General features: G+C 41.4%; 1 protein-coding gene across 2 annotated transcripts; it reads right to left on the minus strand.

The window, feature by feature from the left end:
• Positions 1 to 25803: 25803 nt before the first annotated feature.
• On the minus strand, positions 25804 to 52204 carry pard6a (par-6 family cell polarity regulator alpha). 2 transcript variants are annotated; one of them, XM_029434344.1, is made up of 7 exons: positions 52061 to 52204; positions 51772 to 51918; positions 45261 to 45483; positions 33238 to 33527; positions 32843 to 32968; positions 32339 to 32538; positions 25804 to 30961 (listed from the first exon to the last, which is right to left on the minus strand). In XM_029434344.1, exons 2-7 carry the CDS (start codon positions 51886 to 51888, stop codon positions 30682 to 30684), a joined length of 1236 nt encoding a protein of 411 aa, XP_029290204.1. In that variant the 5' UTR covers positions 51889 to 51918; positions 52061 to 52204; the 3' UTR covers positions 25804 to 30681. The 2 variants fall into 2 exon arrangements, with proteins under 2 accessions (XP_029290204.1, XP_029290203.1); XM_029434343.1 differs by lacking the exon at positions 52061 to 52204 and having other exon boundaries at positions 51772 to 52046.
• Between the last annotated feature and the right edge of the window lie 19885 nt (positions 52205 to 72089).

The raw sequence follows: 72089 nt of genomic DNA on the forward strand, positions 1-72089 counted from the left end.
AATAGCCCACTGCAAAGATCTGCTACTGTAGGATATTATTGGCTAAATCGTCATAACACACAATATTGCATTCAAGCATAATTTTGGTACAAATCATGAAGAAGTTTGGCTTAATGCGGCTCATAAATATGAAAGTTACAATGAATTTAGTAAACCTTGAGCTCACAGTCCTCAGTCAGCTGTGTTTCGTAGACCAACTGCTGCAAAAAGTCGGACTGAAGCTAAATGACTATAGTCAACAAAGAAGACATACTTTTTACGGCCAATTTACCGACAGTAAAGCAGTGATCCTGTTTCACTTTTACTCAGACTGGAATTGGAGTCTGGTCGTGTCCGTTTACAACCAGACTGTGTTTAAAGATAAATTGAATTATGTAAAAAAATTAATAAAATGGTTTTGATCAATTCCGCTTTGTAAATTATGTTTAATGTCCGCCACAGTTTATCTTGGAGGATGATAGTGGGATTAACACCGATAATCGGTTGTAAAAGCTGTAATAAAGCTAAACTGATGAACCACAGTGTTAGAGGCAAAGGCAGTATGATGTGATATGTAAATGTGACGCCAACATGTTTGTCCGAATTTAGTGGCAGTTTTCTTAATGAGTGAACAGACGATTATTAAGTAGTCATTTGATGGTCAGTCAACCTAACGCAGAATCACACCTCTTGCGCCAGACTCCATTTAGAGGTTTACACTGTAATCTGTATTAATTGCTATGGGCATATGACATTTTTCTAACAAATCTAAATACATTTTACGAAATTGGAAAGTGTTCTGCTCAATTCGGCATAAATACTACATACATTATGATCCCGTCATCCGCGGTGTAACGTCAAATTCGGTTGCGGATTTTGGGAATAACACTGAGAACTGGTTGTAAAAGCCAATTGAAGCTGAAATACTGAATCGTAGTGTATTGCGATCTTCTCAATAAGATTTAATGGCCAAACTGGATTAAAGTTCCCAGTCATAATTGTCAAATTGTAAATTTAAACGTCTTTCGCTAATGTATTCAAATGTAGGACTATTACTGAATTTGGTGAATATGAAGCACATATTTGTACAATTAAACAAGTTATCGTATTATTTTAGTTAGTTTGTGTTTACTGTCATTTTTTCCTTCTTCTCGATCCTGGAATCCGACACTACAACGGCACCCTTGAACGCCCCCCACATGGTGAGGGAACAGCGACATCTAGCGGCAGGTTTATGGAACTGCTGCTGCTATTTTTTAAAAGGAAAATAAAAAACAGCCAGGGAGAGGGTTTCTCTTCCTGCTTCAAACCAACACATAAGATAATGAAAATAAAAACAATAACATCTTTTTTAAATTCAGGCCAGATCAGGAGTAGTTTGAGAAAAGTTCAGCAGCAGAACAAAGAACAGGACAGGCAGGGTTTTTAAATACATATGGGGTTTAGAAGGAATACAGATGCTGGCGGCGGTTCAGATGACTCTCTTGGGTTTGTGTAGTGTTGTATTTGAAGCAGGATCCAGACGCTGAGGTAGATTTTCTACTGCAAGAGTTCTCCTCATCTCCTCCAGCTTGGCAGGAAAGACGCAAGCCAGAGCGGACCAGTTCCTTCTCTTTTGTGTCCCTCTCTACCCACTCCCGACTTTCACAGGCTCTCTCTGCCAGCACACCTGTACACATTGACCTGCCACACAGTGCACAAAGTGACCTGCCACACAGTGCATATAGTGACCTGCCACAAATACCCACTGACCTCCTCAAGAGCTGGTGGGGGAGGAGAGTCCCTGCAGGAGAAGCGGCACTGAGTCAGCCTCTTGTTCTCGTACCTTTCAGACAGCCAATCTTTATCGTCTGACGTAACCGCAGTGTGCCTAAATCTCCCATCATGCCTCTGAACCCGGACCAAACCAAAGCGGGTCACACTGGGCCATTATGGCATATTACAGAACCTAACCTACAGCCCAGCACCCACACCTCTTTCTACTCTTTAATTATGTTTATCAGAAGCCACTTGAATCCTCACTTTCCTCCCTGTGACCCCCAACCCTCAGAATGGTGGGTTAAAGTTTAAATGCCTGTACATTCAAGTCAGGATTTGTAGATAGTTGTGTTATTACAACAACACACATCTAAAATTGGAAGGGTACATAGAAATGTAGCATGGACCCTGCACATTGAAAGAGATGGTATCTGTGGGAGGAGAGAAGGAAGGGGGTGTTGTTCTTGTGTATCTGCAGTCAGGGGTTCAATCCCCAGCTGTGGCAGGGAGAAGAGAGAGCTTCCGGTGTTGTAAAGCGGGTTCACAGAGACATTAAAACTGCAGAACAGTGTGAGCATTTTAATATATTAAATAGTAATAGTTTGTATTTGAGCTTGTATTACAATACTATAAACAGTTAGAACAAGCTGGTATTATGATGCACATATATCCTGTCAAAAGCACAAGGCTGCTGGATGAAATTTCAATAATACCCCCAGGATAACCTGTTGAACTCTTATCAGAGTTTGGGTAGAGAAAGATATTCCGTCATAATGGTCTTATTCCAAAAAGTTGTATTTTGACAAAGAGATGTAAATGTGTTGGCGACTGAGTGTTTGACAAATGTTTGGTATATCCTCCTGTATTCGAAATGTTTTTGAATTGTACTTTCTTTATTTGGTATGACAGTCAGTTGATCTGCATGATTACATGCAGACGTTGATACAGCTACTAGGCTACTTCAATATACAGCTCTGGAAAAAATGAAGAGACCACTCCAAATGTTTCTTAAATCAGCTTTTTTTACATGTCTGGCTGCCATTCCATTCCAGCTTATGTTGAATTCAACACAAACACACCTCATTCTCCTTAATGAAGTATTGATTAGGTGATCATTTGAACCAAATCTTATTTAACGAGGAAAAGTATAAAAACCACTGCTGTGGTCATCACTCCTCTTGCATTAGGACCAGCTGGATGGTTAAACAGTGCTTGTAGTACCTCAAAAGTAATTGGAATAAAACAATAACTATTGACCATACCAAAAGAGTTGAAAAGAAAAGTTCAATGCTGGCTTTACTGCCAGAGGGATAAAGTGAGCGTCAGGTTGCTTTCATCCTTAACATGTCAAAGACGGAGGTTCATAAGAACAAGGTCCAGCAGCAGACATTGGGGACAACAAAGCTACAGACCGGCAGAGGACAAAAACGACTCTCCACTGATCGGGATGAGCGCCAACTCATTCGAATGTCACTCAACAACCGTAGGATGACATCAAGTGACCGACATAAAGAATGACAAACGGCAGCTGGGGTGAAGTGCACGGAGAGGACAGTTCCAAACAGGCTCCTTGGGGCCGGGCTGAAGTCAGGCAAAGCTAGAAAAAAGCTCTTCATCAATGAGGTTTGCAAAAGACCGTAAAGATTGGACTGTAGAGGACTGGAGTACGGCCATCTTCTCTGATCAGTCCAATCTTCAGCTTTGCCCAACACCTGGTCGTCTGATGGTTAGACGGAGACCTAGAGAGGCCTACGAGCCACAGTGTCTCGCACCCACTGTGAAATCTGGTGGAGGATCGGTGATGGTCTGGGGGCTTCAGCGAGGCTGGAATTGGGCAGATGTGTCTTTGTGAAGGACGCATGAATCAAACCACATACAAGGTTATCCTGGAAGAACTCTTGCTTCCTTCTGCTCTGACAATGTTCCCCAACTCTGAGGATTGGTTTGTCCTGCAGGATAATGCTCTGTGCCACACAGCCAGGTCAATCAAGGTGTGGATGGAGGATCACCAGATCAAGACCCTGTCATGGCCCATAACCCAATCTCCAGACCTGAACCTCATTATGAACCTCTGGAATGTGATCAAGATGAAGATGGATGGTCACAAAGCCGAGCTGCTTGAATGTTTGAGCCAGGAGTGGACATAAAGTCCCCCAACAGCAATGTGCAGACTGGTGGAGAGCATGCCAAGACACATGAAAGCTGTGGCTGAGAATCAGGGTTATTCCACCAAATACAGACTTTTGAAATTAAAACATTAGTATTGTGTTGTTTAAAAATGAATATGAACTTGTTTTCTTTGCATTATTCAAGGTCTGAAAACAACATCAGTATCTTTTTTTAATTTTGACCAGTTGTAATTTTCTGCATATAAATTCTCTAAATGATAATACCTTTATTTGGGAAAAATGTTATCAGTAGTTTATAGAATAAAACTAAAATGTTAATTTTACTCAAACACATACCTATAAATAGTAAAGCCAGAGAAACTGATAATTTTGCAATGGTCAATTATTTTTTTCCAGAGCGGTATATCACACTAATTCATAACGCACGTTAGACATTATGATGTTCTGGACCTTTGCTTGAGGAAATTATCTCTATCTGGACCTCTTTTTAGTTTTTAGAATTTTAGTTGAATACCCCTGCTCTACAAAATACGACCCCCTCTGTCCTTCGACCCTCGCACCGCACAAGGAAAAACTCCCAAAAAGAAACCCCACAATTAAAGGGGGAGAAATGGAAGACACCTCAGGGAGAGACTGAGGAGGGATCCCTCTCCCAGGACGGACAGACGTGCATTAGATGTTGTGTGTACAGGATAAACACATTAGTAAAAATACAACATCTATGTGACAGAAATGATGGTGTGATCGTATTTAAATAAAGGATGAATCCAGGATGATGTTAAAAAAGCTTCCTGGTGCCTCATCATCCTCCTCATCCTCAGGCTTCTTGGCCCTGTGTGGGGTTTGGCCCCCAGGCTGGCCTCAGGCAGGGAAGCATAATCTGTAATCGAACAGAGAGGACAGCACAACACTGTGTTTTTCTCTACTCAGATCTTCATGTCATGAATACCAGACAAAAGCGTGAACACTTTTTTTTATCATAGTAGCTTCTTGACATTATCACAAATGTACTGGCATCTTTATAATATACATTCAGTGGTTGAACTTAACATTACGTTGGTTTGTTCAGCTCTATTGGACTGTTGAATAAAATTCATATGAATGACGTTATATGAATAAGAGTAGTTTCTTTATATTAAAACGATGTTCTGACATGTTTACCAGTTCATGTTTTTTTTGTGTATTTATGTTAACAGTGGTCAATAAGGTTTAGCTCTCCCTTTTCTCGCTTCACTAAGTAGGTTTCGTAATTTCGACACTTGTGATAGTACATGAAGGCACCAGTTTGTTTTGCGCTTCATAGCAACAGTGCGCTAAATTTATTCACCTTTAATCAATTTATTTGCCCACCTTCAAAAGACAAGCGACGTGCATACAAGTAGCCAGTCAAACCAAAGGTTTAGCATTTTTAGAGGAATTCCCACGGCTATGTCCTATTATTTTACATAAGTACCTAAAAAGTGCTGCCTAATTGAAAAAGGCGAAACGGCAGTTGGTATCAGAGCATCCCTTATGTTAAATGAATTTAACGGTTAACGGAACTCCAGACAGCACAGTCATCACTGCTGGTAACGTAAATCTGACTTTTGTTTGTGGCTGATCCTAAGTCGAAATAAATACATTTGAATTGATACAGTAACTCGCCAATAAGCAGTTGTGACATTTGGCTAATACTTTTGTTTGCTAACGTACTTAACATAATTAAACTAGCTAGCTACCAACGGCTAATAACGAAATGCTAAAGTTAACCAACGGTAATTATCTCGCTGATGTAGCGGTCATTTCAAGAAGAAAAAAATCACAATGTTTGGAAAGTAAAATAAACGCTGTATGACTGTCGTTTAATTACTGTACTATGTGTATTACAGTATGATTTATTATAGTTTCCACCAATCAGAAAAAAATAAAAGTAAAAGAGTAAAGTAGGTTCACGGTACATACTGTATAATTACGTTAGACTCAGACCGAGAAAGGTATCTTCCAGTAAAGTCAATACGAACCCTGTTGAAAGTTGAAAAGTTCAGTTTTATTACGTTCATAGACACTTAAAGTGGCTTTGTGTCAAAATCCCTATCTTTATTTTGACCTCATGTGTAATAAAAACAGGTGCCTTTCATGCTGGCAGGATGAATAGCTCTATGATGGAGATGGACACAATACAAAACCAACAGGAACATATTTACACCGATGACCATACTTCAAAAGACTCTGAGAAGGACAGTAATGTCCACCCTGTATGGACAGCGTCCCCTCCATATGTCAGTCTGCCTGGGGTAGTTCCTCATCCTCACCAGCATACCATCCAGCCGGGAGTGGTGGATCCTCTCACCTTAAGGTATGATGTTCATTCATTTTTTTAAATTCATTACCAAAATGACTCAAAGGCCTTACTGTATCTCCTGACCTCACCATATGTATGAGAAGAACCTCAAGGAATATTGTACTGCATCTATTGATCCACATGTTTCTACACAAATCTGAACAGCGGATGTACATTTCACCTGGACTAAGATTAATGACTTGATTGCAGGTTCCACTATCCATGTCAGTCCACTCAGTGTCCGCTGACTTACCCAGACTACCTCCTGGAGCCCCAATCGAGTCATCATCAGCTCCTCACTGGGTACGACCTCGTTCACTCTACAGCGTATAGCTTTGCTCTACTGCGGCATGTTGCTCAAACAAATTACAAATTGTGCCAATTAGAAACATTGAACCACATCTATCTTAACCTTTGCACCATCTGATGGTGGTACTAAGAATGACATGGGGCACTGAGATGATTGGGCTGAAAGCATCATAAAACCACCTTTCACTGGGATTGTTTAATTTGCCGTCAAAATAATTTAAAAGATGCTGTTATCACATATAAATCTTACACATACCTTAGTTTGGATAACTTCTATAAACTCTGTCAAAATCAGGTACATGAACAGACTACAGGATATGTTTCTGTATTAGAGTAATAGCAGTGTTGCAGGGGCAGCAACAATGTAAGATCTAATGACGTGGAGGTCTGACTATGCCTGAGGATGTACAGATCTATGTGGGAAATTATGTTTTTCAAATGGTAAAATGACTCGAGGCAGTCTTGGTTTCCTCAGCTCTGTGCCTGCTCCAGCAAACAGCAGCCATCACAGCTCACTTTCTGCTCCGTGGTTTACTAATGAAACTGCTCTCTGCAGCATAATGCCGGTGAGTACACACAATCATATCACCATTTTCATGGATTCGTACAGAATTTATCTATTGCTTATTTGTTTTTAGGGAGTCTTGCTCGCCCCTTTAGCCAGCATCTGTGTACCACAGGCCATGGACCATCAGCAGTTTCAGGAGGGACTGCCTGAATTTACATCCCAAATCCCACAGCCTGTAAGCACAAGGGAAAACAGAGTTTCAACATGAACAATAACAGACCTCATGAAGTTTAGCTGGTTCTGGTTGATCTGATACCACCATGTATGACGGTGTTCTCCGGTGGGTCAGTGGGATTTGGCAGTTTGCTGTCACCGTTTTGTTTATGGGCGGTGTGGTTCGGTCTCAGCTGAGGCGGCGGCCCATTCCTTCCTGCTGTTGTTGTTGTTGTTGTCAAGCAGGTCATGTCAGGGAAGCACATTAAAAAAAGATGGTGCTCCTCATTTGGAATAATTGAAAAAAGATGTTAGTGCTCAGAAAAAACACTATATGGACGACTGCCTTCCACAGAGAAACTATTCATTCTAAAATTTGAAAAGCTAGAAGCTAGGGAGGTTTGGTATTTCTTTATGTTCTATTGTCAAACTAGGTGCTGGTTGATTTTCAGATGAACTAATTGATAATCAACCAATTGTGTGTGTAGGTGGTGTGTAATGTGAGTGAGGATGGGCAGATTGTACTAGTTAACCCCGGTGAGCCGGTGTTCCTCACCCTGAAATCTGCACCAACACACAGAGATGAAGGTGAGGAGTTTATACAGGCTACATGTTTAGTTCTGTGCCAGGTATGAGATGAAGTCAATAAGCTTTATTTGTATAGCACCTTTCATACAAGAATTGCAGCCCAAAGTGCTTCACAGCAAAAACATAAAAATTAGTACAAAATTAGACAGAAGAGCATTTACAGTACAATAATCACAGTGTTGATGTACATGAGACTGAAGTAGCATTAAAAACAGTATAAAATAGCAGAATTAAAATAGTATAATATAGCAGAATTAAAACAGTATAAAATAGCATTGGAAATCATACCTAGTTTCCGTAATGCTGTTTTCCTTTGTGTTTATTAGATGTGAGTGTGTTGGGGACCAACAGCCAGGTAGGGAAACACCCAGAAGTCAAATTTCTCTGTGGGACATGTGCAGACTTCAGTACACTGACCCCAGCCTCAGCTCTATCTTGACCATGACTGAGCAACAGATGCATTGATGGATTGATGTTTTGCAATTCATATATTACAATCATTCTTTCATACACAGCTTCCGCAGTACCACCAGGCAGCGTGTCCCCTCTATGAGTGCAGAGATCAGAACACCAACATACAGCCTCACGCCCCTCCAGCACGGTAAGAACTGTGGAACCTGAGCCTCCATCACAAGCATAGTAAGACTGAACATCTACATGCAGAGTGTCTTAAGAACTAAGTATCATAACGTCCTTATAAACTTCTCAAACCACTGCAGGAGAATTTACCTCAACATTCATATGGTCAATATATTCCAAATTGTAGTTTTAATAAATACTCAATTTATATCTCAGAGTGAACAAAAGCCAAAGAACGTTACTTCAAAAAGAGATGAATATACATGGCTACATTTTCAAAATCAATTTAAATTTCCAAGTACATGAAATAGAAGCAAGTTATTTGAGGGAAAACAAATATTTATTAAAACGATTTAGTTCAAAGACCATCGTTAGAAATGTTTTCCTCATTTAATGACAATTCCAGTTTTTTCCAAATTACACTTGATTTATGAAATGTTGTACCGTCTTCATCCATCCTGTGGGCCCACCACTCATGGGAAAAACCGCTGGGGTCGGGTGCGCTGTCACACAGGTGGCAGTGATGGTCAGGGACCTCGACGGACCAGACCCGGGCAGCAGAGGCTGGAACGTCACCTCTCTGTGGGGGAAGGAGCCGGAACTAGTGCGGGAGGTGGAGCGCTACCAGTTGGATCTGGTGGGGCTTACCTCCACGCACAGTCTTGGCTCTGGAACCGTACTCCTGGATAGGGGTTGGACTCTATTCTTCTCCGGAGTTGCCCAATGTGTGAGGCGTCGGGCGGGTGTGGGGATACTCACAAGTCCCCGACTGAGCGCCGCTATGTTGGAGTTCACCCCGGTGGACGAGAGGGTCGTCTCCCTACGCCTTCGGGTTATGGGGGGGAAAACTCTGACTGTTGTTTGTGCCTATGCCCCAAACAGCAGTTCAGAGTATTCAGCCTTCTTGGAGACCCTGAATGGAGCCCTGCAGGGGGCTCCAGTAGGGGACTCCGTAGTCTTGCTGGGAGACTTCAACGAACACGTGGGAAACAATGGAGACACCTGGAGAGGCGTGATTGGGAGGAAGGGCCTCCCTGATCTAAACCCGAACGGTCGTTTGTTGTTGGACTTCTGTGCTAGTCATGGAATGGCCATAACAAACACCATGTTCGAACATAAGGATGCTCATAAGTGCACGTGGTACCAGAGCACCCTAGACCAAAGGTCAATGATCGATTTTGTGATCGTATCATCTGATCTAAGGCCGCATGTCTTGGACACTCGGGTGAAGAGAGGGGCGGAGCTGTCACCATCTGGTGGTGAGTTGGATCAAGGGGTGGGGGAAGACTCTGGACCAGGTAAGCCCAAATGGGTAGTGCGGGTGAACTTGGAACGTCTGGAGGAAGCCCCTGTTCGGGAGATCTTAAACTCTTCTCAGACATCCCTGTGGAGGTTGGGGTCATTGAACCTGAGTTCCGTTACTCCGGAAACAGTTGCAGGGTATCGACGAACTAGAAGGGCAGCAGCTGCACCCCGCCAACAGAGCCCCACCTGAAATTCAAGGTGTTTTTTTTTTCTTTCTCCATCCATCGTCTACCACTTATCCGGGATCGGGTCGCGGGGGCAGCAGCTCCAGTAAGGAACCCCAATCTTCCCTTCTCCAGGCCACATCCGGGCCACATCCTCCAGCGGCAAGTTTTTTTTTTCTTTCTCAAAATAGAGCAAAGCAGTAAATCTAGGGGAAACACTGGGGGATAATCATCAATTTCCCTGATGGAAGTCACTGAGGTAGTCAAACAACTCCACAGTGGCAAAGCCGCAGGGGTTGATGAGATCCGTCCAGAAATGCTGAAGGCTCTGGGTGTTGAGGGGCTGTCTTGGTTGACACGCCTCGTCAACATTGCGTGGAAGTCTGGGACAGTGCCTAGGGTGTTCAGACCTGGGTGGTGGTTCCCCTATACAAAAAGGGGGACCAGCGAGTGTGTGCCAACTACAGGGGTATCACACTTCTCAGCCTCCCTGGTAAAGTCAACTCCAAGCTCCTGGAAAGGGTTTGGCCGATAGTCAAACCTCTGATTGAAGAGGAACAATGCGGATTCCGTCCTGGTCGTGGAACTACGGACCAACTCTTCACTCTCGCAAGGATCCTGGAGGGGGCCTGGGAGTACGCCCATCCGGTCATGTGTTTTGTGGATCTGGAGAAGGCATATGACTGGGTGATACTGTGGGAGGTGCTGCGGGAGTATGGGGTGAGGGGGTCACTTCTGAGGCCATCCAATCCCTGTACGCCCAAAGCGAGAGTTGTGTCCGGATACCCGGCAGTAAGTCGGACTCATTCCCAGTGAATGTTGGCCTCCGCCAGGGCTGCGCTTTATCACCAATCCTGTTTGTGATTTTCATGGATAGGATATCGAGGCGTAGTCGTGGAGGAGAGGGGTTGCAGTTCGGTGGCCTGAGGATCTCATCGCTGCTCTTTGCAGATGATGTGGTCCTTATGGCATCATCGGTCTGTGACCTTCAACAGCCGCTCCTTTGCGTTGAAAGGAGCCAGTTGAGGTGGTTCGGGCATCTAGTAAGGATGCCACCTGGGCGCCTCCCTTAGGGGGCTAATGAATGGAAAGAGACACATGAATAAAACAGCAAGTGGAAACCATTAATATATAAGATGGCCTATCATAACATTGGAAATAAGACAGATTTAGACCGCCTTCATGACTCAGATCTTTCAAAATTCTTCCTTATAAAATGGTTCACATGTTCACTTTTCTCTAGTTATAGTGAGTATAATAGTTGCCGATATTAGATACATGTGTGGTTCTAAAAACTACAAAAAAATGAGAACCTTTCCCTTCTCTTAACATCAGGTGACATGAGGTGACATTATGTGTTGTTATACTAGAGAGCTGTCCAGAGACAAACAAGCCTGCACCAGCAGAGAAGAGTGCTGACATGATTGAACAATACCTCAACAATTGCACAATTGATGAGGATACCCAGATAAATGTTAATAGTCATTTATCAAGCTCTACAACGATGATGCTATGGCGCTGAAGAACTACATTGAATTGCGGAAGAATGACTTTGTTATCAATAAATGATTACAGTTTTTGTTTCTGTGTGTTTGTTTTAGGTAACCATGTCAGGTATATGTAGTAACTGTTTTGCTCAGCGTCGTGCCTCACAAGGCCCCTTAGCTTTTGTAAAATCACTGAAATATAAGCTAATTGCTTAATTAATCCTATGTATAGTTTTGTTTTATACATAAATAAATATGTGGCAGTCAAAACATTTAAGAACAAGAACAGATAACCCACAATGAATTCCTAACTAAACAATGGTAGTCATCAGTAGTGTACACACACTGCCAGATCCATTACACTGTAATGGATCTGGCAGTGTGTGTACGTTGTCCTACATATTGGAAAACAATGCACCTGCAGGCAGCACAATGGTTATCCAGAGGGTTTATGTTCAGTGTGTTCAGTATCAACATGTCACAAGCGGATTACTAGTGTATACACTGTATACTGGAAACACAGTCAAGTATACTCTCTCCCTTTCCCCCGCAGAAATGCTGGAACTTTGTGCCGATCAAAGTCCAGGAAACCTTGCCACTGCACCCGATCCCAGTGCCTCAAACTGTGAGTCGGCCATCTTATCACTACTTTCTTTATAGCAGCATGAATTGTCCACATGTCATGTTAATTCTCTGGGATGTGTGCACCGAGATTTTGCGGCTGTAAAATATGTGACAATGCAAAACATGGGCCAAAAAGCTGCTGATATAAAGCAGAAGGAAAATGTGTCTAATATTTAAATCCTGAAGAAAGCAGGTGTAAGTATTTGTGGATCTGCTTATTGGGCACACAGAGGATGAGAGCTGATATCTGCAGGTCTGAGCGGCATGAATGCACAACAGTGTTTTCTCTTCAACGGTGCTCGAAGTTGACATGCACAAACACACACACGCACATTTGACATGTATTTGTGTGTTTGTCTCTTTCAGCTACTGTGAGTGTTTTGCCAATGGAGTGATGTGCGACAACTGTGACTGCTCTAACTGCCACAACAATGCAGAGCATGAAATAAGGCGTCACAAGGCAATGAAGGTTTGCAATCCTTTTGGTTAAACGTGTTCACGTCATAAACTTAACTAGTGTATGTGTATGTCGCTTTACTGAAGTGCTATAATAGAAAGAAAGTGGAAAACATTAATATAAAAGATGGCCGATCATAACATTGGAAATTAGACTGCCTTTATGACTCAGATCTTCCAGAATTCTCCCTTAATCATATTGTTTTATATAAATGTAAATATATGGCGGTCAAACCATTTTGAGGAAAAAAAAGAGAAAGTCAGTCATTCGACTCTATTCACGGCTGAGTGGAGTGCAGCTTTATCAAAAGGACTCCACTTAAAATGTATGTTCTTAGGAAGGAATTGTCTCTGTGTCTACTCCCACAAGGTAACTACTGTCATCAGGTTGCTGCTGTAAAAATACTACATAATAACTAGCAAAATAATAACAATCAATACACAATGAATGTTGGTCTGAATGAAGGACTTTGATAATAGTCTGGGAAAATAAAATAATATTGTAATATTATGTTTCTCAATTACACAATAAGTGTCAGGTATAAAGTCCTTTAAATGGCTCATCAGTCGGGAGCAGCTGAAACACGATGGAGTGTTGCAGCTGCAGTAAACCGTGAGACGTGGCGAGGATGGCTGACAGCATTGATTGTGTCTAAGTGGTGTTACAGGAGTCATGTGAGGACAGGGCATCGACTTACATTAACTTCATGGAGGCTTCACAACCATCACCCTAACCATAATCTAATCTAACCTTAACACAAGTCTTAACCCAAAAATAAATGATCATAGAGGAAGATGCTTGTTTATTCCAAGGCACAATGTCTCAGAGTAAAAGTCCATCCATCTGTTTTCCAGTAGGCTGAGCATTGCAGCTCCTCTGAATACTGCAGGTATTCTCAGGGAGGACACAGTAGATAATCCCCCATCTAGTGCAGATCCAACATGTGGTTTAGAGATGCTAATACATAACAAAACTCACAATGAAAAACTATTTTCAAATACAAATATATGTCAAACCATGGAGGGAAAGAATCCTCTTTGTGAGCCTCAACGTAAACAGAACACTGTGGCTGTCATGTGATCCTCTGATCAGCTCTCCCCTTACACGTGCTTTTCATTATTGTTAATACAATTTCACAATCCAAACGGATCCACCCTTTTTGTGGAATAGCAGGTAGATGGAGCCGCTGCAGGGGAGTTTGACAGAGCAACGTAAGTGTGTTGTGTTGTATATTTGGTAGGTTGGTGGAGGAATATTAACAGTTTTCACTGTTCCTCTTAAAGTAATCCTTCCTGGTATTGTCACCATGCAGTTATGTTTAGGTCGTAACCCAGATGCCTTCAGGCCTAAGATAGCTGCTGGGCCGTCAAGAGAGGTCAAAGGTTACCGCCACAAAGGCTGCAACTGTAAACGCTCCGGCTGCCTGAAGAACTACTGCGAGTGCTATGAGGTTTACACACACACACACACACACACACACACACACATTCAGAGAGAGTGTAATTACACGGCGCTGCAGCAAAAGTTGAGCCACAATTAACGTTTTGACTAATGAGGAGGATGCTAATTTTAAAATGTGTCCAGTAATGCATCCTTAGAAATACAAAAGTATAACTCCTCGGTGTTCAGTTACAAATAAAAAGCGGTTGAATTATTTTCAATCATTTGTATTTATTTCCTGCGTATCACATGCCTTTGTTTAAGCCAGAGTGATTTATATGTGTCTGTGTGCAGGCCAACATCATGTGTGCCACCAGCTGCAAATGTGTTGGCTGTAGAAACTATGACAACGGCGTGGAGATGGAGCTCAAAGAGGACACTGTCAATGTCGAGAGCAAGTGAGTCCATGTTAGAACCACATTCAGCTCTACAGCTGTAACACTAATGAAACAGCGTCTCATGCAAGACTCTTATCTACGTCTCATGTTTCTCAGTATCAAAGTCCTCTTTCAAACCTGCTCCCACTACTTTACCTTTATCTTTTAAAGAAAAGGAAATCTCTGCTCTGCAACAATTTCTTTCAATAACTTTAGAGATTGCGTAGATTGAGTAGAAATCAGCCTGTAATTACAAGCTTGGCCAGGTTCTCCAGACTTACATTGTTTTGTTATAATTGCTTGTCTAACTATTTGAAGACATTTTCTTTTTCGTGCAAAGTTTTTAATTTGATGCTCATGATATACAGACGGTGTTCCTCCAGTCAAAAAAAGGAGAAATTAACAACAAGAGTTTGGTGATCTGGGATCTGATCTGATCTATTCCCCCCCTCCCTCTGCTTCACCGATGTGCAGTATGTAAAGTGTGACGTTAGCACCAGAGGACTGTCGTGTGTGTGTGTGTGTGTGTGTGTGTGTGTGTGTGTGTGTTCAGATGGGCGGTATCAGTGATAACTCCTGATGTGGTGGAGGCTGTGTGCGGCTGTCTGCTGGTCCAGGCGGAGAAGGCTGAGAGCGAGGCCCAGGGGCCCGCCCAGGCTGAGCGCATGGTGCTGGAAGAGTTTGGACACTGTCTCTCACAGATTGTCGAGGTCATGTTCAAGTTGGAAACACAGTGACTGGGTCCGACTTCAAAACTTCTACCAGTTAGGATCCGAGAAAAACAGCTTTCAGCTGGACCAACGTGAATGTAATAATTTATACATCTAGATTACTACTTTTGAATCTGCAGTTTGAAGGCTGTCATATGACAACAGCAATACAACTACATCCGCGTGAGTTTATTTACAGGATGTGTATCTATGTGCTGTTCTTAGAAAGCCTTACGGTTAATATCACACCCAGGTTCTGTGGGTGCGCTCCTGAGTGGAGAGCATTTTCAATATTATTGTTTAAATGTTCATTCAAACAGACAAACACGTGTTGGTGTCAGTGAGTCGGATGAGTTTCACATCTGAGCTGATGAGCATTCAACATTGAGAATGGTTTATATATAATCCTTGTTATTCAAAGTCACTGCCGCTTGTAACGCATTTCTGTTCTTTAGAAGTAACAAGAAATGAACTGACTCATTTTCCTTAACTTATTTAATTAATTAATTAATTTGTTGTTGAAATAGTTATGTGTTGTCCCATTCTATATTTGTAAAGTGTATTTATGTATTTTTGGTTAAGCCTTAAGAATAATTAAATTTATAGGCTGACCAAGTTGCAAAATAAACTGAATATTTAAGACATCTGGTGTTTCACTGGCCACCATCTTTAAGGTACTGAAGGTAGAGAAGTAGATATTCATAGAGCTGAGGTGGGATGGACATGTAGGGGAAACGTTGTACGTCCGTACGTACCTCCACACGCAACCTCCGCTCCACTAAAAAAACTTTGCTCCACCCCCCAGGACCAAGCTCCGCACCATGGGCGATCGGGCCTTCTGCTCAGCTGCTCCTCACCTGTGGAATTCCCTCCCAGAACACCTGAGGGCACCACAGGCCACCGACTCCTTGAAGAAGGAACTAAAAACCTTTTTTTCAAAAAAGCCATTCCGTAAAATCTTATGTCTGTTGTTGTTGTTGTTGTCCTGCATTGTAGCTCCTTGAGATTGCTTTTAGCTTGGAAAGGCGCTTTAGAAATAACTTTATTATTATTATTTATTATTATTATTATTATTATTATTATTATTAATAATAATATCCATCCATCGTCTACCGCTTATCCGGGATCGGGTCGCGGGGGTAGCAGCTCCAGTAAGGAACCCCAATCTTCCCTTCTCCGGGCCACATCCTCCAGCTCCGACTGGGGGATCCTGAGGCGTTCCCAGGCCAGTGAGGAGATATAATCTCTCCACTGAGTCCTGGGTCTTCCCCGGGGTCTCCTCCCAGCTGGACGTGCCTGGAACACCTCCCTAGGGAGGCGCCCAGGTGGCATCCTTACTAGATGCCCGAACCACCTCAACTGGCTCCTTTCAACGTAAAGGAGCAGCAGCTCTACTCCGAGTCTCTCACGGATGGCTGAGCTTCTCACCCTATCTCTAAGGGAGATGCCAGCCACCCGTCTGAGAAAACCCATTTTGGCCGCTTGTACCCGTGATCTCGTTCTTTCGGTCATGACCCAGCCTTCATGACCATAGGTGAGGGTAGGAACGAAGATCGACCGGTATATTGAGAGCTTTGCCTTCTGGCTCAGCTCTCTTTTCGTCACAACGGTACGGTAAAGTGACTGTAATACCGCCCCCGCTGCTCCGATTCTACGGCCAATCTCTCGCTCCATCGTCCCCTCACTTGCGAACAAGACCCCGAGGTACTTGAACTCCTTCACTTGGGGTAATGGCTCATTCCCTACCCGGAGTAGGCAATCCACCGGTTTCCTGCTGAGAACCATGGCCTCAGATTTAGAGGTGCTGATCCTCATCCCAACCGCTGCACACTCGGCTGCGAACGGATCCAGTGACTGTTGAAGGTCACAGACCGATGATGCCATAAGGACCACATCATCTGCAAAGAGCAGCGATGAGATCCTCAGGTCACTGCAACCCCTCTCCTCCACGACTACGCCTCAATATCCTATCCATGAAAATCACGAACAGGATTGGTGATAAAGCGCAGCCCTGGCGGAGGCCAACATTCACTGGAAACAAGTCCGACTTACTGCCGAGTATCCGGACACAACTCTCGCTTTGGGCGTACAGGGATTGGATGGCCTCAGAAGTGACCCCCTCACCCCATACTCCCGCAGCACCTCCCACAGTATCACCCGGGGGACCCGGTCATACGCTTTTTCCAGATCCACAAAACACATGTAGACCGGATGGGCGTACTCCCAGGCCCCCTCCAGGATCCTTGCAAGAGTTGGTCTGTTGTTCCACGACCAGGACGGAATCCGCATTGTTCCTCTTCAATCAGAGGTTCGACTACCGGCCGAACCCTCCTTTCCAGTACCTTGGAGTAGACTTTACCAGGGAGGCTGAGAAGTGTGATACCCCTGTAGTTGGCACAGACTCTCTGGTCCCCCTTTTTAAATAGGGGAACCACCACCCCGGTCTGCCAACCCCTAGGCACTGTCCCAGACTACCATAGAGGGCGTGTTAGTCGGATTCAGGAGTTCCTCAAAGTGCTCCTTCCACCGGCCGATAACTTTCTCAGTTGAAGTCAGCAGGGTCCCACCCTTGCTGTACACAGCTTGGATGGTTCCTCGTTTCCCCCTCCTGAGGTGCCGGATGGTTTTCCAGAAGCACCTTGGTGCCGACCAAAAGTCCTCCATAGCTTCTCCGAACTTCTCCCACACCCGCTGCCGCCCTTCTAGTCCTTCGATACCCTGCAACTGTTTCCGGAGTCCTCCCGGATAACATAACCCGGAAGGACTCCTTCTTCAGTCGGACGGCTTCCCTGACCACCGGGGTCCACCACAGTGTTCGAGGGTTACCGCCCCTTGAGGCACCTAAGACCTTGAGACCACAGCTCATCACCGCAGCTTCAGCAATAGAGGTTTTGAACATCGCCCACTCAGGTTCAATGCCCCCAACCTCCACAGGGATGTCTGAAAAGCTCCGCCGGATGTGTGAGTTAAAGATCCCCACGACAGGGGCTTCCTCCATACGTTCCCAGTTCACCCGCACTACCCGTTTGGGTTTACCAGGTCTGTCCAGAGTCTTCCCCCACCCCTTGATCCAACTCACCACCAGATGGTGATCAGTCGACAGCTCCGCCCCTCTCTTCACCCGAGTGTCCAAAACATGCGGCCTCAAATCAGATGATACGATTACAAAATTGATCATTGACCTTTGGCCTAGGGTGCTTTGGTACCACGTGCACTTATGAGCATCCTTATGTTCGAACATGGTGTTTGTTATGGCCATTCCATGACTAGCACAGATGTCCAACAAAAAACGACCGTTCGGGTTTAGATCAGGGAGGCCCTTCCTCCCAATCACGCCTCTCCAGGTGTCTCCATCGTTTCCCACGTGTTCGTTGAAGTCTCCCAGCATGACTACGGAGTCCCCTACATTCAGCCGGGGGCTAGTGAGTATCCCCACCCCGGCCCGACGCCTCACACCTTGGGCAACTCCGGAGAAGAATAGAGTCCAACCCCTATTCAGGAGTACGGTTCCAGAGCCCAGACTGTGCGTGGAGGTAAGCCCCACCAGATCCAAGTGGTAGCGATCCATCTCCCGCACTAGTTCTGGCTCCTTCCCCCACAGAGAGGTGACGTTCCACGTCCCCAGAACCAGCCTCTGCTGCCCGGGTCTGGTCCGTCGAGGTCCCTGACCATCACTGCCACCTGTGTGACAGCGCACACGACCCCAGTGGTTTTTTTCCATGAGTGGTGGGCCCACAGGATGGATGGATGGGAGGCACCACGTAGCTTCTTCGGGCTGTGCCCGACCGGGCTCCGTAGCAAACCCAGCCACCAGGCGCTCGCTGTCGGGCCCTCCCTCTGGGCCTGGCTCCAGACGGGGGCCCCGGGTTTCCTCCGGGCAGGATCTCTCCTTTCCTTTCCCTTTTTTTCATGAAATCGTTTTTGAACCATTCTTAGTCTGGCCCCTCACCTGAGACCAATTTGCCTTGGGAGACCCTACCAGGAGCACTAGGCTCCAGACAGCACAGCTCTCAGGTTCATAGGGACACACAAACCTCTCCACCACAATAAGGTGATGGTTCCCAGAGAGGTAATAATAATAATAATAATAATAATAATAATTATTATTATTATTATTATTGTCATTTCCGGTTTATCCTGTGTTTCTGTGTTGTTATGGAACTTTAGCTGCTCTAGTTTAACTCATTTCTCATAGCTCCCAGACTGCTGGGTTACTTGTGGTTCCAAGAGTCTCTAAGAGTACAATGATTCAAGATATTTATTGTCATATGCACAGATAACAGACAGTTATACTGTACAATGAAAAACTTACTTTACTAATCCTCCAACAGCAACATTTTATAAATTAGAACTAAAAGCAAGAGATATACACAATATACAATATAAAAATAAATAAAGAGGTAAAAGGTTTTGCACATAGTTTCAAAGTACAGTTTTAGTACTGTGAAATATGAAATATTGCACAAATAAGTCACCTGCTTCCCTGCTCCTGCTTCCTTGGTCCTGCGTCCCTGGTCCTGGTCCTGCGTCCCTGGTCCTGCGTCCCTGGTCCTGCGTCCCTGGTCCTGCGTCCCTGGTCCTTCTTCCCTGGTCCTTCTTCCCTGGTCCTGCCTGATGCCCACGTTAATATATTTTTTTGGATGCCCCGGGAAGTTTTTTGACATCATCCTGGCTGCCTGCCCCTGACCTGCCTGCTTTGCCTGTTTCCTGACCAAGCCTGTTTTGGACCCGTCTGCCTCATCCCGCTGTGGATCTGTTTACTCGGCTATAACCTGCTCCTGACTACAAATAAAAGTCATTACCAATTATCCTTGGTTTCCTGTGTGCTGCACTTGGGTCCATCATCGACTTGTTGTGACATCCATCCTGGTAGAGGGATCCTCCTCAGTCTCTCCCTGAGGTTTCTTCCATCTTCCCCCTTTAATTATGGGGTTTCTTTTAGGGAGTTTTTCCTTGTGCGGTGCGAGGGTCTAAGGACAGAGGGTGTCGTATCCTGTACAGTCTGTAAAGCACACTGAGACAAATGTGTAATTTGTCTCTGTGTGCTCTACAGATAAATGTGATTTGATTTAGTAAGCAATCCAGGTGCGTGTTCAGCACACATGTTGAGAGATCAATGATAGCTGCTGATAGATGTGCGTAAGCACAGATCATGAGTCCAAGTCTGCTTCCAGAAATAATTGACCTGGCAGCAAGAATATTATTTAATTATTTGGATTTTTCATATGTTATTCATTCAGTTACATTTTGTGTGTATCTTATTTCCAATAAATTCAATTAAATTAATCATTTCTGGCATTATAGATGAGACAAACACTAATAGAGGATGAGCTGTTAGTGTAATTACACCATCACAGTGTAAAAAACAGTAAAGCAGTGTTACCATGGAGACTGAGATGAATGACAGCAACATATACTGCAACAATTCTCTCTAGGATTTCTCAGAACAAAAATATATAATCATACTAAATAACTTGATCTCAAATAACCACACAACAGCTTATTTTAGCACACACACACACACACACACGCACACACATTCTATATTATATATTTGGAATGACAAAACTTTTTGAACGACATTTTATATCTAAATAATTGCAGTGATATAGAAATAATTTGATATCAATTCACTTTTCTCAGAATTTGATCTAGTTTGATCTTAGCTTTTATGTTTTTAAACAGAGATAGCACCGTACACCAAACTCATCCACATGAGCAGGTTGATATGTACGTATATGATATTTGTTTACTTCTTCCATGACTTCCAGATTTTACTGTAAGACCTTAATTATGTCAGCTTAATTACTTTGGATGGTTAAGAGGTGCGCAGCAGCAAATGTTTTCCCCAAGGCCACTAACAGGTGAAGCCTGACATGTGAATTTGTTCAAATGTGTTTATTTGTTTTGCTTCATATCTATTTATAGTTCATGCATGTACCAAGTCCAGTGTATTCAAATCTGTGGAGTGGATGATGTAGGCCGTTGTGACGATAATCAGTGACGCTCAGCTGTAAGAGCTTTAAGAAATAAGTTCAATTTTCTGATACCAGGAAACCTGTAATGGAAACAGCAGCAACATGAAATACCTCAGTGTGTTATTCACTGGGACAACATCACACACAGCCGGTCCATACTATTAATGTTCCTCACTGCAGATCACGTTCGTGACGACAGCCTGTGTTTTTGTGCTGTTTTTGAACCTCTAGTAAACAGGAGTCCTGCCAGGCCTCACAGGGAGCAGGATCGAACCTGTTATTACATGATGAGGGATAAAAGCAGCCGGGAACATTGGTCTGAACCAGACACACATGCTGCGACTGGACCGGACGCTCACACTGCAGCAGATATGGTAAGTCCTGTTTTTTTACTTTTATAAAAACCTATTTTCACTCAACGATCTATTTGCATTTTATTGGGTTGAATTTGTTTAATTTCATTTGTATAAAAGGGAACACTTTGTTGTAGAATATTTTTTATTTGTTATTTTTCAGATTTTAATAACTGCTCATGATGCATTAGAGTTAAGATAATGTAATGTCTTTTAATGTTAATTGATTCATAATGTGTTACATATAATATAAATGGCCACAGCTTTACAAAAACAAAAGTATTGCATGTAAACTGGTAAGAAGCAAAGCAAACAGAGCAGCTGTGACTACTAATATTAATTTTTACTTAATAAATGAATCAACTGACTAACAAAACATTTTTTTTTACTAAACATAAAAGATCATTTAAAATAGTAAGACAGTGAAATGATAAACAGTTAAAAGAAGAAAAACATGTAATAAATGAATGAACATGGTCCACTTACAGCACATGTGATCCTCTTTGAACACCTTTAAAGGTGTTATTGACAGGTAGAATGTGTTGCTGCTGTAGCCGTCGCTCCTCTTTCCCTTCCCTTGTGGTGCTTTTATTTATTGTATCCTAACATGTGAAATCATTTTTCTGCTGTCGTGTTCACTAAGTGATCTTGTATCTCAATTGGATTTTCCTAAAAAATATAAATACAAATAAATATAAAAAGAGATTCTTTTTTCTCTTTAAGAAATGAGGCATGTTAGTAAGAAGTTAGTAAGAGGTTAGTAAATGTGAGGGAGTGGGTCGCCTGTGGGTGGGATGTGCAGTGACTCTGCTGTGTTGTTGTTCCAGGAGAGAAAAGCCACAGTTGTCTGGACGTGCACTTTAGTCCTCTCCCTGTTCCTCGAGTCCTGTCACGCACAGAAGGTAAAACTCAGCAGCGTCTCACATGTTACACGGATTTCTGCATCACAGCCTGTTACCAAAGCAAACTGCTGTCATCTCTTTCCCCTCAGCTGAACATCCACTGGGGTCCTCAGTCCATGATGTACTTGAAGGGCAAACGTGAGTTTAAGCACAACGTTTTCGACACACACAAGATATTTTCAATGCGTTTGTTTTGGGTCTGCATTGAAGATTCTGTCCACTGTGTTTTCTAATCTGCAGCTTGTCTTGGTAAATCATTGTTTACACATTTTCCCAACATTCAGCCTGACATATAAACTAGAGGTTCTGTGAACAAGAGATCAATGTGTGTCTATATTTAGCAGAGTGAGTCCGTCACACATTAAACACTTTCATTCCCTTTCTGTACCTTGTGTTATGACAATACACAAATGAAATATTTGGACAGTAGTTACGCCCCCCCCCCCCATCTGGCCAGTTTGGGCTATAATTTCGTTCTCATTTATTTATTTGTAATTATGCAACAATCACAGTACAATCAGGCTTTGTCCTCTAGAACCCTGAAACATTTAATACACGTGTGAAATCTGATCCCCGTGTGAAACCAGAAGTATTGATCAGTCTTCTGTAATAAATCTGCAGTTAGATGGTAACACATGTTTACTGTTAGAATTGACCGCACAATATCAATATATTAATGCTCTGTGTTTTGTGCTGTTGTTCGCTGCAGATGGCAGGAGGTTGGTCTCGGAGGAGGACGACAGTGTTTTGAAGCATAGTCTGCAGGGTTGGTACGCAGTGCTCAGAGGTACACGACCGCTTCACTTCATCACACTTCTTCATATGAATAATAATTAAATCACTAGTGACACTCAGAGTGACGAGAGTTAGCATCAAACTGTGCAGCTCTAACAACAGCTTAATATGATGACACCTTGTGAGGCATCATACACATGATGACAGACAATGTAATGATGACACTGTGCACCAGCAGAACAACCAGCTGCTCTCAGAGATACAGCAGGTGTCACTGATTGTTACCATGGAGACTTGGCTCTTTTTAGGCTTAAATTAAGTAAGACAGACTTTAGTTTTTGTGAAAACCTGCGTCAGACAGCAAAACACTGCAGAGCATTCTGAAACCTCATGTATCTTTTTTTGTATACGGTATATCACATGTAAAGACAAACCAAAAGGTGAGCATGTGTGAACGAGACGTTTCGGTCTCAGGACCATCGTTAGCTTACAGACCATCATCCAACAGTCAGCATCAGGAGGAAGGACGCAGAAGATGTTCGGCATGAACTCTGCAGATAGTTGGGTGACAGCGAAACTGTTTCAGTTTGAAATGACTTTCACTGCAAGTGTGTAGAAAGTTACCAAACAATGCGTTAACACATTTAGTGTGGCCCCTTCACACAGGGAGAACGCACACTGAAGCAGATGCATTGATGTGAGAGGAGAGGAGAGGAGAGCTTGTTCACACAGGGAATTTTGCAAGAATCCAAAAGTTGATATTGATCAAATGTTTCAACCAACTAGGTCTTTGTCAGACAAACATCTTCCACATAGAGTATACTGACGTGTGTGTGTGTGTGTGTGTGTGTGTGTGTGTGTGTGTGTGTGTGTGTGTGTGTGTGTGTGTGTGTGTGTGTGTGTGTGTGCAGGCGTCCAGAGGCTGCAGTCAGAGGACTTCAGTAAACCCAGTCACATCGTGAGCTCAGAGAAAGTCCTCATCCACTACCTCCAGCGGAGATGAGACACACTGAGTCCGACCTTCTACACATGGGAACAACAATATCACAGTTTATATCACAGCAGTGTGACCGGCAGAGACACAACCAGAGCATCAGCCAGTTATCATGAGAGCTCTGGTTATGTTGTTACAGTATATGAACATTTCAGTGACTCGTTTATGTTTTTTTTCATGCATGAATAACATATGTGTGTACAGATTTCTGCTTGCTGTTTATAAAGCAACAGAAGAAGACACAATGCTGTGAATAAACAACAGAAGATGGTGTCTCCATCTTTTATGGCTGCAGTGTGTCCTCCTGACCACCAGAGGGCAGCAGGCGACAGTAGAAAACCTGATTGTTGGATTTCGTGGAGGGCAGAAGGTCACGGTGTTTTTACTCCAGAGATGTTAAGTGAAATAATTATTTAATTTATTATCAACTGTATGTGACTGACGACTCAGCAGATTTATGATTATATGTAGTATATATTATTAAGATATGATTTGATCAGTGTACTAAATCATTAGATATTGTAATAAACCAGATATGATTCATGTGGTCAGTGTGATGAATAACACACCAGACTAATAGTAATTTATAGAATTCATTTAATAAATATTATGAATATATTTAATAAAATGTGTATACATGTATGCAAAAGAAACGATTATTAACTATTATACTGTGTTTGAGTTGATGAGCCTTGTCAGCGCTACACACATACTGAATGACGATTACTTCAAATCTGGAAATTCAGCTAAAAATATTTTAAATTGAAACTATTTTTACTGAAAGACAATTGTATTTATACATTGTCTTGTAGTACAAATGATTTATTTTCACTTTGATAAATGACACATTTCTCTTTTGATAAAAACAGATGCATTAGAATTCACAACACAGCAGAGAAACACAAGGACAGATAACATTGTGATAATCAGCCGCTAGCTCAGAGGCTCCAAGGCTCTGCAGGTCGTAGAGACAGTGCTGTACGTGCAGCAGGTTGGGCCCACATCGTGTAGGAATGAAGGCATTCTGCACAGCTGGCTGCTTAATGTGGAGCCAGAGAAGCTCCATCTCTGTTTCTCTCTCTGTCCTCTTCACCACCTCCACCTCTCAAAGCCCTGTTTCCTCCAGCCATATAAACAGCCTCTATTAGCCTCGGTTAAACAAACAGCAGCAGTGCTTGGTTTAGCTAATCCTGAAATGGATATCACTTCATCACGCTGCTGCTGCTGGAATCACTTTAGACATTTCTTCCTTTTTTCGTTAGCAGGGAGGCTGGGAGAGAGCGAGGTGTGAACTTAACCCTATGTTCACCTGAAGGAGGTCTGAGAGTGACAGCACACATCTGCTGCTCTCGGCTGGTTACAGGGACTCACACCAACATCTCACCACACACAAATATGATGCTACTTTGTACCACAATGCCGTGCTCTTTCACTTTCATGAGCAGTGGTGTGTTGTCAAGTGTAAAGAAAAGAGACATTCATATGGATTAAAATACAGGTCAGCAGGAATAAAATAATGGGAACACAAAATAAAGGAAGGAAAGATACTGCTATTAAAATAATTGAAAGGAATTAAATTAAAACGGTCAAAAGGAAAGAATGAAGGAAAGAAACAAAAGACGGGAAAGATCCATAGCGAGAAGGGTAGAAAGTGGAAAGAAATTAAACAATTCGAGAGAAAAAGGGAAAAAACAAGAAGAATGAAGGAAAAAAGAAAACATAAGCAGAAGTTATAATCAGAAAGCTGGACGGAAGGAAGAGAGAAGCGAGAGAATAGAGAAGAGTTGGGACAGAACGATAAAAGGTGGGCATGAACTTAGAGAGAATAAGAAGACATGAGCCTGGAGGCAAGAACAAGAGTTAAATGATAGAATACAAACATACAGAATGCCTTTTAATACTTTATTTTTATCATCATATTTGATCTCCAAATGACATTCACAGTTTAGTTACAGACTTCTATAGAAACCAGCTGTGTTGCGCTCCGTCCTCTGACAGAACATCACACAGAACTTATGAAACAAGAATCCCTACTCAGAAAGGCACTTCCTTTGTTTTCTAAAAGCCCCTAAAGTCAGGGGAGGACATCCTCATTTTTTGCTTCACCACACGAGCATCCATCGTCATCATCATCAGCGGGCTCCATACAGAGTGGAACAGTCCGACACCAGCAGTAGTTTGGAGGTGAGATGTCATATTGACTAGAGCTCCATACTTGGATCTTTCTTTCATAAGTGCCATTTTGCATCCCATGAAGGGCTTCAGTGGTACATGTACTTCTTCACAGTAACTAGTATCACACTGATCCTCGCAGCGCCATGAGCTCAGAGTCCTTTATGTTTTGAGATGCCTGCTTGTGCTCTTATCCAGAGTCAGATGTCTCAGCGCATGCATAGCTCCAGGATGTGTTTAGCCTAGCTCAGCACAAAGACTGGAAGCAGAGGGGAACTGTCGAAAAGGAAAATAAATACACCTTCCCAAAACTCCCATGTGAATAGCAGCTTGGAAGCTTCTTATCAAACACTGCAGGGCAGCCCAACACTACTCTGTGTGTGTGCAGCGTGCACCCAGGACTGTACGTGGGAAGTATTGTGTTTGTGAACAGAGAGTTTGGAGAGGGTGTGAGTGGTGATCGGACATTGTTGACAGTTAACTTGCTATTAATTGCTTCCAAATCAGAACCATGAAGGTGAAACTTTGTCATCATGATTATACTTTGCAAATATCATCACTATTGTGCACCTGGCAACACAGCACTTTGTTCAGGCTCCTGAACAAATCATCTCTTGTTTTTACAATCCTATTTTCACTCAGCAAATTAAATATGTATAAATATGAGCGTTTAGAAGCTAGGCTTTTCTTCTTTGTGCTAAGCTAGGATAAGCATGTCCTGGATCTGATGCGTGGATGTCTTCAGCTGACTGGGTCAGAATACTGGACTGCTCCTTTATACTCACGGCTGAATTAGCCTGCGAGGGCAAATGATCTGAAGCCTCCCACCCCCTCCCTCGCTTCTGATCCTTTTACACAGATTTAATAAATAATATAGCCCATGTAAGCAGTGTCAACTGAAATATGAAAGGTAAAGATAGCCCCTGGTCATTTCAGTTGATATTGTACATTGGTGGTGCACATTGACACTTCATCACACACTGAGGCCTCTGGTGGTCTTTGCTTGGTGATCCACTTGAGTTTTGTTTAGGTTGCTCAGTGTTTGACCATCAGTAGCTCAGTTTGTCTCCATTATTCCCTGTGCTTAGGGACACAACATGTCAATCATACAACAGCAAGGATAAATGATTCATACAATTATGCATAAAGTTATAAGCCATGATAAGCATCTAACATGTGAACCTTGGAATGACCAATGGTACTTCATTGTGAGGAACATTCCAGGACTTCCATCAGTAACATGAACATTGAGGCATGCATCCATTACAAATTCAGTTGAACCTAAACTTGGAAACACCGGTCTGTGAAAAGGACATCCTTCATCTTTAATTAAGCTGTTAAACACAAACAGAACACTGTGTGCATGTTAACGCCTCCACACACACTGTTCATCTCAGTCCCCAGTCTCCTCTCATATACAATTTAAAAGTACAAGAATAAGAAAAATACTCTCCATATTTTACACATATTATAAAATGTTCTTACATAAAAAAAACTTCTCCCAGGTAATGAAAATCTCCCTTGTTTCATAATCTTACATTTACATATTACAGTAACATACATAAAAAAGTGACTGTGTGTGTGTATGCGTGTGTGTGTGTATGCGTGTGTGTGTGTGTATGCGTGTGTGTGTGTATGTGTGTATGCGTGTGTGTGCAGTTGTTGACATCAAACTTTGACTAAATATATCCAGGTCAGCATCAGTGGACAGCATTGACTCATCACTCAGTGATCCATGTTCAGCATCACAGTGTGTTTTACCTGCTGACTTTAGCGTTGAGGGTTTTTATCTCCAAACTGAAAGCTTCATTTAAATTATAATAATATATAATATATTATTATATATTGTATTATAATAAGCAGCCAGGGTTTGTTGGAGATGCTACATCTACTTCTGCCAGCTCTGGCCTCCAGGGGAGCTCCATCTACATTTGAATTGTAATGTGAACTGAATTATGTCACAGCAGGCTGGGACACACACACACACACACACACACACACACACACTGGGTCCAGGGACTGCATTTGTGGAGGACTGTAAATTATTTAGCTATAAAGCAAAGAAATACACCTTTAATTTGGTAATTAATGTAAGTCTGTGTCATTTTATGTTTTAGCTGTGAAATATGTGACCAGTAGGATTTAAACAATGACAGCTGTCTCATGTGAATGTGTCCAACACTAGACCCCCGTCATCCACACATCCCCATGTTTCATGTTCAGGGCAGAGCAGCTAAGCTTTGAGCATCATGGTACTCAACTCTTTCTCCCTGTGAGAGTTGATGATCACTGTTACAGCTTCACTGACCATTAAACTAATATGTTGATTGTATTCTCTGCAGTTCTTGTGACCATTTCTGCTGCCATTTTCCCATCACTATGTTTCACAGACAAAGCTATGGAGGACGATGATGTACATATTTGTAATCCAGAGCTCTGATTGGAAAATTGTTTCTGGAACTAGAGGAAACAGCCATCAGTGAGAGCAACAGCAGACCTGTTTGAATAAAATGACATCTAGTGACTATAATAGTTGTTTCAGTGGAGTAAATGTCTTCGATGTCTAAGGTTTGCTTGACTCGCACTCAAGATAGAACAAAAACGGGGTTTCCTCCAGCTTCCTCAGGGCTGTTCTGAGCAGGATTAGTGAAAGAGCATTTATACCGTCAGAGGACACTAGTCACAAGCAGACTACGGAGCTCTGTTTAATATTTCTATTAGGCTATTGTGATTTTTATTTCTAATGAATAATATACTAAAGCATACAGCTGTAGCTGTAAGCAAGCCGCGTCGACAGAGAGAAGGATCTTCTGTTGCACATCATGTGGCTGATATTATTTTGTAAACATAATTGTGACAGCGATGCAGTTTGACATTCATACCAAAAATATGTTGCTGTCATTGGAGGCAGAACGTGAGACAGAGGAGGACAGAAAACAAAGAGCAGTCAGCCCACATTTCTGACTGTAAGGCAATACCCCCAGAGCTCCAGCAACAAAGACATGGACTCACACTCACACACTCACACACACACACAGGTTTATATGACCCAGATAAGAGTGTATTAACACTCACGCTGCACTCAGACGGTTCAAACATGTTTATGTTGACCCCTGATGGTTCATAGTGTGTTCGTGTGTATCTGTGTTTGTGTCTTTGTTTGGCTGAGGAGGGAGCCGATGTCTCGGCTTCTTTAATTCTTACATTTAGTGTGAAAACTATAAAGAATAGTTACTGTGTACTGAAACTATCCATCTGAATAACTGTTGACAAAATCATTTTATAACTCAGAATAATGATATATGTGATTCACAGCAATTGGGTTTCCATATTTGCAATGCCAGAGTGTAAAAGCTATATCTTAGCCTAACGTTATTAAAATAATGTGTGCAAGAACATAATGTCCAATTTATTTTATTTATACACATTTTTTATAAAGATGTAGGCCTTAAATTAAACCAATAAGATGAACATTGATTATATCTTATAACTAATTTAGTAGGAAAAAAGTATTGCAAATATGATCAAATCTCTTATTTTCAACCAGTTTAATCCGTCTTGAATATATTTTGGTGTTTATTGATTTATAATACAATTTGGACGCTATTCTGATGCAACAACCAGTGCAGAGCTGCAGGTCACACTGTGGGGCGTCTCCTCCTGCTGCTCTGCTTCATGTATGTGCAGCCAAAGTGCAAACAGGCTGTTTAAGTGGAATATAGATTTGAGGGTGTGCTGATTAATAAATATGCTCTTAGCCAATCACGTCACTGCCTCATAGCTCTGAAACAGCTGCGCACTGAGCGGCACTGTTCCAATCAGAGGCTGCAGTTTTAACAAACATACGTATGTCCTGCTGCCTTCAGGCGTCTGCAGGGATTTAAAGACCTGAAGAAGAACCTTTTCATACAGCAGCTGTGGACAGCACATACTGCAGAAGAAAGTCACTCACTTATATTCATTTCCAGATAAATGCAGACGTTCCTGCTTTAACCACATTAAACTTTCATTTTACAATTGAATTTAAATGCAACTACTGGTTGTTTACATTTACAACAAGATAATTCCATTAATGCTGTGCATTTGCTGCAAGTATTTGCTCTTGTTGATGTTGATTGGCAGCAGAGTGAGAATATCAAAGCCAGGAAAACGCCAAACTGTCAGAGCGCTGCTTTCACTGGTCGTTGTGCTGCCAAGAAAATAGAGCCCTTAAGTTGAACTTGATATGGTTCTTGTTGTGGTGAGCTCATCTGCAGTTATAGTGATGTTTCAGTTTTGTAGAGAGATGATTTCTTTAACATGTTGACATCAAACTGACTTATGGCTTTTACAGGAGCATTTCAATTTATTTTTCAATCTTGTTGCTCTCTATAAGTCTACATTGATCAGTTAAAACATTATAGCATTGAATCAATAAATGATTGTGTGGAACCCGACAGTTACCTCGGCCACATGTGGCAGACATGTTGTCAGGCTGAGCCGTCTGTCCTGCGGACCATCAGCTGCTGCTGAGTCTGTCGGGAGCACAGCCATCTGTGGTTGTCATGGTTACAGCCCCCCATAGTCTTGACTGTTAGTGTAGCTGTCAGTGTTGCCATGGTTACAGTGTTATTATGTTGCCGTCCTCTCTCATGCTCTCTTGACTGCTACTAGATGTGTGGGCGGGGTTTCCGTTGTGATTGGACATCAAGACGGAGCTGTCACTCAGGGATGCTCCAACGCTATTGGGCAATGAGACGCTTTGTGGGAGGGGCCTGTTGAGGTTAGTGTTGTTACTGTTGGTTACCCGGTGGGACTCGTAAGGTGTCAGGCAGTCGTTCTCCAGGATTAGGTCGCCATCGTCATCGTCATCGTCACTGTCACCCTCGGCAATGCTGTTGCTGTGGTAACAACAAACGACAGGGCAAATAATAATTATAGTTTGTTTTTTACTCGTCTGTTCAGCATTTACTTGTTTGTTACTTGATGAATGTGAGTCCAGTATTAGCTCTGTTTTAGTCTCCTCCACTGACTCCTGACTGCTACATGTTCAGCTGACTGAGTGTACAGCGGCTTTATCAGAGCTTCCTCACTGATAACAGCTGCTGCTACTGGAGAACGGCTTGATGAGAGCACAGAGAACCAACACAGAAGTTGTGGACCGCTTAATTCAAACAATGATCTAAAAGAGGCTTAAACGATGTGAGGATCTCAGGGGAACTGCAGAGCTGCTGATCGCTCTCTGTGGGTTCTTAACTACGACTGGCACCTTCCACAGGCGTTGGAAGTGAGCTGCTGAGGCTGCTGGATTGCAGAAAATATGGGTATTTGAGTGTTTTTTTAAATATTTGGTGGCGTCCTGCCTGCCGAGGCAGGTTCACTGTTTACACTGCAGCCCTGCAGAATCAGAAGGTTCAATAATCACTTCAGCCATATTGTAGTAGGCTATAGTTCTGTATTCTGCTCAGAGATGTGTATTATGTTAATATTGTGATAAATTGGCTGCTATGGTGATTGTGTAAAATAGTTTACATCATTTAGGCTTGTTCAAAATAATACGTTTAGTTTATGTATTGCAGTGGTATGTTCTGCGGAGGGCTATGCTGACGCATCAGTTTGTTGCTGTCAGTATATCTGCAGATGTCAGCACCCAGAGTGTCTGAAGAATATAGATATATATATATATATATATATAGATATATATACACATATATATATATATATATATATATACATATATATATATATAGATATATATACACATATATATATATATATATATATACATATATATATATATATATATATATATATATATATATATATATATATATATATATAATATATATATATATATATATATATATATATATATATATATATATATATATATATATATATATATATATATATATATATATATATCTATATATATATATATATATATACACACATACATACATATATATACATACATATACAGCATGTGTGTGTATGTGTGTGTGTATGTGTGTGTGTGTGTGTGTGTGTGTGTGTGTGTGTTTGTCTGTAATTGTAAACTTCCCGCTCTCATACTCATGTCCCCTTGCCCTCTTGCGGTGTTCGATTGCAACATTGTGTGTTGGAGTTGTTGCTGTCTGGTTGATACATTGTCACCGGACACTCTGAATTCAAAGACAAACACGTCTGCACAACCCACGCTCCCACAGGAGAGGAAGTTCTTGTATGATAAAATGATGTTTAGTCATACAGTATGTTTGATGTGTCCTGTCCATTACCTCGCTGTAATGGGGTTGCTCTGAGAGGCGGGGCTTGGTGAGTCATGTGACAGAGCGGAGCCGGCAGATCCAGCTGAGCCCACAGAACCAGAGTTGCCCATTGAGGTTTTACTCCCACGATGCACCACGTTGTTCCTCTGGTTGGACGGTTTGACAGTCACAATGAGGTTGTGACTGTTGGCCACCATCATGTCTGTAACCTGAAATGACAGATAGACAGTGTTAGCTCCGAATGATTCGTTTATTGCCTCAACAAAGACAAAGTCAAACACGTGATTCACAGTTCCCTCTCCTTCAAATCTGAAGCCAGCTTTTACTTCCTGCTGCTTTTTTGATAGTGTAGTGAGATCACAACACTCTAATATTCAGCCTGTAACAGCATCACATGACGTCATGTTGGATCTTTTACTTTAGGTATTTACAGCAGTTTGTCTGGCTCAGCGTTACTGCACCTTTAATCTACCACATCTTATGTATAAAAGAAAATGTGGACACTAAATTTACCTGATCCAAAGATTTCCCTGCTACATCGATGCCGTTGACCTCGAGGATCTCGTCATTCACTCCCAGCAGCCCTGTGCTTTCTGCAAGCCCACCACGTACCAGACGAGATATGAACACCCCTGGGACCTACAGGAGGACGGAGAGGGAAACTCAATGTTACATCTATACATCTACACCAAAGCTATGACACAGCACACCACATGTGCTATATCCTTCTTGTATTGTATACGGTCAGTAATTCAGCTCTGACATTACAGTCATAAAATAACCATCTATACAAATATAAAAAGAAGAAATGATGTTTTAGTGGGGTTTATTAAATTCAATTTATCATCAATTTTGTCAGCTTGAAAGGTGGAATGGTACCTAAAATGGAATGAAATCATTTCTCTCACCTTCTCGACGCCCTGTGATGTCACCCGCACGCTCACCCCGTCACGGATGTAGAAGCCTAGCGGTTTGTGGGTGCCGTGCTTGTGGAGTCGTACACGTCGGTGTGTCTCAGGTAAGATGTCCACATCAATGATGGATGAGATCTGTCTGAAGTTCTGTGGCAGGCCTATCATAAGGCCCGGTTTGTTCTTTGAGCGGGTGGAGTCGGAGCCGCTGGTGCGCAGGCCGGTTAAGCCCAGCCCCTTTTTACGCCTCTGGAGGGAGTCGGTGGGTAAAACTACATGTTCACCCTCTAAAAGGGACACACAGAAGGATGGAGAGAACACTTTGTTATTTATAATGTGGCTTAAAAACATTTACAATTTTAAATTTCAATCTAAAGGAATATTTCACTGAGAAACGGATACAGGCCTGAAGACTGACTAAGCTGTCAAGTGATAGAAACTTGGACATACAAATCATCCTGCACCAGGTAGCTGTGGACTCAGCACTCCATGCTAACACTTAGGACACAGTACAGTACTCTTGTTGAGTGATTGCCCCCCCCATGGTAAAACTTTAATGTACATTACATGTATGTTAGGTGACAGAAGGAGCAATACTAATACTTCAGCATACTAATGCTGGTCCAGGCTAACACATACATAACACCATGATACCATGCACACAGTTTAGTGATTCTACTCTCGATGCTAACACTTTAGCTAACACCTTAGTTTACACTATGTTAGTGAAGGCCACATGCAAACACATACAAATAATGTACATGTTTGTCATCAGCTCTGTGAGTAAGCCTGGCGATATGAAGTATATTGGGATAGTAGAGTAGAACTACAGTACACGAGTGTATGGGCTCATCATTTAACAATCGCCCACTCGCTCTCTATTTCTAAACCAGGATGTGTTTTAGTCTTTTTTGAGGGTTCCTTAACCATACTCCTGTGTTGCCAGGGTCTCTCATCTCTCCTCCAAACTGTCTTACAATATGTTCCCTCTGTTTTTATATAATCTCTCAACATAAAATTAAGAACATATGTCCATATTTGTGACATTCAAAAATATTCTCCTGTCCAAAGACGTTGTGTATATCATTAATATTTGGAGGCATGTACGGAGTTAGTTATGTTCATATTGGCACCAATACCAAATACAATGTTTTTTAAACTATTATTCAGAAAAATGTTAAACAAATAATAAATAAGAGCATCTTTGAAAGCATTTTTATGCATTTTTGTTCCAGTAGAAGTCTGGACATCATTCTATGTACACCGAGGGAACATTGAGTTTTGAGCCTTAGGAACCATCCCAGTTTCCAAAATATTATACATGCATATTTTCACTTCTGCAGTACAGTGCCAATGCAAGAGGTAGTATAGAGTTAATATAGTTTTATACTGGAGTGTTGGATGTGGATATAACCCCACATTCAGTCTTGTGTTCATATTTAGTCGTGACAATGAGGAGCAACAATGTGAGCTGCCTAAACAAACAGTAGTTGAAACATGCAGATATTTCAAAAATAACTTAATTAAAACACTGGACATTGAAACGCTTCACTGAAATGGAGATTTGACAGAAGTGTTCTGAATCAGGAGGTTGTGGGAAGCGATGGAGGTGTGGCGACAGAAGAGGAGGAGTAAAGAAAGACTGCTGAAGGTTATTCACACACACTTCAGAGCACACCACAGGTTTATCTTTCTAATCTAGTCAAGTGGAACAGTACATTTGAATGTTTTTGCTTCATTTTAGTTTGGAGGGGCATTAACACAATTCAGTTGGAAAATATTATTTTGGGTCAAATTTCATATCTGGATCCATTACTCTGACTATATGTGCAACGGGGTATTTATATATTCACATCATTTTCTAATTTCACCATGTGCTCACATCTCTTTGCTCTTTCGTTCCTTTGTTTATCTTTCCATATCTCGCTCTACGCAGCTTTGTCAATGACCAGCTGGCAGCAGAACTTCACCACAAACATATTAGATGACCACAAAGACGGGATAATAAATGAATATTCCTGACTTCTTCCTCTACAACCAATTCCACTACTTCAAGTCCTAAAAACGCTTCACTGGCTACAGTTATTAGTGCAATACTAGTATAATTACTGCTAAAACTTCTATTGGTAACACTTGAACTACTATAATAACTAAAAGTGAAACTACATATAGTAAAACTAGTCATTCAAAAACTACTATTAAAGTTTCAAGATTAATCTGTTGGTTATGTTTGATAAAAGTAAGACTCATTGTGTGTATTAATAGTCAAATTCAAAGACTAATTCCCATCAAATTCCAATAACTCAGAGATATACCATATATTCTAAAATATAAGATGGTATTTAACAAAGGGCTGATAAAATGAATATATAACACATAAATACAACACAGTCATGTCATTCTCTACTAGTCTAGTCTCATACTAGTTTATGACTTCAGAAGCCACCGACACCGTTTAATGTGAAACATCTGTACAGGATGTGTTCACTTTATTTGACAGTATTTTAAGAGTAATCCAAGGGGGAAAAACTAACTTTGGGTTTTTGATGGCAGTGAAACAATGTATAATATGACAAGGTAAAACAAATCAAACTCTTGTATGTTAGTAATTGCTGCATGGTAAAACATTTAATCCTATGTTCAATATGCACACACTGAATGTCCCCGTGCTGAGACTTTAACTAAGACTGCAGCCCTATTCATTTGCCAGATTGATTAATATCAAAGGATTGTAGAAGACTTCTAGAAAAAACCTTTGTGTTTGAGCAAACTGTGGAGGTTTCAGACGCTGTAGCAGATTAAACCTTTAATCTCAATCTATAATCCCATCGTTGTTGTTCAGCACCAGAGGATTCTTTTTTGGTCTCCTTCTATGAGGTATCAGCTGCCTATCAGTGTGTGTGCACACATACACACGCAGACACAGCGGATTATTACCAGCAGGGAACCATATGAGTGACAGCCTTAACTGTATTGTAGCATCTTTGAGGATCTCTGTGTGCTGAATTGACAGGGATGATAGGGGTCAGATTGAACGAGTTAAAGGGTTACACCATTACAGATGGGACTCAGATGTGATCCTATCATCCATTGCTATGTGGCTGTACACGTACTGTATAAAGATATGACATCTGACTGACACAGGGTTAACAATCAGAAACATACTCACTAACTGCTGACAACATGCAGACTGGACCCATTCAATTATTATGAATCACACATTTTTCCTTTCTCTGGAGGCAATGAGCCATGGCCACCACATGGCTGGGTGACAGGTCTTCAATTATACTCTTGGTTTGACAGCAGCTTCTGGAAGCAGAGAGCTGTTATTTTATAGCTGAGGCTTGTGGTGGAACTAACCCTCCCTTAATGTTGCTGTTGTGAAAACTAATCTTTGCACATCCTTCTAATCTTTCCCTAATAGCAGTGCAAGCCAGATCACAACCCCCCCACATGTTCCTAAATCAATCAAGAAAGATCTAGGAGGTCAAACACCATTTGACCAGAGACAGGGGTTACCATCTCCACCTGTACACAACCACCTGTTAGCACTTCCTCAAAATTCATACTTAAGCTTGGAACAAACCTGAAGTGTGGCTGAAACGTACAAACACTGGACAAACCACACATCAGGAGTGTCTCTGTGACAGTCAAGAAGGAGCATAAACCTTGACATAGCATCGGATTGGTGGTAACATTTAAACGGCTTCACAAAACTATTTTTCCATTAGAGACTATCTTGCGATGGGATCACACCAGTCGCGACGCAAAATCAGGCCACGGGCATAAAGTGGGCCAATTGCCCCTTCCCCACTCACTTCATTGTAATCTCAACTGCACACCTATAAAGTTTTGTGACTGCATCTTACACGGTTGTGACTCTATCTGGTGACAAAGTGGTCCACAAACAGACTTGGACCCCATTTACAGCTTGCATTAATGCGTCTCATATCCAGATTGTATTTAGATATGATTTAGTCTGGTTACATTTACATCTGGTTTAATATGCGTCTTCAGTGTCCACATTGAGATCCGATGGAGATTCGATCGCTTTGTCTGAATGAGGGGTAGCCCCCTGAAGTTTCATCACGCACCGGTCTGCAGCCGGGCACTGCTGGAAAAGGAAATGTGGAATGCGCGGAGACCTCAGCCTCAAACCGCTCCGGTTCAGGGGGACAGGGCCCTCGAGACAGCCATAGCAATATGTGTTTCCGCCTACGTAGTTGTTGTATGTGGATTGAAAACGCAAATTGCATTTGCATTTACACTTGTGTTCAATGTGGTCACATTGGTTCCCTGATCAGCTCTGGAGGTTGTTTGGCCAGTCGGAACACAATCCGTCGTCAACGCGTTTTGGGTGACCTATGACTATCACCTGGTAGCTCCTGCTTTAGTAGGTGTCTGCAGGAGCACATTATACCATGATGACACACACACAGACTCATAAGCTGAAAACAACACCAGCGTCGCTGTCACTGCTGGTAATTATTTGCTTCGATCATCATTGTACTGATCAACTGTTAAAAACCTGCAGAGTCTACCACACTGTGATTGTTGTTGCACTTACCCAATTAAAAAAGGGCCCACAAAGTCTAACTGGGCATCACCACCAGCAGAGACATCCGTCTGTTGTTGCGTTGCCATGAATCCTGAGCCAAACAAACCGACCTGTCAGTGATCGGCCTCCTTGTCATACTTTGCAAATTATTTGAATAAAATCTGCCTGTGCCAGCTGTGGGAAAACACCTGCTGTGATGTCATTGATTGGGGTGTGACCAAAAGTGCAGGGTGCTTAGTTTCAGCTCATGAAGTGACTGAAGAAGCGGTGAGCTGCCTCCTGTGAGTCAGTATTCATTTAGTGATTAAATGAAGCAGACTGCTGTGAGAGAGGGAACATATTGTATATCCTGGAAATGTGTTAGCCAGGAGCTGCTCTCTCAGTTCACAAATAACATCCGTTAAAACATTCTGAAGAACACTTTACAGAGGGAAACATATCTAAGAAGAGCGGAGTAAAACCTCTTTACAACTCACACAAAGAGATAAAACTACCAAGCATCCCTAAAACAGGAGACCACCAACAGTTAAAGTGTACAATGGGAATACTTATAACTGCAAGAGTGCATGGTGTTTTCTATCCATGACACTAAACTACATGACGTCAGCAAAACTAAAACCAATTTGATCAGCAGCACTTGTACGACCACATTCTTTAATGACATCACACCTCCTAACTTCCTGCCATTACATCAGATATTCACTAATGATCATGTTTAATGCAAAGTGTAAAGGAGGTCAGGCATATTAACACCTGGCGAAGTACTCAAACCTCCTCTGTGGTACTTCCTGCTACAGGAGCACATTTTACATTGATGACACGCACACAGACTCAACTGACATGTTTATGCTACTCAAAGGTCATTTTATATTCTATTTCAGTGGCTTTTGTGTGCTTTATTCTTTTTATTGATTTTGTCTCTGGTCTTTATGTACATTGCATTTGATCTGGGAGCCACTTTGTTAACACTCCGAGTACTACAAACTCATTACAGATGACCTTTCCGGTATTTAACAAATATATCACTGACATTTATAGTTTCAAGGTTCATGTTTTATTAATTGCTTCGATTTTGCGTTAACTATAGACAACATAAATAACTGCAGGTGTGTATGATGTGTACGGATGGCTGCTCTGGCACTATTGAAAGGCTGGATTTGATGAAATTGCACTTTGTTGCTGTTATTTTCATTGACATACTTAAGGAGCAGACAGCAACCTTTATATTATGTTTGATTAGGGCCTATATCCATGTACAGCGAACACTAGGAGTGGACATCAGGCTTGTGTATACACAGAGTGGTAGAAGGGTTTACTGTAAGTGGAGTCACAGCTGATTTAACTTTAGGCATGAGAGAGCTTAGCACACAAAGGTTCTGGGAAATACACCTGCTATAATGACTTTAAACCCCAGTCACTCAGAAAACTGCTGTTTATCTCCTCTACTCAACTGTTGGACTGTGGTCATAATAAATGAGAAAGGGCAAGACAAAGCATGTCACACACACACACAGCTTTTATTTAGCTGGACTCACAGCTAAATAAAAGCTGTGTGTGAAGAAGCGCAAACAAAGTGAAGGCAGCCTCTCTGCTGGAGACAAATACCTGACCTGCTGCATTCCTCATTCAGCATTCTTCCTTTGTGTGTCACACACACTGTTTCTCTCACTGCATGTGTGTGCGTGGGTGTGTGTGTTCATTAGGTCACTCTCTGAGTAGCAGTATCGACCAACGGAGAGCAATATTAATGTAGGAGCAACACACTAATGTTTCCTGACAGACAGAACCTCAGCAGAAAGAGCCAGACTAAAGCCTGAAGGCACAGACACTGCTAAGCCCCCCCCCCAACACACACACACACGCTAGATTGATACAATATGAGACCTACCCTGTCTTTTAATGCAGTGATACACCCAAAATCTGATTAACATAATCCCATGTAATACTACAATACTGTTGGACTGTCATGTTCCTACATTTCTCGTTTAATCTTGGAAAGTTTGAGACAGCATCATTCAAAACAAATGTGTAGTCCAAACCAGAAATATTCTGCGTGGACAGTAATTTGTCTCTTTGTGTCCGCCTTGTGATTGACTGGCGACGTGTGCTTCTCGCCCAATAGGATCGGTTTATAGGATAAGCCGGTGTGATGGATGGATGGAGCGTTATTCTAAATGTTGCAAATCATGGTTAATTGACAACAATGATTTGATTTGTTATTGAAAATGCAACATGTTACCGAGTACAGACACTAAAATGAACATCCTTCAGTCCAATGTAGAGCTCTAAGGTAGAGGATATCTAATTTATTCTACTCCCCATGTGGCCTACCGTCTGCCAACACAAGCTGCTCCATGTGGGTTTTATGTGCAACGTGATACTGTATGTTTATAGATTTTATGTATGTGTAATTCTGTCTCTGAGTGAACCAATCAAAGTTTTAACTTCAGAGTGACTTTTTGAAGTGAAGTTAATCTCTCTTGTCTTCACATTTTGAAGGAGGTGCTGTTATAAAACAAGGTTATAGTAAGGATTAAAGTCATGAAGGGTTCTCATAAGGATACAAATATTAGAAGGCGTGTGTTTTTGCATGTGTTAAGCCACATTCAGTTGTATATTTATACAGTTTAGACCCAAAAAGCTTAAGAATATATATATTCATGAAGTCAATAAAGATCTATATTCAATAAGCTTTAAGACCCACCGTCAAAGAATATTAAAGTAAACCTAATGAAATGTTTCTATGTTATAACTGTTGGAGATCAGTTTATTGATATGAAGGCCATTTTCCCCTTGCAGAAACTGAGAACAATAAATAACTGTCCAACAGGAAACTACTGCCTGGGTGATACACTGACGGAGGGCCTGACCTGCATCTGACATTCACTGCACACTCACCTGCAAAGAGCCAGGAACATACGCTCAGTGACTTAACCGACACTACGTCTTACTCGATTGTACGTTGTGACCATTCGTCACATTGCAAGTTATTACAGAACAGAGAATGGAAATGACAGAAATCAAACACCAGGGCTGGGCTATGTAGTGATCAGCTGATCTGATGACTGTGTGGAGGAAAGTGAGAAGTAAGAGTAACCAGCTGCTGCTACTGTGAGCGCATATTAGTTAGTTAGGCTCCTGCAGATTAGAGAGTGATTTAGTGACTGGATGAAACAATGGATGACAAACTAATTTCTAATCTCTGTTTGTCTGTCCCAAATGCATCATGTGTCTGTGATCTGCAGCTGTCATAAGCTATTGCATGAGTGTGTGTGCGTGTGTGTGTGTGTGTGTGTGTGTGTGTGTGTGTGCGCGTGTGTGTGTGTGTGTGTGTGTGTGTGTGTGTGTGTGGCCTCACTCTGTAGTGCCCACCATCTGGAGCCCAATAGGCTGCCATATGGCTGAATCCTGTGCAGGTCTACAATAGGCTAGTGTACAATGGAGAGAGACAGGGAGGGCACGACATGACACAAAGAACACACTTCATGCTGTGAGGGTGGTGCGGTATTAACCCTTACCATCTACTCAAAACAACAACAACGGCGACTGGATGAACATAATATCACACTTCCCTTTAAGAGATCAAATAGTGTATACCGTACTATTACTCACTATGTTTCATTGTGCTAAAGTACAGTTTTATAGTTGAACAGGTAATACCTTAAGTCAATGTAGGGTAATGAGGGTAAGGAAATACCTAATTTAATCATTTGCACATGCCTCTTCTACACAAATAACACGCTTAATGGCTTTTACCATTAACACAATCACAATTCTTCTTCTGCTATGGCACCGACAGGTAGCCAGGTTAGACCTGACACGTGTGTGTTATGGGCCTGAGACAAGTGAGCCCACTGAAATAGAAAATAATAAGCTAGTTTAACTTGTAAAAAGGTCATATGACACGGAAAGATGCCGCTAATGTTCAGCATTTTCTACTATACCTATATAATATCACTATAATAATGTATGCAGTAGAAAACAGCAAGCACTCTTAGTGCTGCATGTTGCAGAATATTGAGGTGCTGCTACAGACAAACCTTGTTGTTAGGTGTGTGTCCAGCGGGCCTTCATTATAGCTCCATGTTCACTGATGACTCCGTCCTGTCTAAAACACTTGTATACCACCCAACCCTAGCCACAACAGTCCTCTTTCTGCTTTTCCAGTCACAGCAATGTGCCTATTCTGTGTCAGAACAACAACAATATTTACGGTCTTCTTTATGTTACAAGTTCTACTGGATAAATTCATTTCAATTTGACTAATTTCAGCACATTCGATAATTTACTGTAATGGCCGGGTATCAAGACAGAGGAAATGAGCTGCTAACAGAAAATCTCTCCCTCTCTCTCTCTCTCTCTCTCTCTCTCCCTCCCTCTCTCTCCCTCTCTCTCCCTCTCTCTCTCCCTCTCTCTCCCTCTCTCCCCGTTTGTGCATACATATTTGATTTCTTCCTCCTCTCATCATGTTGTACACAGATATTTTTAACAGTTTATAGATAGCTCTCCATCTACAACTCTGAGATTTCAGTCAGAGAACTGGAGGAGCTTTGCTACTCACAACAGGAAAATTATTGAAATACATTCTGTACACATTTATAGACACAAGCATGTCTGCAACTGTGGCAGCATTGTGTGTGTTTATTTGTGTCAATGTGTTACTTCTGTAGCACCCTCCGGCAGGAATAAGATAAGGACTCATACCCCCCCTCTCCTTTTCTTCACTCTGTTTTTCCTTCTCTCCCTCCTCCTGTTCTTGTACAACTTCTCAATCTTTCATTTCCTTTTCACACACACACACACACACACACACACACACACACACACACACACACACACACACACACACACACACACACACACACACACACACACACACACACACACACACACACACACACACACACACACACACAACTTACCTACATCATGTCATGGATTATTTCGTCAAACATTACCGCATTAGTTTTGAGAAAGCAGATGTTTAGTCAAACAGAGCATCATGAGATATCCAGGTTTTACCTGCACGACTACCACTGTAGTACTCCTATTGGACTGTTACCATGGTTACAACTGTAATGATAAAACAGAATTGGTACCACAACTTTCAATGTCGTACTTCTACAGTGGTAGTCATTAACAGTTCTGCAGTACCTGAAAAACTACCACTGTTGTACTCCCGCAAACTGTTACCACGGTTACCACTGTAATACACAGGATGAGACTGTTACCCGGGCTACCGCTGCAGTATTGATGCAGATGGTCGTAATTCACATACTGTATTAGACATCAACCTCCTCTACGTAATGCTTTCAGACCTTTTTACATTGTGCACATCAAATACACACACACACACACACACAGAGTGGTGTCAGTGAGTGGAGCTGATATGATTGATGAAGCCTTTTAGAGTAAGATAATCCCACTCAGTTCCTAATGGTTTACAACACCAGATGGGACACACACTCACACTCACACACACACACACTAAAGGTCACAGAGGATGGATGAAAGTAATATGAATTTAAGGACGGAGAGGGAGCAATAGGAACTATGAATGATGTTTTCAGGCAGTCAGCCTCATACAGAAGATCTACAGAAGACATTTTCATACTTCAGGGATAAAGGTAACCTGATTGGGTGAGTAGGTCTTTAGTTGGCCAACTCATGCCCTAATCTTTAATAATGAGGTGCGGGCCAGCTCCTAAAGCACAATGGAGATTAAATTACGCCATTTTCCCTAATGCAACTTGCGTGAGTGTGTTTAAGATTTACTGCACTCCAGAAACGTTGCTCTATGTGTTGGGTGTTGAGCTTGCAGCATAAATAATTGACCCTGCTAAACAGGATGTTAAAACAAAAATATTTGTTGATCTCCTCTTGTTCTCTGTGTCCTCTTTGTCTTAAATGTCTTGCTCTCTCTTTCTCCTTCTCTCTCCCAGAGCACTGAGTTAATCTGATTAAACTAGCAGCTGTCTGTGATTCTGTGGCAACAATAGTGGCCTGCTAAGCAGCAGATTAGCACCATTACATCATGAATTATGCAGAATACAGACACAGCAAGAGAAGGAGCACTGGGACACAACAATGTGTCACTATATCATACAATTATCACTCAAATAATACAGTAGAATAGTAGAATATAGGAAGTTTATTTGTTTTATTCCAGCCAATAGAAACATCCGTTATGTGCCATAGCACTTATTCATCTAGATATGAATTCATTATCAAATCCAACTCACAGTATTTCTGAGTGGTAAATAATAGAGCCAGATAACATTATGATTTGATCTGACAGTTTAAACATCTCTTTCTGAATGTGGATCGGTTATGTTTTTACTGTAAGAAATAAATAATGCTTATTATCAAATGAGTTTGGTTACACAGAGACAGAATCCCCTGAAACATTAAGGTAAAGTTTGTCTTTACTTTTTCCTTCGTTGTGAGAGTTCATCAGGTTAGTAAAATCCTTTTCTACTTCTTCACTCACACTGCGCTGGACTGATGAAAGTCATTAACAGTAAACACAGCTCTGTATATAAAACCTCAGACATGCACTTGTAAAGGTTAAAGTGCCTCTCCGGACGGACTGGACTTACATTACAGGAGGGCCAGCAAATTAAAAAAAACTCCAAAAGGTTATTGGGTTTACAATACCAATATTACTGGGGTTAAAAACACAGATTAAAATCACTGACCTCCCTGACCGGTAATAATGAAATCACCTCCGCTAGACAAATTAATCCAGTCCAAATGTCTCAGAGCCAAGCCAAATGTCGTAAAGTCTGGTATATTCAGAAAGGTTCCTTTTCTCATCAAATAAACTGCAACACCATCAGTAACATTCCCTAAAACAAAATACACAAATACAATACACAAGCCGTACTGTCAGTTAGCAAAGCCAACTATGTAGTGCGGCTCTAAAAGAAAACCCAAGGTGGTTCATCTTCTGTTCATTTTCTAGTTTCTGTGCGTCTTGCTGAAAACCTTTTAACAACAGACTCAATGTAACTCAAGTTTACTTATTGCTTGTTCCGCAATTTCAACCATATCACATCTGGACCAGTTTGAGCTGCACAACTCTTTAGTTTGTCGCATATGCGGTCATTTTTTTGTGAGGGAACAAGAAGTGCATGATCCAGGAGCCCAGCAGAAGAAGGATATACCCCTCTGACTGGGCTCTCTAACAACAGATATGGAACACTCTGAAGTGATGTGTTTGAAATGTCTGACAATGTCTCTATTCAATGTCTCATTGCCTTTCTAGACAGCAGTGTCTGAAGTAGAAAAACAAAACACACAACACAGCCTACCCAGAGGGAGAACTATATGACAACAGATAAGAACAAACAGGCGAATCATCAGGTGGTGTTGTGTATAAAGAAGAAGAAATGTTTGATGTGGAGAACAAGGACCATCCAACTGAAAAGATGGTCCTTCAGTCTTTATCTAATGGTCTTACCGCTCTTGGTTATGATAATGCGGAGCAGCGGATTGGCTGACGAGACAGCTTTGTGGAAGTTGTCGTCATTGTTGATTGGAAGGAGGTCTCCTTGGACGTCGGCGTATCCCAGCAGCACATCGACACCAGGGATGCGGTGGATGTTTTGGAGGAGGCGGTAGAACTCCGTAAAGCCACCCGGACCGTTCCTCTTCAGAGCAATGCGACGATATTCTGCCTCAAACTGAAGAAGACAATGAACACAAACATCAAATGGTGTTTTCCCCACAGGTATTTCTCAGTTTAGGATGGGAGATGATCGACTTGTAATTTAATACACAGACAGCTGAGACAAATGAGATTACCATCGCTGTTTATAGTAAACATAGTGTTCTAAATGTGTGTGTGGCGGTACCACCACTAACATCAAGGGGGGAAGGACTCGGACACAAAGCCAGTCCATGATGAAATGTGTAGCTATAGGTTTAAAGGGTCACTTCACCCAATGTAACTGTCCTTCTTATCTTGTGGCATCTATTCTTGCAGATGTAATCATTATGATTGTGTTTGTCTAGTTTAGTTGACTGGTACTTTGAGAGGTACCAGTTCACCTCCTGGGCACTGACGAGGTGTCCTCGAGCAAGGCACCGGACCCCCACACTGCTCCCCGGGTGTTGCTAATATAATAGCTGCCCACTGCTCTCAATACTAGGATGGGTTAAATGCAGAGTCTACATTTCACTGCGTATGTTGTGTACATGTGTGTGACAATCTGTCTTCGACCGAGAGACGCATCAAATCCTGACATTTGCAAAGCTTGAACCAGAAACTGTTTGTTGATTGTTTGGACTATTAAAATAGTTGGCGATTACATTCCATTTAGAAAGTTTTAACATTTGGACAGTCATCTCTGAGAATGTTGTGAGTGAAAAGCAGTGATGGTCTAGAAAGAGTCCACCAGGTGAACTCCCTGGTCAGTCTTTCCTCTCTGCCTAAACATGTGCTTCTCGTTGACACCACCTGGTTCAGTAGTGGGCTAGATGAAACCCTGCCGACTTCCAGGTCTTCAGAGCACAGGGTTGCACAATTCTTTGCAACAACATTTCTGAGAGAACACTCCGAAAACACATTTTAATAGTAACTTTACGTGGCGAGTAGGGCGGGGTATTTTCAATGGTATTGTAAATAAGCTACCTGAATACTTTTTTCAATGCCTTCACATTACTACATGATAAATAAAACCTCTTTTATATTTAACAAGCCACAGTTCTCAAATGTTGTTTAAAAACAAGCAGCTGTCCAGCCTAAATTTGACAAAATTGTGATATAACTCAGGAACTATCAGAAGAAATAACACATAAGATATTTGATGTAAGCTTTCTGTACTTAACAGCTTTCTGAGTATCTGTTGGTCTTTTACTAAACAAGAAAAGAAAAGCTTGCACTGATGTGAGGCGTAGGTGTCCTTTCACTCAGGGTGTCTTGACATTTAAGGGGCAGTTTGAGCCAAGCCTCATATTTTCACCTGAAACAACTTAACTGGTAGATAAAAAGAGGATTAGTCTATTGAAGTGTTTTTACTTTCTTCTCTAGAATTTCAGTGAGGTCAGTTTGCTTCCATCAGTAGGGAAGATGACATTGTGATAGGTGCACCCATCTGACTTACAAAGAACCAATCTATCCTCTTCAGAGCCCCACTTTGTTTCACCTGTTTTACAGCCATACTCACTGCAGTATGCTGAAGGTATTGAGGTTGTTCAGGATGTGCCCAGTGAATCTTAAAGCATGCTTATCAGCAGGTCTACAAACAGTACAGAGAAGAAACATGATCGAAGTGAGCCTCGTCACATACCTCATGCGGATGTAATTATAGTGGAATACTTGTTGTGACATTATACAATGAAATCAGGGCCTAAAGCATACAGGTCACAACACACATCTTTTACATTTGAAACAAATGATCTTATGTTCAGCAGCTACACTACAGATATCATGATAAATACTGTACAAAGGGATACTGTCGGTGGGAAACCTAACCGTAGTGCTGCTTGGGGAATGACAGTTAGGCCTGGCTCCAATATGTCATAGATCTGTAACCTGGCAACAAGGTGTCAGCAGAGTAGTGAGAAGTTGCAATAGCTACGCTCTACACCTTTATAATTGATATTCAGCTGTACCGTATGCATAGGTTGCAATGGGCCTGTGTAATATTTAGAGGAGGAATTTAAAAGTAAGGGCTGGGTGGTCGGTTCATACCTGAGCCCAGCAAGTTATGATAAGTCAGGGCCCAACGTGTAGTCTGTCATGTCTCTCGGGAGTGATGTTAGTGCAGGGACTTGCTCATAATTGTTTTGACAAGGTTGTGATTGTACCACACAGGAAACATGTTGTTTTGGCTGTAGAGATTCACACTGTTAATTAAAACACTGGGAATACTTTAGTCTAGTTAAATGAATTATTATAGGGAAAGGCGGGTTTATGTAATTATTTAGAGTAACAGGACTATTCCCTAAACTCACCGGTAAATGGAGCCATTACTAATCTACAATGGAGCAGTAGCAACCTGTATAACTCAGATTATGATGAAAACATGAATATAAATCACGAGTGTGACAGGCTGATGCTCAGTTCCTATTAACAACGTTGCATGAACATACACAGTAACCTCAAGCACTGACAATGTATTTACATGGCAGCATTATTTGCTGCCTATCTAAGAAAATCATGTTTTTGTCCAAATCATTAAACTATTACACAGCGTAACTGCGACTGTGTGCTGGAGGAAGACAGTTTTCACCGAGGCAGGACAGGCTCTGCCTTCAATCACATAATTTCATTACAACTCAGGCTTTACTTTAGTATCAGACTTAACTTCAAAATGGTGAATAAAGTCCATGAAAGTACTGTGCGCTATAAGCTGCTGCTACAGCAAGATGTTCTAAGAAAATTATGCAAATGTACTCGATTCCAAAATATAGACCTCAGATACAACTCAACTCCACGTGAGAAAAACTATGTACGCGGTGTTCAGCCTTATATAACTAATTATTTACATAGAAGTATAAATAATTTACTGGCAAGCAATGATGACAGTTGTTGGACGGTTAAGTCTGTCAAAGTATGCTCCATGCTGACTCACATATAAGACATACCAAACACCAACACACAGAAGACTCTTCTCAGAGGGGAGTGTGCATTGTCCACATTATTCACAGTATTAGTAAAACATAAACACAGTTTACTACAACGTACTTACAATGTAATGTCCTTATTGGAGTGGGACATGTTTGGATAACAAACGTGTTGTAGAGTCTTGGGTCTGTTTATGTCTTTTCTACATATTATTGTACACTAGGGCTGCAGGATTCTTGATACAATGAGAATCACAATTGTTTTTGTCTGAACACGACTCTGGCATGAAGGGAGACAGCACGGGTGTTGGCGTGCCACGCACACGTGAGTTGTGTTTACTAATAAAAAGAAAGGAAATGTCGGCAGTATGGCAGTATTACACTGTCTCAGAGAAAGATCAGGGACATGCAGTTTGCAAGACACGTATTATTTCTTCTTCTCACATCTTGGATGAGAAGAGAAGCAGGAGGAGATCCTTACAGTATATTTTTAAGTTAGTATAGGTAGCTGTATAGCTGACTAAAAAGGCTTTTGAAGCAGACAAATCTTTTCATGCGTTGCATGCCGTTACCATCAGAACCAGAGAAATATGTTCACTGGATATGTAATGTGTTGGTAAAACTCTGGCTCTGTTTCATTTGGTTACTGAGGTCGTCCCTACTAACAGACAGTCAAACTCATTCTACATATAATAATATCTCCGTTAGAGATAACATACATTTACAGTAATGTTAGAAGGCTACAGGCTAGGTTTGTGTCTACCTCCCACGTAACCCTGACCGACGATTGGATACTGACAAATAGCTTTGTGGCTAATTTGATTGGTTGAGTGTTAGCAAAGTGGTCGGTTCAGGAAGAGTCCGTCACACTCAAAGTGCAGTTGTGCAACGGCTGAGACAAAATTATGAGCACTCAGTTCAAATATGTAAGTCTCCAAAGCAAACGTGGCAGAATCGTCCTTCAGAAATGAGATTGTGCCGGAATTGAGCCTGTGATAATTCAACGATTAATTCTGCAGCCCTAATGTACACACAAAAAATATTTTCACATAATCTCTCAATAAACCACAGCCTACAGTGTGAGCATTAACAAGCATACGTGAGTGGAAATTAGAGTGTGTGGGAATGTAAAACATTTTATGGGCGCGGCGGTGCCAGTGACTCGGAGTTTAGACACAGATTGATAAAATACACAGATTCGCCCCGACACTTGATTCTCTGTTTTAGAAGGAAGAACCTCCAGTCCAATCGTAAGTGGGCTGTTTCTGCAGCTCCAACAGAGCGATAAGTGCTGTCATCAGTTTAAGGCGTCACATTCTCCCAGTTCAACTTTCAGTGTATCATATCTATAATTTAAGCTTATAAACGTAATAGTTTTGGATCAGGAGCTTTAGTATTTGGATCAAGTGGCCTGCAAAAATGTTTTATGCCAAATGTTGTAGTGGGCACCATTTATTTCAATGTGTTATTTATCAAAATGTAGGTAAATATAGGAGCGAACGACTACTTAGTATAGGAGGATACAAACAATATTAAAGAACTGGAATCAGGATTGGGTCTAAAAACAACTTGATCGGGACACCCCTAAAAATTTAAATGAGTCTAGGAATGCAATGTGTGTTGGAACACTATTTTCATCTTTTCCAGATAGTGTTCGTTACCCAGTATATTAAAAGCATGTGAGGATGTGCGTAGGCCTTCATGAAAAGAATTCCAAGCAGGTTACAGCGCTGTCTGTGTCTGTCTGTTGGATGTGAGAATCTACTTTGCCAATACATTTTCTGATAACGAAGCAGGACCGTCAAGTGATGTATTTTAGAGACAAGAAAGAGACAGACATACAAGCCTTCATTATTCTTTGGCTGAAACTAAACAGCGCTACTCGAAGCCCTACTACAGCACCACTTACAGTTTAAGCCATAGCACATGGAACAACACATTGAGTAAATGTCAATGATAGAGAAATTATCCACTCGTCCTACAACAGCACAGCACCGCTCCACAAAGCATTCTCACACAGAACTAGTCAAACAGGTTGTCTCTTGACAGACATATTTGACATTTTTCTTGTTTAACATGCAGCAGCTACACAGAGCTTAGTATAGATTTACATGCTCCTCACTTTAAGAAATTGTTAACAGTATAATTGCAGTACTGCACATCATCAGTAATGAGGGCTTAAATGAGGAGCCTCTTTAATCTTTTTTTTTTCACCACAGAAATGACACATTTGTTATTAAACTATATTTAACATTCAGATTCAAGCGTTTGAAATGCCTGTAAAAGCTATACCCTAAAACGATCATACCTTGCTGACCATATTTATTCTCGCTCATTAACAGTAGGGGACAAGTCATTGAAATGTTTGACTATAAAGTTTAAGTAGACCAGCTCGCTGTGAAGAATACTTCCACAGTGCTATATTATTAATGCATTTGTCTGTTATATGTATGTTGATGCTGTCACTGCTTTAAATACTCTATACAAGTCTCTACAAGGGGGAAATATTGTCAAAGGACATACACAGTGCCTGTGCTGTCTCTGATTGAGAATCTATGGAACTTCAGGCACAGCAATCATGCAATACAAATACTAACCGATAATATTAAATACAATTACTCACTGAGCATATTAAATAAAGTTCCTCAATACTGATTGCATATTATATTCTGCCTTTAGTGATTTTAGTGTATATTACCTTAACATTGTATGACAATTAAACCTCTATTGAAGTCAACACAGTATTCTGTCACACTGGCACAATTTGTCCATGTTTTGAATGTGCCTACTTTAACATGCAAATGCACAGCTGTTTCTCTCCTCAATTAGTAGAAGAGGAGTCCCAAAATGGAAATAATAATAAAGTTGGCTACCATTACTTCAAAACTATAGACAACTTAAGTACGGTAACTGTAGGTACGTGTAGTTACAAAGTACAAATCACTTAAAGTAACGTTACACTGCTGCAGCATATCGAGACTAGTAATTGAATGGAAGTGGAGGGACAGACGGCACAGCAGAGAGAGGGAGAGATTGCGGATGCTGAATAGCAGAGTCGGTGTTTTGACACAGAGGGGGAAACGACGAAATAAATGCGGAATGTAACGTAGCAGCGGACCGGGGTCGGGTAGCCTGCTCAGTGTAGCCTACAGCAGGCCTGTCAGCGGCACCCCGGAGCCTCTTAATTACAGGTTATTCCCCTAAATTAGCAGTGTAACACGGAAAAACATTCGTGTCGGTTTGTGTGTTTCAGAGTGTACGGGGGGAGAGACGTCACGTCGCCTATGTTATGTGAACGTCAGCAGAAGGTTATGTCGGTGTTGTCATTGTACCGGCAGAGCCGTATCCTCTCATTACCACTATAATGAACAGTCAAACATCCCCATTAGCCCACCACTCACTTTGCTCTTGACCTCCACCACGTTGTCGGTGAGTTTTAACGGCGTCCGGTGCTGCTGCTGTCTTGACATTCTGCTCCCCGGTTGGCTGGTTGGCTGAGGCACTGCGGATAAAACCATCCACCAGAATTACGGTCGTTGTTTCCTCCTCTGTCCTCGGGGAAACGAAAGAAATAATTCAAACCATGAAACAGGCGAAGAGAACTGAAGCGGTCATTGCACCTGTCTGTTAATTTTATGCTTTCTTAAAAAAAAAACTGCCAGGTCTCGCTCCTGTGTTTGTGTCTCGTACCGTCATGTGTCAGAGCGCGCTGTTATCATTCGCTTACGACACGGCCAGAAAAAACACAGCACTCGCGACAGGTGGAGTCCGGTAAATCCAGTATGGGATGTGAGGTGCCGGTGTAACCCGTCCTCCTCCTCCTCCTCCTCCTCCTGCAACCTGACGACACTGAGCACACACCAGAGGGGGCGGGACATGACAACATTACAGCTGTACTCGTAATAGTGACATTGCCACTATTACCAGCATACACATCTGTTGTGCTTTGCATTGCTACAATGCTGCTTCATGCAGGGCCGTCCTCAGCCTTTCAGAGGTCCCAAGCATAACAATCATACACCCACTTCTGTTGTCATATTTCCCATTGACATGGACGGAAAGAGTAGCCTACTAAAATATGTTATTCAAGTAGAAGGGGGACAGCACCCCCCCCCCCACACCTTTGCTTGAGGAAGTGTTCTCTAACTGGAATTCTTGGAATTTTAGTTGAATACTCCTGCTATACGCGGTGTTGATGGTTTTTGTAATTATTACTTCATTGCAACCCTGGAATTTTAGGATTTGTTAAAGCTTTTTATTTTTCACAAGTAGATTATATATATAATAATATATGCAAACAAATATAAATGATATTGAAGCAAATTGTTGCATTTCTGAATCATTCTTGTTACATATACAGTCAACAAAGTGACAATATGTTATTCGTATTCTATAATGAAATACTGATTAATGCAAAATCATTCAAAAGAAAGATCAAAATTCATAATTTATGTAAAGCTCCCTGTTGTTAGTGTTTTTAGGTCAGTGTGTTATGAGTGACAATGATTATGCTTTCTGATTGAGGATTGTTGCCAGTAATATGGTTTATAATTATAATTATTACTATTACTATTATTATTATTATTATTATTATTATTATTATTCATAATAATAATATTCATATCACTATTGCTGCTGTTGCCATTGATATGGTGGAACAAGCTTACTTTTGACATGTATAAAGTATGTTGGAGGTGTCCATGAACTTTGGAGGTGAGATTAACTGTTTTTGGCCAAGATGCATGTTGTTAAATGAGGTAAATTAATTAAGGTTCAGGAGCGGGGCCACGCCTCCACCACACCTCTACTCACCTGTGAAGCCTACGCATACCCCGTCAACACATCCGGCCTCGCTTGTCTCAGAATTTTTAGCCTACACTCTCTTTCCTTTCCATTCATGGAACTCCTGGACTTCAGTACATCCTCTGGACCAGCCTAACAGACGACATCCCTCTTCCTCCTTCAGCCTTCATCAGTCATCAACAACTAATACTTTGTGAAATTCCATTAAACGACATATTGTTGTGGCATGGTCCTTGCTAGTGAATGCAGACTGTATGAAGAGTTTTGAAAGGGGGCTTCAGTATTGGCCGATGCTTGTCAGCAATTGAAAAAATTAGTAAAGAACACCTTTAGGCTACAAAATAAAGTGTGTTAACACTGTCATCACTTGAAATGCATTGAAGAAGCCTACAAGACTTAAAAAGTATATTTCAGTAAAAGTAAAATACAAAAACAACAACTTTACAATAACAAGAGTAAAAGTAATTTTTTTACTTCCTTCGCTGCCTATTTATAATACTGAAGTACACTAACGTAGCAACAACTTCTTGAAAGTATCTTGAACAAATATACATGTGTGTTTGTGTGTGTGTGTGCGTGTGTGTTACTTATATACTGTAAGCAGCCCACTGCACCTACACACAGACGTCACCGCTCATTGTAATGCTTAATCCTCTAAAGTTCACACACAGTTCAGTGATAAAGAAACCAGTCTGTTGTCAAATACATTAGCTGTGACTTTGCATGTTAAAGCATTCAGTATTGGTTTCAGGTGTACAGGACAAGAACAGTGAATCAGGGCATTTGATTAGCATTGGATGTGTCTGTACTGTAGCCATTGTGTACATGGGTCTTCCTAACGCCATTGTATTTTCTATGAGATCCTGCTAACTAACCCCTCCCCCACCTTCCCTACAACCTCAACTTAATGATGATTGTTTTTATGTGTTCGCAGAGAGCTTTTGCTGTGTGGAAATGTGTTGATAGTTGGGGCAATATACTGTATGTAATATTGGACTATGCAAATAAACTTGTCTTAACTTGCAGGGCATTGTGGTAGAACAACCATGTGCACCTTAGTAGCATTTTCTTTGGACAAAGAGGGTCTTGAACATGAAATGAGTATGCATATTTTCTGTGTTGAACTATTGCTTAAAAGTCTAATACTCATTTGACTAGAATTACCTTTAAACATCTGCTTCACAGTGCTGTTTTTGAGAACTACCAACAGAAATAGTAACCTGTTCCTCTAGCAGCCTTACAGTTCACAGAAGTAAACCAAAGACTCTTAGCTGCTATACGCAGGATTAAGACCACAGAAAACCTCTGAAATTACAGCAAGTCACAGGAGAGCAGCTGCTGTAATACTAGTCCACTGTGAATAGGGCTTAACTCAAGTAACCTGTTATACGAGCCTATAGTTACACTAATGCTATTCCAAGTGGTATCACAAAGATGCTGTCTTTTGATGCCTGCAGGGTTGTGATGCATGCCTCTGGCTGTGACTTTCAGATCTCGTCAGTGTCATAACAGACATGCAAAATATGAAATGACGAACAATGCTCGATTGTTCTCTCTAAATCTGGTAGTTTTCAGACATGGTGAAATATCTATCACAATTGATTCAACTGAACAAAGATTTAATCGCTCTGCATATCTCTGCACTGATAAAAACAAAAACTTCATCAGATATCAAAACTGCTATTGTCTGCTTCCACACTTTTAGAATTCAATGTGAAGATGATTGGCTGTGGAGTGTGTGTGGGGATAAGACTGAACACAGTTTGAGTTGTGTCTGTTGTTGTTTGAGCTTTTCACCTCTCTTTTCTTCCTCCTGCTAAGTTTTTCCTCCTCCCCTCCTCCAGATTTATACCCTGTGCTAACCCGTCCTAATCATTTTCAGTACCAGCTCGTACTGGAGGTGTGTGTGTGTGTGTGTGTGTGTGTGTGTGTGTGTGTGTGTGTGTGTGTGTGTGTGTGTGTGTGTGTGTGTGTGTGTGTTTCATGGCAGGCCCCCTACATGCTTATGTAAGAGACTGTAGTTACCAACAACATGTGAGCCTTCCAGATAAGGATGCATTCCGAAGAGAAGGAGGAAAATATGTTTTTTTAATCATATACGCTCAGGTCTTCTACATCCCTCTTTCACACTCCTCCCTCTCCGTCTTCTTCTTCCCCTCCTTCATCTCCTCTTCTTTTCTTGTCTCCCTCTCCTCCTCATATGTCCTTGCTACCCCTTTTCCCTCTTCCTCTCACCCCTCCTCCTCCTCCTCCCCTGTCAGCGATGGTGGAATGTAGGAATGTGAGGAGAGTTAAGGGAGAAAAGGGAGGACATGGCTTGACAGGGTGCATACAACCAGCCAAAACTGTGATGTTCATACACAGTTTGTGTGTGTGTGTGTGTGTGTGTGTGTGTGTGTGTGTGTGTGTGGGAGTGTGTGTGGGAGTGCAAAATTAGCATTTACAGTGAGGATTAAGGTTCAGTATTGAGTCACTTGTTGATGCCTCAAGATTCCTCTGACAGCTGAAATCTAAAGGAAACTTCGGGAATGTTTCTCCTCATCTCCTCATGTACCTACACGTGGCGGCTCAGTACAAGTCTGACGATTGAATAGTATCAAAGAAATCTTGAATGAATTGAGATGAGATGATACTGTTTGAGATAGACCCTCAACAGTAGTGGCACAACTTCTCAAAGTAAAGTTTGGCCTAACAATGATACACTTTGACACATGTCAGGCCAGTCTGACCAGATGTTGTTGAGATGTCTGGAATACAATGACCGACCACCTGACTCACCGTCATCCCCTTTAAGGGCTACAAAAGCATATACTGCAGATAGTTTGGATTCTATTGGTCCAGGTTTCTAACCAATATAATATGGGTGGATTGAATTTAGTTTCTGGCGACCACAGCACTAAACATGACTTCTAAAAGACAGCATCTCTTTTGAGGAACAGCACCCCTGCACTCTGATAATCCAAAAAGTAGAAACTGCTTTCTACTGAAAAAATTGTCCTTCATTACATCTAATTGTTTTTGGTCTTACATCTAGTTTGTAGCCCAGTGTGCCAATTTGACCCTGATGACATCACAACGTCATCAGGTTTTTTTAAGCTTCTCCAGAACCAAGGAGACATGCAACTGTTTTCACACACTAAGTAGGACTTCTTGACTTTGGCATGTAAAATCGGTGCCCCTTTAAATGCGACAGGATACACAATGCTCAGAGAGTGGGAGGAGCGGGGGATCAGCCGGGGCCCACAGCTCGATTTCTGACGCAGGCAAAATTAGATTTTGGAACCCTTGCAGGTTAATCCAGATTTAACTATAATTCTGCAGTTTCTGTCACAGCGTTAAATAATAAATGGGACATGAAAATACAGAAATAGAGTAACCACTGTTCTGCAATTCAAACAACAAGCAACAAATGCGAGCACCAATAAGTAGCTGTATACTGTGTGAGATGAGACAAAGAGGCACTGTAACCTGCAGCCACACCCAGGAAACCAGCTAACTCAGGTTTAATGAATTCAAACCAGACTCACACCTCAACTCTCTGATTTCCTGCCTCTTCCTCTGGGGATGTATGAGTGTGAGAGTGAGACAGAGATAGAGAGACGTCTGTGTGTGAGCAAGAATGTCAGCTATGTGAACCAGTCCAGTTACTGAGCAAACCTGTTACTGCTTTTAAAATAATGCTCTGCTCTCTTCATCTTTTCAACGTCTACGTCTTTTCCCTTCTCATTTCTGAGCTTTTTTCTCTCATTTTCATTTCACTTTCATTTCGTGTCGTTTTCTTTTCTCTTTTCTTAATATCTTCTCTTTTTCATGCCAAGTGTCCTGTCTTATTGTTATTCCCAAGCCACACTGCTTTACCCTTCTGCAGCTGATATTTAAAGTCACTGCTCTAAATGGAAACCACTACTCAATTACAAAGACAATATTTGGCATACTTGAGCGAGGCGAGACTTTATGAAGACTTTATTTAGTCCTGTGAGTCACACGCCTCTCACTGCAAGGTGCGTTGAATCATGTCCCGCTCACGTATGTCTGTTATGTGTGGTATGTCCCGGCCTCCAGCCAGGGGAGGGTTGTTTTGTGTGTTGGGGTGTGACAGGTGCTGACGTTGAAGGACAGGACAGGTTTGCTATCTGTGTCAGGTGGCTTCACTCACTTCTGGTTGGCTTCCAGTACAATACAATACAATAGGATGTAAATCAGGCCTCTTGTCTGCTCGTCACAGTAGGATGTGCATACCAGTGTGTCTGCCTGCACCACATAATTGAATGATTGCTTTATTGCGTTAGAGGAACAGGGACCAGTGACAGCAAAAGGTTAATACAAATGTGGAGGCAGTACACCAATTCCTATTTGAGCACAAACCTTTTAGACATACTTGTCAGTAAAATTATAATTTACTGTAATTTCACAAATAATTATGCAGCTTTGGTTTACTCCAGATCTCATCTGCACAGTCATATACAATATACACATAACAGATCAGTGCGTTTACATGGACCTGAGTATCCCGTCATGATTGGGTTTTTTAAATTTTTGAAGGTTTTTCCTGATTATAGAAACATAAGCCCTCAACCCGGTTTTGAGAAACTCGAATATGCCAGCTGGAGTGTTCCGAAAGAAACCGGGATACTGATGCATATATATCTTATCCAGGTTTCTGAGCGCAGAGTACTACCTGCGCAGGATAAGTGAAGTAACAGTAAACACATATATTAATAATTTGCCTGCACTTTAAAGAACGGTTTACTGATTTACCTGCATGAGCCAAGTCCACACACAATTCCATTTAAAAAATTTGCACAAAGCCCATGAAAAGTATTTACAAGTATGAACAAGAGCACAAGGTGCCATAAATAGCTAATTAAAAACATTGTTTTGTAGGTTTTGAGTGTATCCGCTCCACAAAGATATTATTTCAGATATTTAGTTGTATAAAAATTATAAAGAGCAAATGAACTGCTGGAATTATGATGTATTCTCCATGTTTGTGTCTATGCCTTCTATTTGAAGGTGATAAGTCATTCGTCATTTTGGTCTTCACTCTTTGCTCTGTTCACCTTTTTTTCTTAACTTAGAAGTCGAGTGTGTTTTTATGTTTTTCTTTGTAATTTGATAAAACGAAAAAACAAAAAACAAAACTGTAATTTTCTGATTGCTTCAGAAATGAATGAATACAATAGAATAAGTAATTAGAATAACAGATATACTGAATATAACTACATTTAAATGCAACAGTGAAAGTAACAGAATTGTGCAGTTTTACCCTTAAAATGTATTTTAGGTTCCTTTTTGGGGTCCTGAGCCCCAGCAGGTTGGGAACAACTGAATCAGAAGCTCTAGTGACTTCCTTAGCTTCATCCAACAGTGACGGGGGCATTGTAAAATTTCCCCCTCTTCTTTTCATACACAATAGTAGATGGAGTGTATGCTTCCAGATGAGAATCAGGAAATGTACGCTCTTTCTATAGTTCACCGTCTGTAGAGCAGGGTTCCTCTAAATGGGATCATCACTATTGTTTGTCTTTCTGCGGTTGCTGACGTATATGTATAGAAATAACCTGTGTGATTGATTGGAACTGTACCTGATTTTGAGAAAACAGAAGAGCTGCTGCTTCAGCCTGACTAACATGTGGATAAACAGCGCCATCATGATGTTAAAATGTCGCATTACAACTATACAATCTGCTTATGAGAAGTATATGGTAATAATGAGCCAGGCCTGCAGGAGATAAACACCTCACCTGACAGCAAACTGAAGCAGAATGGACGTTAGTGGCCAGTCCTGTTTCAGTGCTGTGGCTCTGCTGTAGCAGGTTGTAGCACATTAAACAACGCCAGGCAATGTTCCACTCACACTTTGCATCTACTTTGTGTCAGAAGCAGCTCACATATGTAGCAGCAATGAGCAGCATCAACTCCTCCTCAGGGACAGGTCAATGGAGCAGCATCACTGCCACCATGAGGAGAAATAAAGAACTGCTCTGTTTTTAATGTCTGTGCACACCTCTTTGAGAGACCTGCTGCAAAAAAAGTATTTAGTGTCATGTAGGCCTTGTCTTATGTGCAGAGTTTGCACATAAGACCTTCCTGTGTCAGTGTGCGCTCTCTCTGATTCCTCCGACAGTGCAAAGACATGCAGGTGAGGTTCTTTGTTGACTGTAAACTGCCCGTAGGTGTGGATGTGAGTGGGAATGCAACAAGTACTTATTTGTAGCTAATGGTTGAATTTGTATTCTATTGTTTCTGTATGTTGCACTTTTGTTTGGCTTATTTGAAGCTATTGTTCTACACTTAAAGGATTTCACCTGTTTGAAGCTAATGTACTTGCAAGATTCTTGCTTTTCAGAGTTGTATCCTCTGATTGTTTGCACTTATTGTAAGTTGCTTTGGACAAAAGCGTCAGCTAAATGAACTGTAATGTAATGTAATGTAATGGTGGTTTCTTTAAATCAGCCCTGTGATTGGCCGGCCACCTGTCGGGGTAACCCCGTCTCTTGCCCCATGTTTGCTGTATGTTACTACACACGTCCTGTATAGTAAATCTTCTATTGTTCTGTACTAGCAGGTGTTGGGTGAGAAAGGGTAAAGGTAAAGTCACCCTGTAGTGTGTTACATGGTCTGTCTGTCAGTCTGCTGCTGAAGCCCAGTGTCAGAACAATAGTTAGGAATATTGTTGTCTTGAATAAGAGCTGAGCATTATTATTGCATGTCACTAAAGAATAAACACATACAACACTAACAGTACTTACATGCTTCAGAACATGTTCTATGATATTAGGGGAAATACAGGGAAATCATTTGTATTGCGTGTTTCATTCAAATGATTAACAGCGTTTTCAGCATGGGATTTGTGCCTTTGATGGACCATACCAACAAAGAGACAAGTGCTGAAACCATTATGCGATTAATCCAGTAGTTGGCCAATAGAAAAATAAGAAGTAACTGTGTTGTGTTGATCATCGTTTCATCATTTCAATCATTTTTAATATTTTAATATATTATATATATATATAATATTTTAATTACATTTTAATATTTCAAACATAATCTGATTCCAGCTTGAATAAAATAAGTGAGATATCTTTGTGTTTTTGACTGTTGGTTGGATGTAAAGTGGAGAATATGGAATGACACATGCAGAACGTTTGGTACACAGGTCGTATGTAGCCGGTGAATCAGAGTTTACTGATTTACAATGGCAGATTGTTTTCTAAAAAACACATTTATGTCTTTATCAACATTATACATGCAATGACTGTATGAACAAAGTAAAGGAATGTTCATATTATAACGTTCGTTCATGCTTATTGTCAACATTTATTGGTAATGCTTTAGATTTACCAAAATGCAATTTCTTTTTACCAAGACAGCCCGCAAATTACAGTGTAAACATCACATGACTCAGTCTACATATATATATATATATATATATATATATATATATATATATATATATATATATATATATATATATATAACAGCAACCACACAAAAATAATCAACAACTTAAACCATAATGCTCTGAATAAGTATATTAAAAACACTAATGAAAAGTAACATTTGCATTTTGGAATATAACACAGCAAAGTAATAAACCAAACCAAACTAATCAGTCCAGCACTAGGCATGATGGGAAATGTGGGCTGGTAGGTGCACAAAAGATGAAGAAGTATTTTTGTTTGTTGCAGACTGACAGACAGTCAGTGACACAATCAGATATGAGGAATCATTGTCAAATACGTACCTACCTTTTCCGCTTTGAGTTAATGTTTTTGTGCTTTGTGAAATGTCCTTGTGTTTTGACCGTCAGGGCTACCGTAGATACTCCATAATTACTCTAATAATTATACTCTAATTGGTCTCAAGTGCTTCCCATTTAAAATGTTCCTCAAATAAAGCATTATCAACATATTACAGTTATGCACTTGGTTAATATAAGGAACAAACAAACAAAACAAACAAAACTGATGTCAACGATCTGTGCTTTGTATGCATGTTACATGTAATTGAGCTCATCTGCTGTAACATGTGGGATAATAATAAAATATGCTACACTCAGGTAGACAGTGAAAGTTTAGAAGTGCAGCGTGCTCATTAGAGGACGAGAGGACCTTATCTACAGCTTAGGGAAGATTATAATGATAATGTTTTTAAATTCATTACATGCTTGGTACTAGCCATGCATTCACTGTTGAGCTCAATAACAACATGTTACATAGGACCACATTCTCCACACCTGCCCTTTCTGCTGAGCTGAAGAGGTTTTGCAGAGGAGTTTGCACTGTGCTACAGAGCAAAAGATCTCCAGATCAGTGGTGAAACAATGTGGGCAGTGAATGCTCAAAGCCTTGGTCTAAAGATAAATCTGAATTGGTGGAAGCCAAGACCTCCTCCACAACTAGCCTGTAGCCATGAGCTGAGCTGCACTACAAACTGTTGAAAGCTTCCACATTTCTGCAGCTTCATGAGTCACCCCCTCTCTGTGTTCAGCTCTTCTGTGAGAGTACTGATTCCTCAACACAGTAAAAGTAATTGATTAAATACAGTGACATGTTGATGTCTGAACGCTCCACATTTTCAAGATGTTCATTGGCTGTTCAGCAAATTGCTCAGCGCAATTATGGACCAAGGCTCCCACTGCCAAGATCTTTTTAAATTGAAAAGCAAAGATTAAGTATAACCTGTTGGCTCCAAAATCTGAGTTAACAGTATAGTGGTGCTGGCAGCCATAATCCTGTACGTGCATACATTTAATTAATTAAAATATTTAGTATCTTTTTTAAACATTCCATGTTGAAAATAGAACTAGGGTATTATTGCAGCTTGGTTTGATGGTCTTGATGCTATATATATTTATGATAGGCTTCTTGTTTACTGTTCTTCTGATGGTGCTGCTAAATGTACTTAAGGCCGACTTTCTGTACACATTTATCTGGGCTATATTGTAGCTTATTATTTAGCTGGTTGTTCAGGCCTTGAAATGTAGTCTGATGACCAGTTTATTGTGAATATTGAATAAAGCATCTGTTGTAATTTATAAAATGGAAAAAATGTGATTGAGTTATTGTGGTTGTATAACGTAAGTGTAATTTATGGTGTTTAGATTGCTATTGCCCTGTGAATACTGGTGTGTTCCTTTCCTTGTGTAGCAAGCGGGAGAGTGAACAATTTTTGGACGCAGTGAAATGTTTAACAAATATGGATATAAACAGAATATTTTGTTTGAGAATTGTTTGTTAATTTTGGAAATCAAAACAAATGTATTTATATAGCCAAAAACCCAAATTTGTCTCAGTGGGCTTTACAGACTGTACAGGATACGACTCCCTCTGTCTTTAGACCCTCGCACCACACAAGGAAAAACTTCCTAAAAGAAACCCCACAATTAAAGGGGGAAAAATGGAAGAAACCTCAGAGAGAGACTGAGGAGGGATCCCTCTCCCAGGACGGACATAGATGACGTGTGTACAGGATAAACGTAGCAAAAATTCAAAATTGACAATCCATGTGACAAAAATAATGTGATTATATATGAAAAAGATGGATCCAGGATAATGTCAAAAAAGCTTCCAGGTGCCTCCAAAAAAAAAAAAAATATATATATTAACGTGGGCGTCAGGCAGGCCCAGGGCAACAGGCGCAGCCACGATTCATGATCCAGACGTAACCTTTAATACGGGCAACCTGGCAGATGAGACACAGAAACCCGCATTTAAAGGACATGAACACATACAGAGTGCAAGCCTGAGCCAGCCCTAACTTTAAGCTTTATTGAAGAGGAAAGTCTTTAGCCTGCTCTTAAATGTGGAGAGGGTGTCTGCCTCCAAAACACAAACTGGTTCCACAGGAGAGGAGCTTGATATTAGATATCCTTTTAAAATAAATTTGGACCTTTGGAATTACAGAAGCGAGGGCTGAGAGAGAGTGAGAGAGTAGTGAGTGAGAGAGGTGAGAGGGTAAGAGAAGGTTGAAGTTGGACTATTGCATGCAATGTTTCTGTAAGTTATTTATAATAATAACTTACAGAATTAATAATAACTATAATGTCAACAGGCAGTTTTTGTGTACCATGAAATAGAATCCTGCCCCCGCCACTGTCCTTTTGTATATCAATTCATGCTGTCAGTCAACTATTATTTTTTTATATGTGTATATTATTATGTACATTATACAGTTTAACAACATAGTTAAGGTTCACATTTCCGGGTATCCAATAGTGCAAAGCCTAAGAGATTCCCAATCGCCTTTTAGCTGTAAGTATAATTATCACAAATACGGCTAATAAGCAATTGTTACAAGGCTAACATCAAGATAGTAGCATTATCACTGTGAACATGTTAGCATGCTGACATTAGCATTTTGCTCAAAGCATGGCTATAGACTCTTGGAGGCAACATGAGAATACAGTATCAGTAACAACTTTGTACAGAAGTGAAATAATGAAATCTCAAAGCGCTTAGAAAAAAAGGATATTATAACTTCCTGAGCCGACAATGAGCTAACTCCATGTGATGATGAAGTTCGTGATGTACGGAACAACGCACAGATTTGAATTCACAAAATCTATTATGACCTGCACTTTAAAAGTGACTCCAAGGGGTCTTGACCAAATGCCCATATGTGAAGAGCTGGGAGTAAGAACGTGTTGACACAGGTGTCAACAGGTGCTGCTGCCTCAAAATATCAATCATGTCTGCTTGAGGTTCCAAATGTTCTGCAGTGTTCCTGCTGTCACCCCATGAAGGATTTACTCCCTGTAGATTAGTCTCTTTAAATCTCCTGGTGTCCGTGTAACAGACTAGAGTAGCCCACTAACATCAAATTTATCTAAAAGGTTCGAATTCCCAGCCACACCAACACAGCGAGAAATCAAGAAACATATAAAGTGATTTACTTTTATTGCAGCATTACTTTAAAACACCTCGTTAATAAATAGTAAAAATAATGTTCATTGTGTCAAGCAATAGTTCAGGCAAATGGTTTAAAAATACCAAAAGTCCAGTCCAGTTAATATGGATCAACCCCTCCGCGTTTTCCCTTGCGCCAGGGAACGGACGTGCTCCAGCGGGACTGTCGATAGAGTGCGGCGAGGAGCAAGAGAGATCCGATCCAGTCCGATATGCGGGGAGGCATGGCAGCAACTGTCCTGGCAACAACCTTCAAGGTCTGGTTCACCAGACGAGGAGGAGCTGAGGCAGATCAGTGCTTTGCGAGGGAAACATCCTGTAAGGGTCTACATCCTTCCAGGGTTCAGCAGGTAATCTGGCGTATTTATAGAGTGGAGTCGGCAACTGGCGAATGAGATCGCTGATTTTAACTGGGTTCAGGTGTGTCAATTAGCAATACTGGGTTCAGGTGTGTCTTTGTTATGACAGTTTGTGTCAAGAAAAGGTTTAAGGAAGTATGCAAATATTTATACACAACAAGAGTTCTCGCCATGATAGTGCACAACAACATTAAAATCACAACAATATATATAACATGCAACAGTCATAAAAAGTCTTAAAAGATGGCTTTATGACATCCGTACTTTGTCCTCTCTGTCGCCGGTGACATGTGTATGTGCTGGGGAAACAGCCCTACCAGTGAGGGGGTAATGTTTCAGAAAACACAGCTCACAATGTCAGTGGGCACTACGAAGCAAAAACCACTGAAGGTGACAATTAATCTGGATGGATAGGTGTCTCATAAACCTTTGTTTATTGCGTTCACTGGCAGATCCATTGTCTTTGTCTTTTTAGTATCAAAAGATGGGATCTAAAATTAAGAGTCCCACAGCAGCTGGTTGTCAGCATGTGACAGGATGGCCGTGTGTCTTAATGAGGATGAATGAATGTCACACACACTGTAAGATTTACAGCCTTGTGTTCATCATACCTCATGATGCATTGAAAGACATACTGAATAGTAAAATCACTGTAGTAGTGTTCCATAATAATGATGCATGCTGTGACGCCTCACCAAACATCTCCCCCTTGTGGATAAAGTTGGAAATATTTGTTTCGGAATATCACCGGCCAAACAGATACTTACAACATGTTTGGCTACAATCTTTTTGTAAGAAATGATTTGATGATCCTAGTTTTTTTCTTAAGCTATTGATTTCAAATGTTCACACAATTCAATTCTTCCATCCCAGGTCAATGGAGGAGTTCTTCAGATTTGTATCTTTGACTTAACACTCAATGTTTCACCTTCTGTTTGTGTAAAATTGTGTTTTACAATCTTTTAAATTTGATTCCAGACATTCAGGTTCTCATTATGTTGCTGGCTTTACCGTTACAGTAAGTACTTACAGCTCAGATTACAGGTTCTCCATCACAGCGGTGCATTATAAATTGTGTTTTCATACAGCTTTAAACTGTCCATTATAAAGCCTTGATGGGTTTATTATTGAATAAATAATTAAGACATTATGGACTAAATGTCACAGTGCATCTGTTCCTTGAGCATAAATATCACAATTCTAATGCTACTGTGATGTACATATCAAATAAACTACTGGATTAATGAACCACTGCATTGTGACATAATGAATAAATCATTGAAACATTATTATGAAATGGTATTAACTCTATTTATTTAATTTCTTAATTAGCTATTTAAGACTGAACTTTGAGGATAAATAATCTACAGGCTCCACTGTCCATCAGTATCATGCCACTGTAACAATGGTAGATGATGTTTTATCATCCAATTACAGTTTTAGCAGAAAACAGATACAACACATGTGGTTACGCTACAGTTTGTAATGTTACAGTAACTATGCTGTCCTCCTGTTGTGACACTTTTGGAAGGTTTGTAGTCAAAAGTAGTCAAAGTCAACAAAAAATTCAGACAAAGAAATGTGCTCCCCCTTCCCCCCCTCCCCCCCCCAATAAAGACCATGGCAGCATAATTGAGTTGAGGTCTTTTTTCTGTTCTGTTGCCTTTGTTTTGCTGAGCAGACAGGGAGCAATCCCATTTCAAATTAAAATTGAATGACCCCCTAAAGCCTTGCAACACACACACACACACACACACACACACACACACACACACACACACACACACACACACACACACACACACACACACACACACACACACTGCCTCCTGACAGTTTGGATAGTGGTTCAGTTGTAGTGAAGCTCCAGGGCCTACAGTGAGTGATACATGGGGCGGAGGGGCTCGAGTGTGCATGCTGTGTGTGTGTGTGTGTGTGTGTATGTGCACAAATAAAAAGTGTTTGTGTGTGTATGTGTGTGTGTGCTACTGTTGATGTGAAACTCAGGGCAGATTTGGGATATGAAGTATGAAGAAACAAATAAGCTGTGAGGCAGCGAGCAGCAGACAGTGCTGACGTGGATGAAAAGTCCAAGCACAGGTCACACTGGGCAGTGGAGTGTAAGCAGTGTAGACCCTCAAAGTATCTAAAGATGATAAATATGGACTTTTTGTTGGGATTGTTTGACTGACATGTGCTTGCAAACCAAGCCTGGGTTCCCAACCTAAAAACTTTCTCAATAGATTTGATTTTATTCACTTGATTTTCTATATGTCTTGTCTTGGAGTCTCTATTCAACGTAACTGTGTTTCATAAAGTTGTCTGGCGTTTTTTTTTCTCGCAACTTGAGTTACGTTTTATCTGAAACTATGGTTAATTTCTAGTCTTGTTTGGTAAAGCAGAACGTTTTACTATAATGAAATGACAATTCAAACTCCCATTACTAATAACTAACTGTTGTGGATGCACAACATGTACAGTTTTTACAATGTCCACTATTTTAATGTTTATTTTGGTTGATAGCAATACCAGGAGTCTAAATATCACTGCATTTTATAAACCTGCATGATTATGTCTTGGAGGAAAATACTCGAGATTGAGATCGAGAAATTATTACAAGTGGATTAATGTGTTATCAGCTTTTGGATGGAGCAAATTGTAACTACTTTATATGCTGTTGTTGAGTAGCTTATAACATCTATAAAAATACATCATATCAATCATGTGGAAATGGAATACTCATACCTCAAAATAGTACTCCATTACAGTACTTGAGTGAGTATACTTAATGATTTTCCACCACTGTGCAAACATGCAAACAACAGTGTTGGAGCTTTTTTATAACATAGCTTTTTCTATGCGGTTAGGTAGGGCTGTTAAAATGTGTAACTGTATGATTCATATGTATAACCAAGTTAACATTAATACTCTATAGTCCTTAGGCTTGGACTTTTTGATCTGAGAGTTGGCCTAGACCAGGGGTCACCAACCTTTTTGATACTGAGAGCTACTTCAAGGGTACTGAATAATATGAAGGGCTACTTGTTTGATACACACTTCCTGAATAACATAGTTGCACGGTTCACCTTTAATGATAATATTATCATTAATAATAATAATCATAATATATATTCATATATGTGAAGAGACTGTCTGATCTCATGGTAATGTTAATTATTCCTCACAATGATTATTAACAATGATTTACCATGGTAGGAAACACAGATATATTTAAACATGCAACATTGTTTATTCATGTTCTCAATCTATTTCAACATTTGAAAGTCAGAGTTATCACATCTCTAATATTTCTGTAAATATCTTTATTGACAGTTTTGTATGAATGAGCACATTTGTAGTATTTTATTCAAAATCACACCAGTTATATTTTAGCACAAAGTATCACTTCTGTAAAAACATTAAGGAAATCATTAACTTAAATCATTAATCATTACATTTTGTAATCGTATCATCTGATTTGAGGCCGCATGTTTTGGACACTCGGGTGAAGAGAAGGGCGGAGCTGTCGACTGATCACCATCTGGTGGTGAGTTGGATCAAGGGGTGGGGGAAGACTCTGGACAGACCTGGTAAACCCAAACGGGTAGTGCGGGTGAACTGGGAATGTCTGGAGGAAGCCCCTGTCCTGGGGATCTTTAACTCACACCTCCGGCGGAGCTTTTCAGACATCCCTGTGGAGGTTGGGGGCATTGAACCTGAGTGGGCGATATTCAAAACCTCTATTGCTGAAGCTGTGGTGATGAGCTGTGGTCTCAAGGTCTTAGGTGCCTCAAGGGGCGGTAACCCTCGAACACCGTGGTGGACCCACGGTGGTCAGGGAAGCCGTCCAACTGAAGAAGGAGTCCTTCCGGGTTATGTTATCCGGGAGGACTCGGGAAACAGTTGCTGGGTATCAAAGGACTAGAAGGGCGGCAGCTTCTGCCGTGTCAGAGGCAAAGCAGTGGGTGTGGGAGAAGTTCGGAGAAGGACTTTCGGTCAGCACCAAGGTGCTTCTGGAAAACCATCCGGCACCTCAGGAGGGGGAAGCGAGGAGTGTACAGCAAGGGTGGGACCCTGCTGACTTCAATTGAGAAGGTTATCGGCCGCTGGAAGGAGCACTTTGAGGAACTCCTGAATCCGACTAACACGCCCTCTATGGTAGCGGCAGAGCTGGAAGCTGATGGGGGATCATCGTCAATTTCCCTGATGCAAGTCACTGAGGTAGTCAAACAACTCCACAGTGGCAAAGCCGCAGGGGTTGATGAGATCTGTCCAGAAATGCTGAAGGCTTTGGGTGTTGAGGGGCTGTCTTGGTTGACACGCCTCGTCAACATTGCGTGGAAGTCTGGGACAGTGCCTAGGGGTTGGCAGACCGGGGTGGTGGTTCCCCTATTTAAAAAGGGGGACCAGAGAGTGTGTGCCAACTACAGGGGTATCACACTTCTCAGCCTCCCTGGTAAAGTCTACTCCAAGGTACTGGAAAGGAGGGTTCGGCCGGTAGTCGAACCTTTGATTGAAGAAGAACAATGCGGATTCTGTCCTGGTCGTGGAACAACAGACCAACTCTTTACTCTTGCAAGGATCCTGGAGGGGGCCTGGGAGTACGCCCATCCGGTCTACATGTGTTTTGTGGATCTGGAGAAGGCGTATGACCGGGTCCCCCGGGTGATACTGTGGGAGGTGCTGCAAGAGTATGGGGTGAGGGGGTCACTTTTGAGGGCCATCCAATCCCTGTACGCCCAAAGCGAGAGTTGTGTCCGGATACTCGGCAGTAAGTCGGACTCGTTTCCAGTGAATGTTGGCCTCCGCCAGGGCTGCGCTTTATCACCAATCCTGTTCGTGATTTTCATGGATAGGATATCGAGGCGTAGTCGTGGAGGAGAGGGGTTGCAGTTCGGTGACCTGAGGATCTCATCGCTGCTGTTTGCAGATGATGTGGTCCTTATGGCATCATCGGTCTGTGACCTTCAACAGTCACTGGATCGGTTCGCAGCCGAGTGTGCAGCGGTTGGGATGAGGATCAGCACCTCTAATCTGAGGCCATGGCTCTCAGCAGGAAACCGGTGGATTGCCTACTCTGGGTAGGAAATGAGCCATTACCCCAAGTGAAGGAGTTCAAGTACCTCGGGGTCTTGTTCGTGAGTGAGGGGACGATGGAGCGAGAGATTGGCCGGAGAATCGGAGCAGCGGGGTCGGTATTACAGTCACTTTACCGCACCGTTGTGACGAAAAAAGAGCTGAGCCAGAAGGCAAAGCTCTCAATATACCGGTCGATCTTTGTTCCTACCCTCACCTATGGTCATGAAGGCTGGGTCATGACCGAAAGAACGAGATCACAGGTACAAGCGGCCGAAATGGGTTTTCTCAGACGGGTGGCTGGCGTCTCCCTTAGAGATAGGGTGAGAAGCTCAGCCATCCGTGAGAGACTCAGAGTAGAGCCGCTGCTCCTTTACGTTGAAAGGAGCCAGTTGAGGTGGTTCAGGCATCTAGTAAGGATGCCACCCCCCCACGCACATCCATGCTCATACACCACACACACTCACCCAGGAGAGTGTGTGTTGAGAGATGTGACAATTATTGTAACAAATTGTACTCTATGTTGGCAATATAGTAATTTAATTCCTCCCATGTAGAACAAGCCACAATACAGAAAATATATTCAATATATTGCCAATCCCTACGTCCCTTCCTCTCCTTTAATATATATATATTAAAGTAGGGATATATGTAGATAAAGTCGAAAATGCATATTCTCTTATCTTACTATCACACACACACACACACACACACACACACACACACACACACACACACACACCACACACACACACACACACACACACACACACACACACACACACACACACGCACACACACACGCACGCACCCGCCCACAAACACTCACAGGGTTAAGAGTTATGCTCTGCACAAGACAGTTGCTCAATGCTGCTTAAATATTCATACGGAAAATTTACGAACTGAAGTTAAAAGGTATTTCATCACGAAAGCTGCTTGTCTTAATGTGTGTGTGTGTGTGTGTGTGTGTGTGTGTATGTGTGTGTGTGTGTGTGTGTGTGTGTGTGTGTGTGTGTGTGCGTGCGTGTGAGAGATAGAGGGAGTCATAGAGACTGAGCAAGCAGGCGACTTTAACCCGGGACCTTAACCCTAATTAATAATTAAGTTCAAGTACATCTGCTGATAAAGGCCCATGGTGTGTGTGTGTTTCTGTGTGTGTGTGTGTGTGTGTGTGTGTGTGTGTGTGTGTGTGTGTGTGTGTGTGTGTGTGTGTGTTCCGGTCCAGGTCCTGCTCAGTTGACTTTAGAGAAAACATGTTGAGACAAAACAAGAACACGACGCACACACACACACACGCGCACACGCATGCATACTCACATGGACTCTTATTCTACACAGACCAATTTTGGACCTTGGTTTCTGGTCGTGATGAAAAAACAGAAATGTAATAGAACAATATTATAATATAAATGCAAATATGCTTGCAACACCTGATCAATGTCTACCTATCAAAGAGGGGATCACCATAGCATGCAGTGAAACTGTCTGCAGTGAGCACAAATTAAATAGGCAAAGAAACTTCTCCATGTTGTAAGAAAAAGTTATAACTTAAAGGAGCAAAAAAAATAAAATATCATTATCAACAGAATGTTAAGAGGTGTTGACGTTTTGTCATAGACGTCTATGTGTTGTGTTGCAGAAATATCTACTGAAATTAGCACGTTAAACAGGAACAAAGCAAGTCGCTCCCTCATCTCTGCCACCCCGTATCCAAGCCAATCAACAAACTATCAAAACATAGTTAGATAGAGAGATACAAAATAGACAGACAGACAGACATATATAAATATATATATATCAACTCAAGAAGAGAGATATAGCTATAGAATATCTAGGTTACAATACACGATATAAAGAATAAATTGGAATACATAATAAGTATACCAAACTACTTAAACTAAAATCAAATAATACATAGGGTAACAAACTGATGACTGCAAATTTAGATTGTATGGACCAAGTATTAGAGGTGAAATATTGCCCCCTATTTCTTTGGAGCAAATGGCTCGGTAGTATACCTCAAAACCACTTAAATTTTGAATGATTGAACATTTTGAAAAGTTGCATTAACTGTAAATGACTAGTTTGTTCTAATATCACACACACACACACACACACTGGTTTGTAATTGAGGCAGATCACAGTGGCAGTGGCCAGACATCATGCAGTCACAGGGTCAGCAGCCTCAGTATTATATGGCCTTCTCCAACATGACTAAGTGGACTCAGTCCGAACAACTGGGACTTCATTTATTGATACCGAAGAAGCCATAACCTGCTGCTGAGCACAAGGTCATTGATCCTCACTGATCCTGACTGGAACACTGCAACGATTTTCTCTCTGCTGGTTTATCTCCATTTACATGTTCGCTATAGCAATATTTTTGAAAGGGGGGCATTTATGTGTATTTGGGGGGGCGTTTGTTTTATAGGCTCTGCTATGTTGTTAAATCTAAGATTTGAAAAAAAGAACGAGGCAAAGTCCTTGTATGTGTAAATGTACTTGGCAATAAACCTAATTCTGAATTGATTCTGACCAGTGTACAGGCTGTTGTTTATAGAATTTTATTTT

The sequence above is a fragment of the Cottoperca gobio genome, chromosome 6 (genome assembly GCF_900634415.1).
Source record: "Cottoperca gobio chromosome 6, fCotGob3.1, whole genome shotgun sequence".
NCBI classification, from domain to species: Eukaryota; Metazoa; Chordata; class Actinopteri; order Perciformes; family Bovichtidae; genus Cottoperca; species Cottoperca gobio.

Excerpts from the sequence above, each read along its gene's own strand:
- pard6a (XM_029434344.1), bottom strand. The coding sequence starts at position 51,888 with ATGGTTTTATCCGCAGTGCCTCAGCCAACCAGCCAACCGGGGAGCAGA. Across the intron at positions 32,969-33,237 it reads CATCACAGGGCGTCGAGAAG|GTCCCAGGGGTGTTCATATC; the intron begins GTGAGAGAAATG and ends GTCCTCCTGTAG. Across the intron at positions 32,539-32,842 it reads CAGGGAAATCTTTGGATCAG|GTTACAGACATGATGGTGGC; the intron begins GTAAATTTAGTG and ends CTGTCATTTCAG.